Below are 60,528 nucleotides of genomic sequence, written 5' to 3'. Positions count from 1 at the left end.
TCAGCGTGATGATTTAGTGGGAATAGACTCTTGGATTGTGTTTTTTCAACAAAAGAACATGATTTTATGAGCCTCCAAAATTTATACTTTCTTAGCCATTGATTTCTTGTCAGCAAAAAAACCTATATACAGGTCTGATTTCGGCGATCCAAAAGTTGGTTCCCACTAAACAAAACCTATAGATTACATTTACAGTGTAAGACATGAGAAAAAATACTTAAAACTATGATTTTTGAAGGGGCCTGATGAGACCTAACTAAAAATAACACTTAAGGAACGCATTACTCATATATATATATATAGAGAGAGAGAGAGAGAGAGAGAAAGAACATTCACCATTCAACATTACCAAATACATCCAACAGAATTTTGCATGAGAGAGAAACATAGGAGTAAGACAGCCACAATTTAGATGGTGGATGTGCACAATTCAGAGTACAAGCAAATCAGACCCTCGTCTCTACTATGTAATTTAAGAGCCAGATACACATCAGACATGACCCGTTGGTGAAGCCTTCCGAAATCGAATTTGATACCCCTGAAGAAGATGTCATTTCTTTCAGTCCAGATCACCCACCATGCTGAAAACAATTATACTCGTCACAATAATCTTCATTTTTTTTTGTTCCGTAAAATCATGGGACCAAAAAAGAAGTCCTGAATAACGAAACTCATACGAGTTTAAACAGACGGTGCACCCCAAGTTTGACAAAATAAGTCTAGAACGACCGGGCAAAGCCAAAATAGGTGAGTTGTGTCCTCTACTGCCTTCTCGCAAATAATGTACATGCTAGGAAATTGAACCCCCTGTTTCCTGACGTTAATCTGGGTTTGAACATGACCCAAAGTCACCCTAAAGCTTTTGCCCTTGAAGTGGGCCCTTTACCCCACATACAATCACTAGGAAACCAGTCCATCCCGGATGGCAACAAGGAATGGTGACCTTGCTTAATAGAGAACCTATCCCCGCTCGCCATGACCCAGTGAAGTCACGGGTGGCCATGGGGAGGCCTATGATCTCTGTCACTGAAGAAGCGAAATGTCTTCCGCCACTCTAGCCAGAGGGACGAATGACACACTGAATTGGGCGTCGAAAGAAGGGAGTCAGGTAGACTACCATATTTTTACCTAACAAACGTAGCCCAAGGAGATTGAGGTGTGGAAGCTACCCAAGCCCACTTTAAGACTAAAACGATGCTCCTCTTTCTTAGAGTCGGAATCTCCAAGCTGCCTCGAGAGAACAATCTGTTGCCAAGAAACAAGTGGGTACTTTTTGTGAGACACATTTTCAGACCAAAGGAAGTGAAAAAACAAACGATTAATTATTTGTTCTACTGTCATCGGTGTAATAGACATACTCATACGAAACTCTGGTAATCGGGCCAAAACATGGCGAATTAGTGTCACTTGTCCCGCAAAAGATAAATATCGGGCCTTCCAAGACTGCAATCTCTCTTGCACCCACTCTATATTAGACATCTAAGATGAAGTTTCCGTCGGTTGTAGTAAGTGCAATGAAAGACCCAAGAAATTGATTGTAAGGTCGGATATTGGGCAGTTGAAGATCCTTGCAGCAACCGATTGGAGAAGAGGGTCAACATTGAGTAAGACCAGAGCACACTTACTCTCGTTCAGGCAAAGGCCTGAAATTGCAGCGAATACTTTAATAATGAAGCACAACCGAAACATTTGATTAACATTCCCATGGCAAATAATAAAGTATCATCTGCATATTGAATTGTGTGACCAATAAAACAAAAAATGGCCAATGAATCCAAGAAGTCTGTTTGTTCTGCCCTTTTTATGAGAATATGTAAACCATATGTCGCGATATTAAAAAGGATAGGGGTTAGGGGACAACCTTGTCGCACACCTCCAGCCAACTTGATTTTTTTCCCTCACAACCCGTTGATGCAAACCGACGATACGGATTTCGTGACCAACTCCTTAACCCATGCTATAAGCCGGCTGTCAAACCCCATGTTTGTTAGAAATTCAATCATAAAATCCCAAGCCAGACTATCATAAGCCTTATGAAAATCTAATTTTAGCATGAAGCACGGTACTCCAGTCGACTGTAAAGAGTGAAGAAACTCAGTTGCACAAATAAAAGACACTTGCAAACTTCAACCTAGAATAAAAGCCCCCTGGTTCGGAGAGACAAGTTTATCAATGACAGCGCGCAACCGATTAGCCAACACCTTAGATATAATGTGATACAGAGCACTCATCACTGAAATCGGCCTAAAGTTAGATATGTCGGATGCCCCTTGCCTCTTAGGAACTAAAGAGATGATTGCCACATGATATGGTTTAGGCAGCCTCACATTATGATAGAATTCTTCGAACAACTGGAGCAAGTCATTTTTAACAATTGACCAAAAAACTTTGAAGAAGTCAATATGGAAACCGTCAAGGCTTGGGACCTTCCATCCCTAGAGACCGCTAATAGCATTCGAAATCTTAACTTCGGTGAATCGAGCTTGCAAAGGAACCGATTGATTTGTCGCCAACCACTTATAGCCTATATCGCCGATGACCCCCCCACCTCGACCCCTAAGTCCACCAAATACATCCTAGAGAAATAAGAAATAATAGCTGGCAGACAATTTTGTTGTTCAAACTGGCATCCATCGATCTCGACCGAGAATAGACGGTTCTTACTGTATTTATTTGATGTGTTCATGTGAAAAAATCGTGTATTATCATCGCCATTAGCCAACCATGCAACTATGGCCCTCAACTTTCATATAAGATCATCTCGTGCTCTCCATTCTGCAATGAGGGCAGAGAGGACGTCGATACGCTTCCGCAACTGAAGCACTTGACCCTCCGACTCACCAACAAGATCGACCTGACGTTGGGCCATATTAGAGAGCTGAGCTTCCCACTGGCCGATGAACCTAAACTTGTTTAGTTTATTAAAGTTGAGTCATTCCTTAATATGTTGTCGTAGACGAAGAAGCTTTGTATGGATGCGGAAAGCCGCCCAAGATTTTGTAACAGGTTGAGCCCATGATTGTCTGACCAACTGTTGAAAGTCTAGCACACAAAGCCACCACTCCTCAAAGAAGAACCTACGACATGCTTTGAAGTATGTGCCCCAAGAAACAATCAGTTGTCCATGATCGGAGAGGGTCTACAATAGCAGACATGCAGTGACATCCGAAATTGCTTGAAAAAGTTCTAAAGAGAGAAAAATGTGATCAAGTATCCGCAAGCAAGGGCGAAACCTCATATTTGATCACGAGAATTGCTCCCCCACATGAGGTATCGAGTAAAGTTGGTTCTGCCGAACAAACTCCTGAAACCCCCTAATGGAGGGGTTGAGAAGAACCGGTAGACTAACATCCTGCGTGGACAAGAGGCAGTTGAAATCCCCTCCTAAACACTGAAGAGCTCCAAATGTAACTAAAACTCGATCCAAATCGGCCCAGAACATTGGTTGCAAGACAGACACGTCAGGGCCATACACAAAGGTGAAGACGACATCTTGCAGCGACGACAACAAGTTTGCAAAAAAGGAGATGGAATAATGACCAATATCCACTATCGCCACCTTAAGAGAAGCTTTTCAAAGAACCAGGATGCCCTCAGCAAACTCAACGGTCAGTTTAAAAGCATATGTCGCACCTCTCCATAAGTAAGATACCATTGATAAGGGAATATCCTTCATTTTGGTTTCACAAATTGCAACGACATTCAAACTTTCATACCTAATCAAATTAGCTAAAAACAAGCGCTTACAGGGGTAATTCATGCCCCTAATATTCCAAATACACATCTTCATGATAAATAATCAGGCAACACCCTAGTACGCCTTTGTCGGGCTGAGCATCGAACTTAGATGTAGCCATCTTCTTGAAGCTGGGCTCGCAAATGGGCCAATGATTTTGCTCTACGAAAACTATTTGCGACCCTGGTCGCTGATCGTGCTCAAGGAACAATCTGTCGCTGGATCAAAGAAAACTACCCGGGTGAAATTTGCACTCCTAGTGCCTGTGTAACCTCGACAAAAGACATACCCCATATGTCAAACATGTCATCGACCACTTGTGACCCACCCCTCAGACCTAACAATACTGAGCAAGGTTGTGGATGCACGGGTTGAACTAGTGTGTGCGGCCATGCGTCTAACCCAAGTTTGATGAAAACTATCGCTAAATGTTAAAAAATCATTTTTTTTGGTCGTGCATTCGAACCGAGTTTAAAGAAAACTTGTTTGATGATACGGGTTTTTGTATATATATATATATATATATATATATATATATATATATATATATATATATATATATATATATATATATATATATATATATATATATAAAGTAATGATAGGGTGCTCCCAAAGCACCTACTCTCACCTAATAAAAGCTTTAAAATTTCAAAAATTATGAGCATTTTTTGTTGATAAGACTAGAGTTATCAAAAGCACCCCCAGACATGAGGAAGTGTGCTTTTTCGATACGCGGTTCAAAAGAGCAAAACACGACACTTTCTAAACATTGAGGAAAGCACAGGTTTAAAATGGGAAGTGTGCTTTCCCATCAATGGGAAACGAGCTTTCCCTAAATGAGAAGTGAGCTTCCTTGTAATGCATGTTTTGCCCTTTATAAATTTTAATTTTATTAAAAAAAATTAAGTTATAATGGTCATTTGCCATTATAAAAGGAAAAGTTGAAACCCTTTTTGACTTTCCCCAATCTCTCTCTTGTTCTCGGCTACACCTTCGGCGATCCTAGGGCTTAGCTCCGGCAAACCTCGATGACATGCAAAAATTTCAGATAACCTCACGCTTCAACAATGATGGTTGTTTTTAGATACAAACTTCCTCTCTCTCTCACACACACTCACTCTCTCTCCCTCTCTCTTCCTTTTCCTACTCGCTATCGGTCACTCACTCTCCCTCTTTCTCTATCTCTTGCTCCATCTCACTCTCTCCCTCGGGCTTTGTCGGTCTCTCACTATTTCTCCATCTCTCACTTATCAATCTTTCTCTCTCTCGCTCTCTTAGGTTAACAAAATTTTGTTCTCAAAAGAAACTCATTCTCACGCAATGTCATTAATATTGCTTTATGTTTTAGTTTTCATATGCTTTATTACATCTTAGGTTTACTTAAAATGACTGTTTTTTCAGTTTTATGTATTTATGGTAACTTGTTTTTGTTGATAAATGTATTTGCACTTTTGCACTTGCACCAATTATTGTTAATAGTTCAGTGACTTAAATCTCGCAAGTTAACACATTTTTTTCCCTCAATCTGATTGTATATCATGTGTTTTTTTTAATCTCAATGGCATTGTTTGTAACTATAATATGTATAGCCTTTAATTTGTTGTTTTCTCATTTTCTAAATTGCTTTGTTACAACTTAGGTTGTTGTTCACATGGTGGTTTTTGTTACTTAGTTTCATTATTGAGGTTTTGAAATGAGTTTGTGATTTGGGCATTCGTTTCTCTTTTTGTGTGTTTCATTCAGAAGTAGCAGAACAAAGGATCACCTAGTATGCCGTTTGTTGGTTTCATCTTGAATTTGGCGGGTTGTAGTTTTGTGTTTATTAAGTTATTTTTGTGTCTTATATGAACAAAATGATGATTTCATCATTTGGGTGTTGTTTTTTTAATGTTTATTTTGGTGGATCCATGATTTCCTCTTTGATATCATATTTAAAAATTCTGAATTTATTTGTTATCTTGGTTAAGTATATTTTATAAAAAAATTGCTTAGCACTTTGGATTATTGCACATAAACCCATGCTTTTACATTTTACATTTCAATTGAATGTTGTTGAGCTTTAATATAGGTTTTGGTGTCGTGACTCTTGATTATTTATGGCATGTTAAAATCTTGGTTTATAACTTTATAGAAAGCAGGCATGCATGTTAAAATCTTGGCTTGTTTATATACATTTATTTTGGCATGATTAAATGAACAAACTTTTCAATAATAGTAGTGCCACAAATAGTTGAATGATATCATTTTGAATGTTATCTCTTGGATGCATACAAAATCTTGTCATTTAGCATATTATTGTGCTCACATAGAGTCTTTAGACTCATGATGTACTTTTTTGATGCAAATATATTTGTTTGTTCTTTGCTTCACTAATGACTGTCACAAACTACGATCTCGATAATTATGGTGATGAAGATGATTCTTTTCATAATTTTGAGCATGAATCTTTTAATTGTGTTGGGAATGAGAATGACAGAAATGATAAGGAGTTTGATTGTCCATATGAGTTTGAGAAAAGAGAAGAAAATTGTTTCAGTGAGAAAAATGAAGATTATGACTTAGATATATACTATGATGAAAAATCACAAAAGAACCACCTAGCATGCATAGAACAACAATGCTATGAAGCCATGTATTGAAACAAAAGAACACTGACCAAAGGAAGTAAGGTAAAACTTATGTTTTTATGTGTAGACACTGCAAAACTATTAATTATATGTCATATATTCGAGTTTTCACACATCTAATGGGAGCTCCAAAGAAAGTGTTGGGATTGCCTTTTGTTCTGAAATGCAAAAAATAAAGAGTTGGCAAGAAAAATTAGGAAACATGTTCGACAAGTGAAAGTTTCATCAAGCATATTTGAGTTGAAAATATCAAGAATTGATAAATCAAAGCATAATACTAGGACTACATCTTCTTCTGCCTCTAGTGAAAGCTGAAGCACAATAGATATTAATGATATCTTTAAAAATATAGAAAGAGACGATGTTGATCATAAAAATATTTGATTTTTATGTGCAAATGGCATACCTTTCAATGTGCTTCGATCACCGCATTGAGAAGAGGTGATATTAGCAGTTAGTAAAGTACCAGGATATAGACCCCCATCATATGAAAAAACTCAAGCAACATTGCTCAACAGTGAAAAGAGGCATGTTTATAGAGAATTAGGTGAATTTTGAGAAGAGTTTGAGGAGTTTGAAGTTTTCATTGTATTAAATGGTTAGACAAATATAAAAAATAAATACTTGATAAATATAGTTGCATCAAATTGTTTTGAATCAATGTTCTCATATGTGAGTAACTTTTTTAATGTATAACAGTCAAATACAAATATTGCTGAGTTTTTGAAGACTGAATTTAAAATGGTGAGGCCTTCTAATATAGTGCAAGTGATTATAGACAATTCAACAAATTGCAAGTTAGCTGGTGAAGAATTGAGACAAATGTACAAGTATATTTTTTTGGCCGCCTTTTATTGCGCACGCCTTCAATTTGATCTTCAAAGATTTGGCACATGAATTTCATTAGTTGTGAGAGACATATTTGCAAAGTAAAAAAATTATAAAACAAATGACCAATCATTCAAAAGCATTAACAATCTTTAGAAGCAATGAAAAATTATAACTAATAAAAATTGCAAAAACATGATTTGCTTTGCATTATACTACTCTGAAGTGCTTACTTGATGTAAAGGAGAGCTTGAGGCTTATAGTTATGTCAGATAGATGGAGTGAGTGCAAGTAATCATGTGCTAATGAGACTATGAAAATGAAAATGAAATAAAAAGAACTTTTGTTGATAACAAATATTAGATTTTGTTCATTTAACATTACTGAACACAAAACTCATCTATAAGATGATCAAATTTTGTGATAAGAAAGACCCTATAGTTGATGAAGTGTATGAAGGTATGGACATCATATTGGAGAATATAAAAAATAATCTAAAAGGATAACTAGCTTTATATGAAAAGATTCATAGGATTGTCTCAAATAGATGAGATAGAATGAATATGCCCTTCACAGTTTAAGCTACATGCTTACTCCAAATTATTATGAGTCAAAGTATCTCAAGATCTCAGCACTAGGAGGAGTCAAACGAGTTTTTCTTGATAAAAAAATTATTTTATTTATTTAATAAAGTTTAAAGTTTAAACTTTAATGATTTAATTATTTTATTTTTATTTTCTTGTTATAGCTAAAAAAAATCATTTATATAGGAAAAGACAATGATATCTTAGATAGTATAATGTTGGTGTTTGAAGTCATATCTACTGAAAATAAAGAACTCGCTTCATTTTATAGGTCACAACTTATAGTTTTTGCATCAAGAAGTGAAACATTTAACCAAAATACAACAAAAATATATGCATTGGATCTTATAATGTCAATCATTAATTGGTGGCATTTTTATGGTGATGATATGTCCGAGTTGAAAGCATTAACCATTAAGGTTCTATTTCAACCTATTAACACATCTTCTGAAAAAATAGTGGGGAGCACCTATAGCTACATTCATAATGTTATAAGAAATAGGCTCAATGAAAATCATGTTGATACCTCAATGTATATTCATTCAAATATTCGATTGATTGGCATGTATAGTTAAAGTGTTTTGTACTACTGTTTTGATATCTTGTAAAATATTTATGTATCATTAATTATTTGCTAGCATTTATATTTTCTATTATCATTATAAAAAAGTACAAAAATCGCTACAAAGAAAGACTTAGTAAAAAATGGGATATCAATTCAGAACTTTTTATTGTAAAGGAAAATATGTTTAGATTAGAAGACATGCACTGGAAAAATTTGGATGATAGTGCACAACAATCAAGCATTATTTTCAAATCCAAAACCAAAGATACACAGCCAAGAGCTTTATTGCCTCTGATAATCATATATACAAATAAGGTTGAAGATGATACAAATCTATCTAGTAGAGCAAGAACTAGTGCCAATATACAGAAGACCTATGCAAGGTATGAGTTATGTATCTTGTATTTTTTTATTTTTACATTCTTATATATATATATATATTTATTTTAAATTAAGATTTTAAACATTTTAAGTTTTTAACATATTCATTATAGAAAATAAAGAAAGGAATAAAGCGCGTGAAGGGTATGGTGATGTAGAAAGTTATTCTCGATCTATTGCTGATCTGAAGGGAAAGAGAAAGATGATAAATTATTGATTATTGACAGTGAAATGAATTCTTGATTATTCTTTTGATCATGTAGTTGGAATTGTCTAACTTAGAAACTCTTATGTTGCTTTGGCGGTGACTTTTTTGTTATGAACTTGTAATATTTTTTTGTTTGATTTTGGTGATATGTACATTTGTTTTGAAGTTTGCATTATGAAGTGAAGTAGTGGAATATGTTTGTAATGCCTCAGATTTTCAAAACAAAACTCTCCAAATTTCATGAATTTTTTATTCTTTGAAGCACAATTTAGAAAAGAGTTTAGCAATGAAAATAGATGATAGTTAGTCATCAGTTTTAGAAAATGTCGGGCAAGTCATAGGTATTTGGCTAATCACTTATTAACCACCAAAATAATTTATTTAAGCAAACCAAAATGAGTTATTTATTACAAACAATACTGATTAGTAAAACAGTACTAGTCACTGGGTTTATAAACAAAATATGCAATAAAGTTTAGAGAAATCATTGAGCTTAATGCCACCTTGCTCCGTATGTCACATTGCAGGCTCAGTACCTGTATCTCTCATAAAATAAGGTTATAACCATTCATGGTCTGGTAGAAAAATATTTTAATTCTAACAAGTATAATATGTTGAATATATAAAAGTCATTCCAAGGTCGCAATCGAATTCATCATAGCTCAAGTTTCCACAATTTAGTGTTTCAATATTCCATTGATTGAAGCAGAAACTCCTTCAGTCTAGCTTAGCCATGCAGATATAATTTGGGTTATTCACCCGATCGGTCCAACAATATACTGGGATCACTACTTTGCATAAGGTAATTCATGAGTAGTATTAACGTACATTTATTTATTCATTCATTCGTTAGTATACCTATAATTAATATTTTTTTTTTATAATTATGAGTTCACCCCCAAGTATGCAAAAAAACTTAACTTTGGCGTCAAATGAAGTTGTTAGGGTATTTAGTATGCTATATATTAATGTTAGCCTTGGAAACCATTTTGTATTAATGTTAGCCTTGTTGCTGAATCTTGAGGGGTTAAAAGACCATTCATCCAACTATGAAAAAGACAAATCTGTTTGTTTTTTTGTCTTTATGTTTTTGGGTATATATTTGAGAAGGGGGATGGTAGACCCCTTGTTCTCCACTTCAAAATTGGTATATTAGATATGTTTTTTGGCAAATCTGACCATATATATACATATGATCTCCATATTTGAAAACATATGATTAGACTCCTGAATCCATTTTTTTAATGTGTAAGTAACAATTTATAAAAATTTCAGAAATTTCAAAACTATTGATTTTTAGATCCTTGTAAAATCCCATCTACATAAAAATGTTTATTACACTAGTCAATGCATTTGTTTTCAGCCATAGAGATCACATCTATATGGTCAGATTTGCCAAAAGACATATCTAACATCGAGATTCTGACAGGGAGGAGTGGACCATCCCCTTTATATATATATATATATATATATATATAAAGAGAGAGAGAGAGAGTTAGGTGTCTATTGTGATTCCAAGGGTATTTTTTAAAATCTAACGTAGTAGATGTATTCAGCACAGTCTATTTGCTAGAAAACAATGGATTATGTTTTTTCAATGAAAAAACATGCATTTTTAAGCTTGAATATTTATAAAAAAATTAGAGTATTGATTTTCAAACCTTATAAAAACCTACTCATGTATTAAAATTGGACAACCCAAGAGTCTATTCTTATAAAATCAAGTATATAGGACACATCTGTATGGTCAGATTTGAGAAAAACATGAAAAAACCATCAAAAGCCTAGTATTCTGGCGGTAGGCATGGATTGGAGTAGACGGCTACCCTCTACTATGTGTCTGTCTGTGCAAGCCTTTATATTGTGATCTTTCCTTCTGCAGGGGATGTCGATACTAGCTCTAACTGCACTGCTTCCACAACTGAGACCTCCAGAGTGCACCAACTATAACAACGGCGACGGCGAGTGCGTCGGGCCAACTCGGATGCAGCTCGGCATCCTTTTCATGGCACTGGCTCTGCTAGCAGTTGGTGCTGGTGGCATCAGGCCCTGCAACATAGCATTCGGAGCGGACCAGTTTGATTCTGCAACCGAGAAGGGCAGGAAGGGAATCAACAGTTTCTTCAATTGGTACTACTACGCCATGACAATCGCTATGCTGGTAGCATTCACAGTTGTGGTGTACATACAAGACAGTGTGAGTTGGTCACTGGGTTTAGGAATCCCTGCACTTCTCATGCTGTGTTCCATCATAGTCTTCTTCCTTGGGACCAAGATCTACATCATTGTGGAGCCACAGGGAAGTGTGTTCACAAGCATCTGTCAGGCTCTTGTGGCCTCTTTCAGGAAACGTCATGTTCGGATGGAGAATGTTGTCTACTTTGATCCACCCTCCTCGGCATCCAAGCTACCACTCACTGATAAATTCAGGTACCAATTTTTGTTCCTTGCATTGTCACAAGGGTATGACCGGACTCGCGACACGAGTTTGACATGTGAGTTTTTTATTTTTCTTTTTTCTTTTTTTTGTAAAATAAGGCATGAGGACATGGGTTTTTAAAAAAAAAAATTAATCAATGAAAAGCTATTTATTTGATATTTTATTATTGAAAATTGTATTTTTATTAAAATATTACAAAAAATCTTAAAAATTCTAAAATAATATCTATATGTGTCAGTGTCCATGTCATAGGCACACACAGCCAAAATGTTCCTTGTAACGGATGTGATTAGGTGATCCGGCAAACACATGTGCTTGGGGTCCCCCTTTTGAATAGAGGGCCAGCCACCAGAGCAGATCCAGTGATCGCGCCGAGTACAAAAAATACTCAGGAAATGAAAAATACAGAAAATCGCTGTGTAGTGATTTTCTGTGTTTTGGGTTTTACACAGAAAATCACTGCATACGATACTGATTTTCTGTGGCCCGAGTACTTTGTCCCGATCACCTAACCACGCATCGAGCAGGCCGAACACTTTATAACTGTTTGGTCTCGATCATTTGATCTGCTTTCCCGTCTGACATTATCACTAGCGAGGGACCAATATGTACTTCTGTTTGATGTATTGACTCCTTTTAGAGCTACCAGTTATACCAAAATCTCCATGCAGTTCACACATAATAATGAATCCTTTTTCTTTTTGAATGAAAAATTGTAAAATCTCATTCTTGGCAAAAAATATCAGTGAGGAAAATTTTGCAAAATTTAATTTGTCTGTGGAAAAATTTGGGAAAAATATAAACAATATTAAAAGCCCTTTAATAAAAACATGGTATTTCAGAATAGGCAATATATTATCCTTTTGGTATAATATCACCTTTGAAATATTGCAATAAAATCAGAATATTTTTAGAATATGATTTATATTCATGTCTGAGTTCACCTACCATTTCTTTTTTCCTTTCTTTTTTGGAAAAACATGGATTTCACCTTCTATCGTTTTTATAAAATGCAGTGTTTGCGCCTCAAGGAACCAGCCTGAGGCACAAAAAAAAGAACTTATTTGAGATTTTCTATTGATTATTGGTTTATAGGACATTATATTTTTCAATTACATTTATGTAATCAGTTTCTTAGTTGCTTTTATATGTTAATCTCATATTTTTTAGTACTTATTTGAGGTTTTCTATTTTTGATTGGTTGTTACTTTATCAATAAAGCATTTTATTTATTTATTTATAAAATGCTTAGCAAGGGGACCTTAAGGGTTTTACCAATTAGAAGCCAGCTAATGTGCGGTTGATGGAGGGTTTTATCCTTTAATTAATCTCTCTCTCTCTCTCTCTCTCTCTATATATATATATATATATATATATATATATATATATATATCTTTTTGACATCATAAGGACATTGTCTTAAACAAATAAACCAAAAAAACAAAAAAATTATTTAAATCCCTCCTGTTGCTAATATTCTCTAAGAGTCCTTACTTTAGAAAAAGGCATTTAAGAACCAACTCTTCACAGAAACTGTCCACGATTTTTTAGCAGGCCAAGGGAAAACGCCCCCATCAATGACCGCACAACGGCTGGCCTTCAGTTGGTAAAACCCTTCAGGTCCCCTAACCACCGGAGAGTACACCCAGGCTCCCAACATCGACCTTGGGGCAAAGGATGCTCCTCGTGAGTTTCGAACATGAAACGTTCTGCCAACTTGATAACATTCACAAGTCACGCCTACCAAAACGAACAGAGCCCTTAAGAGCACGACATACCTCTTTGGTAAAATGCTAAGCAGTTCCTATTGTGTAACAAAATAAGGAAGACAGAACTTCTAATTAAACCATGAAGTATACTTTTTTAAGAACATGAGACCCTTTTTGAAATATCTGATAAAAGAAGAGCTTATAATTCATTACGATCAAACGTTTAGAGCCCTGGGGGTAAGGGGTAAGCCCAGGGAGTTTTATGCTGTAAGTATTGACAGGCAAATCCAACACAGCTAGGTCTCTGATCCTGGTTTCTCAGTATAAATATAAAAAGAATGTTTAGAGCTCCTTCTCTTAATGTTCGAAGTTTCTAGTAGCATGAGAAGCATAAGAGAAAGATCCATTGAGAGAGTGGAACATTATATGCCCACCACATATCTCACTTGTTTGAGATGTGAGTGGGCTACACTCTTACAATTCCCAAGTGAGATGTGCTGTGGAGATTGAATATGACCGAAGATGGATTATATGGATATGACCTGATCTGATCCTCTAAAATTGACCAACCACGTAACCATAAAAACCGACTTTTCAAAAACAAAAAAACAAAAACAAATTGGCATACAAACATGTTTAAAACATTATTCACTTTGGTATAAGTAGTTTAACAGCCGACACCATTTAGATGGGATAAGATAAGATAATAATGCTAATAATTATCTTAGTTTTGTTAAAATTCAAGATCTGCCACCATTATAAGCCTTTTTGTTATTGTTATATATATATATATATATTATATAGATATAGTAATGATAGGGTGCTCCCGGAGCACATACTCCCATCTAATAGAAGCTCCAAATTTTCAAAATTTGAGTGGTTTTTCATTGATCAGACCATATAGATATGATCTACAAAGTTTTGAATCATGTGATTATGGCATAGATGTAGGCTTTTTAAGATCTACAAAAATCAATGTCTAACAATGTACCAAAATTTCATGACTTAAAAAAACCTATTTTGATGTTCAAAAAACATGATTCCTATCAAATACTTTGTGTGAAGTACATCTATAAGGTCTGATCGAGAAGATGCAGCCTACAACTATGATTTCTAGTATGTGCTCCTGGAGCACCGGAGCATTATATATATATATATATATATAATTGTTTCTTTTTGCAGCAACACATTTCTCCACAATGGAAATTTTTGATCTGCTCTCAAATGTCTCCACAGGTTCTTAATCAAAGCTGCCATTATAGTTTCGGAGGCCGAAGTAACACCAGAAGGTTCACCAACTGATCCATGGAAGCTTTGCTCAATACAGAAGGTGGAAGAGCTGAAATGCTTGATAGGAGTTTTCCCCATATTGGTTTCAGCTGTAGTTTGTTACATGGCAACAGCTCAACTGAACACATTATCAGTTCTCCAAGCCCTCAAAATGGACAGACACCTTGGCTCAGGAAACTTCCAAATCCCTGCAGGATCACTCTGGATGATCACCTTGCTTGCTCTTACATTGTGGTTACCCATTTATGATCAATTAATTGTCCCAGCAGCAAGAAACATTACAAAGCAAGAGCAAGGCATAACTCTACTTCAGAGGATTGGGGTAGGATATGTATTAGCCATTCTATCAATGTTTGTAGCTGGCATGGTGGAAAGCAAGAGAAGACATGCAGCCCTACTGCATCCAAATATCAATGGAATTTCACCTATACATATCTCTGTTCTGTGGTTGGTGCCCCATTTTCTAATATTTGGTGTGGCGGAGGCCTTTTATACTATAGGGCAAGTTGAGTTTTGCTACAAGGAGTTCCCTGAACACATGAGGAGTATTGCTGGTGCCATACTTTTCTGTGCCGTTAGTGTGTCAAGCTACCTTACTAGTCTTCTGGTCACTGTGGTTCATAGGACCACAGGGAAGAAAGGAGGAACCAACTGGCTGGAAAATGATATTAACAAAGGTAGAATAGATTACTTTTACTACCTAATTGCAGTCATGGGAATCTTCAATTTCCTATACTTTTTAGTTGTTTCTAGTAGATACCAGTACAAGGCCACCACTCAAACTCAGAACATTGAAGATGAAGAGAGGGGTGCCAAAAATGTTGTGCAAAACATTGTTGTTAAAGAGGGGGGTGATATAACAGTTGAGAAAATTTCCGAGGGAAAATGAAATTTTCTGCCTCCCGTGAACATTAGAAAGGATGCCATGTTCAAGGGTACCTATAGGAGTGCAGTGTATTGGAGTACATATCTTGGTAAGCTTGTATTGATGAGAGTTAATGTCTCAACTGTTGAAAATTAAATCAATGTGTAACGTCCTCTTTACGAGGATGGATCGTGTGAAAATAGTGGTGAGGAGTTGAAAAGTCGGAAATTTGAAAAGGCTGTGTTAGTGTGTGAATAATGTGAGTTAGCAATAAAAGGTTAGTATTATTATTAGTATTAGTGGGTTAGTGGCATACGTGGGTGTGTATCTTAATGGTTGTATGCCTATATAAAGAGGCATTAGATGTGAGTGTAGGTGTTATTTGTTTCCTTATTCTCTTTTTGTTAATGCATTGAGGTTGTTCCCTTGTGACTTACATTGTAAAGTTGTGTCTAGAGTCTCTTTTGCTTTTGTTGAGTCTGATGTAAGCTGCCCAGTTCAGGTGAATCAATACTCTGAAGGGGCAGCCCTTATACTTGAACTGTAATAGCCTGCAGGTAAAATTGTGAATGAATCAAATGCATTGAGATTTCTTTTGTTCACCCTCATTGTGATTGCTTCTTGTGATTGCAATTCTTCTCCCTCTATTCTCTCTTGTTCTCTTACACTCTGATTACAAGCTTCTGCGACTGGTAAGCGAGCGATAAGTAAACTTGCGATAGTAAGGAAGGATCATCGCGCCGCACTGGCCTATTGAAAGAAATAAGCCCATGACAAGTGATATCAGAACCCGTTCTCGTGTTGGGGAAGGGACTCCAGAGTCGGTGTCGACAGACACGCCGATAGGCTGCGATTTATGAGCAAGACATCATGGCGCCTTATCAAAACTTGCGTAAAACCAAAGGCAAGGCCGTAGCCGAAGCTGAGGAGATGGGTTCACCTTGGGGCCAAGAGCAAATGGATGCAACCGTCAACAGGCTGGTGGAAGATGTGACTTCGCACAAAGAAGTGATTTCATGCACATTTTAATCATTCGGTGGACTGAATGATATAATGGCAATCCTCCAAGAGCAAGTGATCTTGCTGATGGAACAAGTCACTTCATTGACGACTACAATGACCGACTTGTAGACTGAAGTAGAGGAGCTTCAGTTGAAGAACCACACATTGCAGCGGATAGTGACCCTAAATGGCGAAAATGGTGAGAGGCCATCAAGGATAGATGTGCCAAGATCAGCAAAGTTCAATGGTTCTCGCGACAGAAAGACCATTTAGAACTTCTTGTTTCAAGTAGAAGACTACTTGGATACTCAAAATGTGATCGTTGAAGATCTTAGGATCAAGGCTGCAACAACTCTACTTGATAGAGATGCTATCGCTTGGTGGAGGCAGAAGTGCAGTGATATGGAGAGTGGTCAATGCATGATAGACACCTTTGACGACTTCAAAATGGAGTTGCGCAACTATTTTATGCCGAGGAATGCATAAAGATAGACTTACAGATTGATGACAGATCTTATTCGTTGCAAGACTATGTCAGGACGTTCCAGAAGCTTCTGCTTGAGGTGTCTAACATGCAGATGCGAACAAGCTCAACTAGTTCATTGTGGGACTTCAGCCATGGGCACAATCTGAAGCGGAAAGAAGCAACCTTAGTACTTTGGAAGATGCATACGTGACAACCGAGCGCTTAGTTGACACTCAACGCAAGCCCTTTACCCCATCAACCAAGGTCAGAAAGAAGCCTGACTATAGAGGCAAAAAGGATGAGCGACACGACAACAAAGGTGAGGCATCGACATGCCATCAATACGACAAGAAAAAGAACTATACAAAGTATAACAACAACAAGAGTGCGGTTGTTACATGATGGTTCTGTGGCGATAGGCATATTGTCAGGCATTACCCAAAGCGCCTCGTGAATGACGACGGACATGTCAATGTTGCACACGCAGAATGTAGTGATACTGAAACCATGCAACCAAGGATGGTGGCTATGCGATCAATTAACACAGCTAGAAGTTACGCAGTTTAGAACATGCAGGGTATCAAAGAACTGATGTATCTCAAAGTCATTATGAATGAAAAATCTACTTCAGCAATGTTAGACTCCGGGGACACACACAACTTTGTCTTGCGGGAAAAGGCAGAGCGGTTGAGCTTAAAGCCCAAGCCAAAGTAGAGGACCATCAAAATGGTGAACTCTGAGGCTAAGCCCATCCTTAGTGAAGCAAGAGATGTGGCTATCCAAGTGGGGAGTTGGGCCGAAAAAGCCAACTTCTCTGTGGTGCCTTTGGACGATTTTAAGATGATTTTAGGTATGAAGTTTCTGCGAAGCCAGAATGTTATGATGCTGCCAAAGTTTAACACATTGATGATCATGGGGCCAGACCCGTCCCACACAGTGCAGTGCTTTATGTAGAAAGACAAGTCTTCAGTGTTATCAGCAATGCAGCTGAAGAAGGGTGTCAAGCGTGGAGAACAAACATTCTTAGTTGTCGTGCACGCAGAAGAAGGAAAGATGCAAACAACAGTGTTGCCAACCCTAACCCCACAGTTGGAGGAGTTTCAGAGGGTGATGCCTCCGAAATTGCCGAAGCATCTTCTACCAAGATGTGAGGTCAACCATAAGATTGAGTTGACCCCACGAGCGAAGCCTCCCGCAATGGTTCCATATCGCATGGGGTCAGCTGAGCTGAAAGAGCTGCGCAGGTAGCTAGACGAGATATTGGATGCATGCATCGTTCGTCTATCGAAAGCCCCATTTGGTGCCTCGGTCCTATTTCAGATGAAACATGACAGCTCCAAATGGTTATGTGTGGATTACCGTGCTTTGAACAAGGTCACGGTGAGAAACAAGTACCCGTTGCCACTGCTAGCAGACTTGTTCGATCAGCTAGGCAGTGCTCGTATCTTTTCCAAGCTTGATCTGCAATCGAGTTACTTACAGATGAGGATTGCTAAAGGTGATAAGCCGAAGACAACTTGCATCACCCGCTATGGTGCTTACAAATTCTTAGTAATGCCATTCGGATTGACGAATGCTCCAGCCATGTTCACGATTTTAATGAATCAGATCTTTTACCCTTACTTAGACAAGTTTCTGGTAGTCTACCTAGATGATATCGTAATCTATAACAACAATATGGAGGAACACGTTGGGCACTTGCGAACAGTGTTTCAGGTGCTGAAGGAGAATGACCTCTATGTCAAACAAGAAAAGTGTCTCTTCGAACAAGAGAAGATCAACTTCCTTAGCCATGTTGTGTGGCGTAATGTGTTGCGTATGGATGGGCAAAAGATAAGGGCAATCCAAGAATGGGTTCCGTTAGGTAAAGTACCAGAGTTGCGATCATTCCTTGGTTTGACAAACTACTATCAACGTTTCATCGAAGGTTATTCCCTTATTGTTGTGACCCTCACAGATTTGTTAAAAAAGAATCGGTATGGCTCTGGACAGGAGCTACTAAGATACCTTCGATGGCTTGAAGAAAGCCTTAATGAGGAAGCCAGTGTTGTGACTGCCTGATCACTCAAAACCCTTTGAGGTCCACACAGTCGCATCAGACTTTGCCATCAGCGGAATTATTATCCATGAGGGTCATCTGATTGCATATGAGAGTTATAAGCTAAAGTAGGTAGAGAGGCATTACACGATGCATGAACGTGAGATGACATCCATCGTGTATTGCCTCAGGACTTGGCGACACTACCTTCTAGGTGCCCAATTCATCGTCAAGACAGACAATGTTGCCACAAGCTATTTTTAGACATAGAAGAAGTCGATGCCTAAGCAAGCTCGTTGACACATGTTTTTGGTTGAATTTGACTTTGCCTTGGAGTACAAGGTTGGAAAGACCAATGTTGTGGCAGATGCCTTGAGCCGCAGGGTTGAACTGGCAGATGCGCGCGCGGTGTGTTCTGAAGTGTATTTGAAGGGCACATTGATGAGCCGCATCTACGAAGGTACGCAACAGGATTGGACAGTACAACACCTTGTTTCTCTGGCGCAGATAAGGAAAACTCAGCTATTTTGTCTACAAGACGACCTTCTCGTGACAAAAGGAGGATGCAACTTCGTGCCGCGGTGGGGAAGCCTCTGTCGAAAACTGCTTAAGGAGTGCCATGATACACTATGGGTTGGCCATCTTGGTCAGGAGAAGACCTTAGCACTCCTTGAGCGCGACTACTATTGGCCGTAGATGAGAGACTACGTAGAGGGGTATGTGCAAACATGCCTCATCTGCCAGCATGATAAGAGGACAAATTAGAAGGCTGTCGGTCTCCTTGAGCCTCTACCAATTTCAGAACATCCTTGGGATATCATCTCTATAGACTTCATTGTTAGTATGCCAAAGGTAGAGGGCCTCAGTTATATCCTGGTTGTGGTGATCGTTTCTCAAAGTATGCCACCTTCATCCCTGCTTCTAAGGAGTGCTCTGCAGAGTTTTTTGTAAATCATGTGGTGAAGCACTGGAGCATACCAAAGAGCATTATGAGTGATCGTAATACTTGCTTCATGAGCAAGTTCTAACGTGAAGTATTTCAGCTACTTGTATCTGATTTACTGTTTTCAACAAGCTTTCATCCGCAGACAGATGGGTAAACAGAGCGCATCAACAGGATACTTGAGCATTACCTTAGGCACTTTGTTAGTGCCAATCAGAAAAATTGGGTGAAGCTTTTTGGCGTGGCACAATTCTGTTACAATCTGTAGAAAAGCGAGTCTTCAGGCCACAATCTATTTGAGATAGCCATGGGGCAGCAGTCACTGACCCCGCACACTCTTACCACACAAAAAAGGGAAGGCCATCTTTCGCCTATCAGTTTGTTCGCGACTGACACAAGCAAAATGAGTTGGCGAAGGCATTCTTACACAAAGCGACAAAGAGAATGAAGAAGTGGGCGAACAAACACCATCGGCCCACAGGATTCCAAGTTGGAGACCAAGTGTTGGTGAAGTTATATCCTAGTCGCACAGGCATCTTCCGCGGGCGGCACCGCGGACTACTCAGAAAGTATGAAGGACCCTTCACCATCACAAAGAAGGTGGGCAAGCTGGCATACAAGTTGGAGTTGTTCCCAAACTTCAAGGTGCACCCGATGTTCTACGTGTGAAACCTCAAGCAGTTTCATCCAGATGATGAAGATCCAAAACATAGCGTATCACAATGCACTCCCATCATACAGAGGGCCTCAGCAGCACAACGGGTCGAGAAGCACCTTAGTGAAATCCTTCTCCATACGGTCAACTACTTGGGTGAAGCGAAGAAATACCTAGTGCAGTGGGAGAAAACAATGAAACCTACGTGGGAGTCAGCTTTTTGGATGAACAGTTGCTACCCGACTGAAGTCAAGGCTTACTATGAAACAGATGGCACCGATGACGGTGCTTGATTTGAAGGGGCGGGCATTTTCCCTTGTGACTTACTTTATAAAGTTACCTTTAGAGTCTGTTTTGCTTTTGTTGAGTCTGATATAAGCTGCCCGGTTCAGGCGAATCAATACCCCGAAGAGGCAGCCCGTATACTTGAACTGTAATAGCCTGCTAGCAAAATTATGAATGAATCAAATGCATCGAGCTTTCTTTTGTTCACCCTCGTTGTGATTGCAATTCTTCTCCCTCTATTCTCTCTTGCTCTCTTGCTCTCTTGCACTCTAATTACAAGCTTCCGTGACTGGCAAGCGAGTGATAAGTTGGCTTGCAACGGTAAGGAAGGACTGTCGCACTGCACTGCCCTATTAAAGAAAATAGGCTCGTGACAGAGGTATTTTAGTGTTTATCTTGTATGTATGAGTGTGGTAGAGCTTATGTTTTTCTTCTTCTTCCAACATTTTTGGCATCAAAGCTTAGTTACGGTGAAGCTTAGTGTAGCACTGTGGTAGTTAAGATAGTAGCTATAGCAGAAGATCTACAATTAGTGCAGAGAGGTAATCATTTTTATGATTCATAATGTCGAATGGTATGAATACATTCAACCTCTGGTTCTTATTTTTAGTTGTGAAAATTATGATGGCTTATGAAGTAAGAACGAACATATCAATTAATAAGAATATTGAGCATGCATTTCAATCTAAGGTGGAGATTTTTAATAAAGAGAAAATCGACAAAAATTTCTTTGATCATAAGTATACATGCAGAGGAAGAGCTAGCTATCATGGTCGTGGTTATGGTTGAGGACGAGGGAGATCTTATACCACCCAACATAAATCAAAAAGTGGCGAGAAAGGTGAAAAAAAGCAAAGGCACAAGGGAAAATAATGCACGTTTTGTAAAAAGATGGGTCATGAGTCATACTATTGTTATAAAGCAAAGCAAAAAGCAAAATCTGTTGAAGAAAAGCAAGAAGGTAACTTATTTCTCACTCGCTTAAATTTAAATGAAAGTATTGATGATGTGTGGTTTTTAAATAGTGGATGTAGTAACCACATGACAGGTAAAAGAGATTTGTTTTGCTACATAGATGAATCAGTGAAATTACAAGTTGGGCTTTAAAATCACAAGCATGTAAAAATTGAAGCCAAAGGTACCATCACAGTTAAGACTAAATCAGACAGTGAAAAGAAAATTAGTGACAACTATTATATTCCTAGCTTAGCTCACAACTTTCTTAATGTGGGTAAGTTGATTAAAAAATGTTATTCAATAATATTTCATGATAATATGTGTGAAATTAAAAGTAGAAAATCTAATATTCTACGTATTAAGATTCACATGGCTGACAACAAGAGGTTCCCTCTTGATATCTCACATCTTGATGAGTGTCTTTTTGCTGTTAATATAAAGAATGACTCTTGACTGTAGCATCTACATTATGGTTATTTGCACTTCAATGGTTTGAAGTTGTTAAGCCAAAAATAGATGGTATGTGGTTTATTGTCTATTGTTTATGTTGATAATGTGTTTGAATGTTGTGTTTATGGCAAATAACATAAACAATTATTTTCTATTGAAAGGGCTTGGAGAATCAAAAAGCCTCTTGAACTGGTTCATGATGATATGTGTGGACTGGTATAAACTCCATCTTTGAACAAGAGTAAATATTTTTTATTATTTATTGATGATTTTTCGTATGAGTTGGTTGTTCTTTCTTATTCAAAAGTTAAAAGCATTTAAAAGATTTCAGGAATTTAAAGCCCTTGTTAAAAAAGAAACTGTGTATGTTATAAAAACTCTCTACACTGATAGAAGAGGAGAATTTTTATATGATAAGTTTGATTATTTTTGCAAGCAAAATGGTATTTTCATGCAACTGACTGTAAGAAAAGCACTAAAACAAAATGGTGTTGTCGAGCAAAAAAATTGAACAATTATAGAAATGGCTTGAAGTATGCTAAGTGAGAATGAGCGCTCAAATGATTTTTGAGCTAAAGCAGTGGCAATGTTAGTTCATCTTCTAAACATATCGCCAACTAAAGCAGTGCACAATAAGACCTCGTATGAAGCTTGGTGGAAATGAAAATATGATGTAAGCTTCCTGAGAATCTTTGGTTCTGTTGCTTATGCTTTGATCGTTATGATGATCATGCCAAAATGGATAAGAAAAATGAAAAATGCATATTTGTTGAGTACAATGATAAAACAAAGGGCTGTCAATTGTTTAATTCTACTACTAAAAAGTTGGTTATTCGAAGAGATGTTTTTTATGAAAATAATGTTGAGATTGTAAAGGAGAATTAGGTCAATATTTAACATTTTTTGAGGATGAACTTAAGTCGACTCCATCAAATGAGAATATGCCATCCCATGGGTTTTCATGTCCTTCCTCTTCAAAAACATCGTTTAGTGATTTGAATAACCTTGACAACAACACTCCCCGAATAATGTATGATCCTTACTTGAATTTTATGAATCATGCAATGTTGCTCTTATGACTGCAGTGCATATAATTTATAAAGAGACATGCGAAAAAGAAGAATGTGAATAATCTATCAAAGATATTGAAACTATTAAGAAGAATAACACATGGAAGCTTGTAGACTTGCCACCTGAAAAAGTTGCAATAGGTGTGAAGTGAGTCTACAGGGTGAAGTGCAACTTTGATGAAAGTGTGAAAAAATACAAAGCAAAGTTAGTTGCAAAAGGGCATGCACAAAAACCTGGTATAGGTTTCTTTGAAACTTTCTCTCTTGTTGCTCAAATTGAATACATTAGACTTGTTTTGACATTAACAATTCAAATAACATGGCAAGTTTTTTAATTTGATGTCAAGTCAACCTTTTTAAATAGTTTTTTAGAAGAAGACGTATGTGTTGAGCAAGCACAAGGATTTGTTGTTGATGGAAAAGAAGAGAAAGATTAAAAGTTGAAGAAAGTTCTTTATGGTGTTAAGCAAGCACCAAGAGTATAATATGAGAGGCTTGACTCATATTTTCAACAAAATGATTTTCATCAAAGTGAAAATGAGCCTATGTTATATGTTGAAATGTAAGGTAATGATGTTTTAATTGATTGTGTTTGTGTGAATGATATTGTATACATTTGTTCTTCAAATCTTGGCATTGAAAAATTTATGAACAATATGATGCAAAACTTTGACATGATTGATTTGGGGCTCTTGCTTTACTTCCGTGGATTTCAAATTTATCAAACAACTGATGGTGTTTTTATCTCTCAAGAGAAATATGCACTTGATCTTCTTAAAATGCACAATATGTCAAATTGTAAGGAGAGTTTTACTCCAATGAATACAAATGATAAGTTGTCATGAAATGATGGAACAACTCATGTTGATCCAAGATTGTTCAGAGGCATTGTTGGTGGGTCAATGTATTTAACTCTATCCTGTCCAAATATTATATTTTCTGTTAGTTTGATCTCAGGATTCATTCATGATCCTTTAAAGCATCATCTTGAAGCAACCAAGCGTATTCTTTGCTATATTTGTGTAACCAACAATTATAGAATATGGTATTGTAGACAACATAAAAAGCATAAGTGGGTTTAGGTTTTATATCATGGAGCTCTAAGAAACAATTTTCTACAACATTATCATCATTCGAAGCCAAATATATTATAACTTTTGCAACACCTTGTCAAGCTGTATGGATGAGAAGGATTTTAGAAGATGGGCAACAATCTCAAGTTTCTGCAACAAAAATTTATTGCATCAACCTGGATACAATAACAATGACAAAAAATCATGTTTTTCATTTGAACTCTTCTATCATTTCATTTGAAATGTTGTTGTTGAAGATATAATTGTGTTGAAACACTATTCTATAAATGATCAGCTAATGGTCTCACCAAAGTACTTTCACATCCAAAGTTCATCAAATTCAGATATTCACTTGGTGTCTCCAGTTTTGCATCAAAGGGAAGTGACGAGAGCTAATGTGTCAACTGATGAGAATTAATGCAATGTGTAACGTCCTCTTTGAGGATGGGTCGTGTGAAAATAGTGGTGAGGGGTTGAAAAGTCTGAAATTTGAAAAGGCTATGTTAGTGCGTGAATTGTAACTGTAGCAATTTGAAAAGCCCATGTGAATATGTAAATGTAGCAATAAAAGGTTAGTGAGATTATTAGGATTAGTGGGTTAGTGGTATGCGCAGGTGTTTTAATGGTTGTATGCCCATATAAAGAGGCATTAGACGTGAATGTAGGTGTGTCATTTGTGTTATTTGTTTCCATGTTGTCTTTTTATTAATGCATTATGATATTTTAGTGTTTCTCTTGTGTGTAAGTGTGGTAGAGCTTATGTTCCTCTTCTTCTTCCAACATGTATATGTATGTGGTGCACGTACATGCCCAAGTGCAGGAAACGAAAAATTTATGTCAACTGAATAAAAACTTTAAATTTCTTGAAGTAGGTTTATACACACTCTCTCTCACCTGAACACACAACTATGAGACCTTTAGGTTATGAAAGCAATCTACCTACAGCCAAGGGAAACCCCCTCCCATCAGTGACTGCACATTGGTAGACCTCCATTTGATAAACCCTTGAGGTCCCCATTGTCAACCGAGGAGTATACCCAGCTTCGACCTTATATCAAAGGACATTCACTGTGGGTATTCAAACCTTGGTCCTCCCAATTCAGATGTCAAACCACAGTCCAACATTTTTTGATTGCATGATAAGAAAAGAACAAAGCTTCCTCAACCTTAGGGTGCATTTGATTACCTTGAAGCCCACACCTTGATCCAACCTCTATGCAAATTGTGTATATCCTTGTCTTAGGCCAAACCCTCAAAACCCACTACCCACCCCTCATATATATATATATATATATATATATATATATATATATATATATATATATATATATATATATATATATATATATATATATATATATATATATATATATATATATATATATATACCACCATATACTTATATGGTGGTACACAATTGATTTACATATATCTAAGCTCTAAAAGCAAAATCTAACCATTGGATCACAGTTAGCATATTCTATTTAGTATTTTCATGTGTTAAGTTGACTTCAATATGATGTTTTATATCATTTTTAAGCCACCTTTATTTTTAAGAATTATTAAGCATTTATTTTCATAGTCTAAAAAATGAGTGCACGTCACCTTGTATTGGAACATTGCAAGTTCAAATCCCAATGGTATGGTTGTATATTTGGTGGGGGCTTGCCTACCTAAAAGAACATGATAAAACCTTCTAATATACTATATAAACTATGTTAAACACATCTATATGTTTACTGCTTGATCACTAAATCTATATAAAAGAGTGTATACCACCTTATGTTATCATGATACATAACCACCATATATTTTCTAATAACTAACTAACTATATATATATATATATATATATATATATATATATAATGTGAGAATTGAACATATTACGCCCCATTTCTCATTCTGCCCCATTATGCCCCATAGTTTTGAAGTATTTTACGTTGATCTGATCAGATGTGTTTAACATGCTCAATTTAGTGGGAATCTACTCTTGAATCATGTTTTTCAATGAAAAACATGTTTTTATGAGCCAAAAAAAATTAGTACCTTCATAGCCTTTGATTTTGGATCATCGAAAAAAACTTGTATACATGTAAGATTCTAGTAATCCAAAAGTCATTTTCCACTAAACAAAACCTATAGATCACATCTATGGTGTTAGATGTGAGAACAAATACCAAAACAATGCAATTTTGAGGGGTAGAATGAGAAAGTGCACATAACCAACACATTACTCTCTCTCTTTATATATATATATATAGATAGATAGATAAGGAAACCTCTCTCTTAATATCCAAATTAAACCTCTAGGTAAAATTCTATGAAATTTAAAATACTCGAGGCTAATTTGGATTCCAAAATAATTAGGAAACTTTCAAACCCATTAACTAATAATCCTATTTCTTGACTTAGAAAACTAATTTGATCTTTTTGACTTTAATTAAGGTAGAAAGGAGTTGGGAAAGTTGAAGGGCCCACATAGGGGAGGGGCGTCCCACCCTATGGGATCCAATTTTACTTATTTAATTAATTTAAATTTATAATTCAATACCCTAATTAATTCAATATTGAATCTAAATCCAAATTAGATCTAAATTTCATTTAAGTTAAATTTGCATCCAATCTAAATCTAATTAAATTCCTAAATTCAAATTCACATTCAATTTAAATCCAAATTAAAATGAAACTCAAATTAGAATTATATCTCAAATGAAATTCACTCAAGACTAAAATTAAATTTCAAATGAAATCCAAATCCAATTGAAATTTAAATTAACTTAATATTCAAGCTCAAATTAACATTTAAATTAAATTCTAATTCAACCCAAATTCGAGACCTGAAAATTCATCTTTATTTATTTCATAATTATATAAAATTTGCAAGTGTTACACACAGAGAAAGAGAGAGAGATGGGTGTAAGGTCGAATGCCAGAAATACTTCAATCTATCAAACATACGATCATGCATAAACACTGACTAGATTTCACTGTGATCACAAATGCCATAGGGTAACTGCCTACTTCAATATGTGCTTATCACTAGCATGTTGGTCTTTTGAAGGTTTTTTTCATGTTTTTCTCAAATCTGATCATATAAATATGTTCTACATGCATGATTTTAGAAGAATGAAATCTTGGATCATATGATTTTGACATGTGGATATGTTTTTATAAGGTTTAATGATTGATGGCCTACAATTACATAAATATTCAAGTTCAAAACTTCACTTTTTTAATTAAAAAATATGATCCAAATATCTTTTTCTAGCAAATCAACCATATTGAATACATTTGCAAGGTCAAGTCTGTGAAAAACACCTTGAAACCCCTTGTTCACTCACAGTAGGCTCCTAACTTTTATAGGAACCTATTCTCATATATATATATATGAAAGGTGTTAACTACCTACCACCTACTAAGGATGGCAGTGGACCAGGGCGGAGGCGAGGGACAAGGTCTCCACCCCGTCCCGTCTCAAAATTCTTCCCTTCATCCTCGCATAGGTTTTTATTTTAACCACCATCCTCGCCTCCATCCCCGTTTCATGTCTTCTATCTCTGATCCAAATGGGGTGAGGCGGGGCAGGGCAGAGCTCCGTTTCTCCCCGGTCCACTGCCATCTCTAAAGGTATTTTAGTTATTTTATTAACGGGGATCGACAATGAGGTGGAGGAAAGCATAAGTCCATCCCCACCCCCATCCTTGTACGGGTCTTGATTTTAACCTCTATCCCCGCCTCCATCCCCATTTCATGTCCTCTATCCCCGGTCCAAACAGGGCAAGGCGGGAGCCCATTTTTTCCCGATCCATTGCCATCCCTACCGCCTACAAACGGGTGTTATCAGGTTGTTTTTTGCACATGACCCTACTGATATGTTTGACATAATTGATTTGCTAGAAAACAACACTTGGATCTTTTTTTTTTTGTACAAAAACATTGTTTTTATGCCTTAAATATTCATCTAAATCTTTGACCATCGATTTTAGATCTTATAAAAGCGTACCTGCAGGTTAGAATTGGACAATTCAAGAGTTGGTTCTTATAAAATCAAGCACGTGTAGCACATCTTTACGATCAAAGTTAAAGAAAATATGAAAAACCCCTTAAAAAACTTGGTAGCCGCTAGAAAAGTTGTCAGCATCTACCACCTACTCTCTCTTTATCTATATATATACAAAATGTGTTCTCATATAGGGATGGCAATGGACCCGGGAAAAGTAAAGATCTAACCGAACCCGCCCCATTTGGGGTGGGGATGGAGGACATGAAACGGGGAATGGACTGGGGATGGAGGTGAAAATAAAAAGTCATGCAAGAATGGACTGACACTTTCCCCCATCCCTTCTACCCCTGCCTCATCCTCAATCTCTGTTAGTAAAATGATTAAAATACCCTTATTTATTTAATAAAATTATATATATATATATATATATATATATATATATATATATATAAATACTAAACGGGGATGAAAATTTGGATGAAACGGGGGCGGGGATGGGGATGGGGATGGAGACTAGGACTGTAAATTTGAGATGGAGGTGAGAATGGAGGCCCAAAGTCCTCCCATCACAGGGATGAAGGTCACTATTTTGAGACAGGGCAGGGATGAAAACATTGTCCCTTGCACCCTCCCCGGTCTAATGCCATCCCTTTTCTTGTATGGACGCCAGATTGTTTGATTGGGCAGTACAAGCTAGTACTCCTTCAAACCATGCATTTTTAAAAATATTTGAAATTTGACAAAGAAATGATCATCCTGCCCCTCGAGACCATCATGCTCAGTGTCAGCCATACACCCATTATTTTTTTTCTTTCTTCCCCTCTTGGCCACCCTCGTCTGGGGATCCACCACTACCACCGACGGACTGGTTGCCCCCTCCTTAGCAACTGCTCCACCCTTTGACCCTCGGCTCTGTGCAACCACCATTGTTTCCACCAGAGCACCACTGCTACTGCTAGTCTCCCCGTCTGAGCATGTTGCTGCTCCTCTGGTCTTTGTCCATGTGCAACCACCACCAGATATTATAGGTCACTCCTACATGAGTGCCAACGACACTTTCAGCGCTCTACAACACCACCACCACCACCACCAGATTTCCATTGCTATCGGCGGTCGTCCTTGCCTTAGCATCACTCCACCCTCAGCTACAGACCCTTCTATCCCTAGTAGCATTGTTTTCTTTTTCTTTTTTCAGTCTAAAATGTACTTCAATGCATAGTTCTCTATTTGTGACATTTCCTTCAATGTGGCATGATATTTTCTTGTTTTGGTTTGTTTTTAAATTTGACTCTAATTGTTGGCCTCATTTTTGCATATTAAGTTAAAGAAAATTGTCATGAAAGGTGATTCATCTAATGCTTGGAATGGGATGCCACGAGTAGATAAGCTAAAGACATGTAACTAAGATTGAAATATCTTATTCAAGATCTAATGACAGTTGTGATTAGAGAAGGGTTGCTCAGCCACGAGCCCTTATATTGCAATTTGTATTTCTAAGAAGTTACTTGTTTGGAATTTCAACAATGATATCAATATCTGAACTCTGTAACATGAAACTCATGCATCACATGGAACACGATCAAGTTCATGAAACTCTACATAATGGTAGAGATGCTAGTTCGTTGTTCATGTTTTAGCATGCCCTATTGTGTTGTCAATAAGAGAACTCTTACATTTTTTATATTTGTGAAAGTTTAAATATTGTTTCCTTAAGAATTGCATTTACCAAGTTGCAAACTGGATAACAATAGTGCACCATTGACCCAAGGGGTTTAGCGTAGTGGGATGGGGCCTATGCCGTTTGATGGGCAGCCTAGATTCAAATCTTACGGGTGTCACCTCCTAGATAAGCTGAAGCTTGGCAACTCCTTGGGGTCAAGGGGTAAGCCTTCAGAGTTTTACGTTGACAAGACAATGACCCCTAAGTACGGTAGGCTGAGCCATCATGACTAGGTCTCTACGCTTGAAGCAGTTTCTCTGACTAAAAATAAAAAACAATGGTGCATCATTCTTTCCCAAAAGAGGCTTGTCTTCATCCTAGCCTCGTGAAGATGAGGTATGCCATGTACCATGGTTTCCCTATGTGTTAATAATAATGATATGTGAAGGTCATATCATATCTGTAAAAGGGCATATTTTCAAAAGTCGAGAATTAAAGATTTTGGTTATGAAGGGATTTCGATAAATTGACAGGCATTTTGAAGAGCACAACATTTTAGGAGGACAGTACAATTATTTTTCGCACTTTTTATGTTTAGATCCTTTCATGCCTCCTCCTTGTAAAAGCTTTCTCATGGGAAGGAAGAGTTGACAGGATTTTTTAGAAAATTGTGTTAATTTTATGCAAAATCTTACCTTTATGAGACCTAAGAGACCATTTAAAAAGAACTCATTCGGTAACTTTTTATCAAAAGATAGACATGTTATTAAACAATTATTTTAACCTTTTGAAAATATTTAAAATTTGCATTGAAATGACAACCGAATTAGCCTATTCAGGCTGGTTCTGACAACATTGGTTCGAGATTGGGTGAAATCACATGACACAAATTTTATGCATTAAGCACCTAACCGCCCTTCATCAAGCCTTGGGCTCCACAACTGACACGCCTGTTATGAAGACGGAGGGTGATCATGTGCTTAATGCACAAATATTTGTACAATCATATTGCACCTCATATTTTCACTTCCTTATATCTTAGATGGTCCCAAAATTTTTTTGAGAAGTCATTGATGCCTTTGACAAGGCATCTACACCATATAAAATAAGTGTTTGAAAATAAACTCCAAACCTTGTATTTGGGAGGTCTCTCGTGACTAATTACCATTAGAGGTGCCTTTGATCCAATGTTGTTAGTATCAGTGCATATTGGCTTGTATCTGTTGATATGTATCATATCAACAAAAAAATGATACAATACTAACTTGAATTGACTATTTTTTAATAAATAAAAAATAATTAAAATTATTTATATAATTATTTTAATGTGTCACATTCGGATTGATACAAAAGTTTTTTTTTTAATTATTTTTTTAGCCAATTCAAGATGATTAACTAGCGAATCATTATCGGCCTATATTCACATGAATCATTGGCCAAACGATAGAGGGCCAATACCGATACCGACAACATTGCTATGATCTTATGTGCCCAGATGAGTTAATTAAGATTAAAGATTAAGTCTCAATTAATTTGAGTAGGGTTGTCAACGGGCCAGGTTTGGTTTGGACCCAGGTGAAACCAAACTTGGATCAAATTTTTGGATATGGTATCAGGTTCAGACCTAGGTCTAATTGGATCCACTATAAGAAAAATCATGCCCAAACATGATAAGAACTACATGAACCAAATTCAAACCTTACCCGGTAAAATCATATTTTTTGTATCATTTTTACATTGAAAAATTAAGGGTCTTAATCAGAACTTGGGTTGGGTTTGGGTCTGATATAAAATTTCATAAACTATACTTTGGTCCATGTATTAATCAGACCTTCGGGTGTAAAGTCCACAATTTTTTTGGATTTTTCATAAACAATAAGGGATTATCTCAGTATTTTTATGATTAATTAAGTGATAATTAACTATCAATATAATTTTTTGATTTTTATCAAGTTAATTAAACATTTTTGAGCTTTGTAAACATATTTGGATTTGAATCTCGATGAGGGATCTGCGATGATCGACCCCCATGAAACCAAGTTCAAAATGAGCATTGGAGAACCTAGGATCCAATGAATCTTTTAGTTAAAACAAGTTTGCATCCATAGAGATCCAAATTTGTAAACCTATATAATAAGGGCTCTGATGCATTCAATGGACCCAGTCTGAGTTTAAAATAGTTTCAAGTTGAATCTCGAAATAGATCTGAATTATTCCAACCTTAAGACTTAAGTTTGGATTCAACCTCAAAATGAGCATGATCCAGAAGGGAATTCAAATTATTAGACACATGGGGTCTAGGATTGGATCCAAATAGATGGACCAATTCCAAACAAATAAACAAGTATATATATATATATATATATATATATATATATATATATATATATATATACCTGGATAGAGATCCTTTTAAGAAATCGAATCAGATCCATTAGATGAATCCAATTCACAAAAGTGAATATATATATATATATATATATATATATATATATATATATATATATATATATATATATATATATATATATATATATTTGGATAGAGATCTTTTTGCGTATGCTTGCTTTATTAAATTATGTGTGATTTACATAAGTACACACACTTTAATGTGTGATTTAAATTATTTTTTAATTACGTGTGCAAGATGTTATGCTTTCATGCATCAAATATTTTTAATTATTGAACTTTACAAAACATTAACCCTATAGGATTCAAACATTAAAAGATTGTTCAAATATAATAAGTTTGATATGTTTCAGAAATACACATCTGAATCTATTTTTGAATGGGAAAATGTGAAACTTTGATTATATGGACTTCGGTCGCAAGAATATCAAGTTTCTCAATATGCATATGAAAATAATCTAGATCTATCTCGACATGAGGATCAAGATATCATTTTTTACAACGATAATTTTTTAGATTACCCTTGTTGGTTTTAGAAAATAAAAACATTATCTTTTTTTTTTAAAACAGGGTTGATTATGATAATTGTATACTATAAGATTTTCAAGACATGCCTATACACTAATGAATGAGTCAAGGTTTATCATAAACCTCGTAGTACAATAATGCACCATCATATAGAAAAATCACATGCAAATTCGAGGATCGCCTTCAGAGGCAAGATGCTTGATCAATTTCAAGATCAAAGCATGATGAATGAGTTACAATAATAACAAACTTAGGAACTTACACAAAATGGGTAGATGATTTTTACCCGAGCGCGATATATACTAACGTGGTAAAACTCCTTAATAATAGATGACCCAATGACCCATTTATACATAATGCTTATCTGGAGAAGATATGAGGTACAAGCTTCAATGAATAAGTTGTTTTCGATGTCCCCAATCATTAGAGTTATGAGACATTACTATCAATTGTTATCTTATGTAGTAGATCTTATAACTTTTGTAGAAATATGATGCATCATCATTTTTTTTGGCCTCTAGAGAATTTTTTCTCGATAGCTATATCATCTATTTTGGATCGGATTCAGCTAATCATTCGGGGTACCAATTTATACAAAATAATAAACCCCCCAATGGTATCCATCTGTATCCACGATTTTGTCCTATAAATACCCACATATAGGTTAATATTGAAACAAAGTCTTGAAATGAAAATGATATCCTGCATCTACAAATTTGCCGATCGTTTAGTTGCTTAATACTTGTATTAGTTCTATACAAGTACTATCATTTTCACTATAAAAAAGATTAACTACAAAATTTTAACTTTTTTTTATATTTTAAAAGTTAGAAATTTTAAAGCATTACATGGGTCCAGACCCTTGTATTAATCCGGTCTTCTTATTTATCAACATACCCAGATCGTATAAGGTTTGGTTTCAGACAGGGTCTGCATATGAGTAAACCAGGCCCGTTGACACCAATAGATTTGAGACATAATGGGTCAAGTACACCAAGCCAATCACGCACTTAATCACTAATTATTTTCGTGCATACGCGTAGTGGGTGCTAACTATACGTACATAGCCGTTATGACGACGGTTTCTGGTACTCCGCCTGTTGCATGAAGCGGCGACACAATAATAAATCTGATTCACTAGTGAAATGACGCGTTGTTCTTATATTTTCTTTTTGGATTGAAGCTTCCATTCAACCAATTTTGAGTCAAAACTGCTATGCTTGGCCTTGGGAATATACGATGATAAAAGCCTTAATTGTGTTCATCGTGGATAACAGCTAGTAGAAGGTATCTTTTATTTTTTTTAGTTCAAGGAAAAAATATATATATATATATATACGTATATATTTATTAATTTTTTAGCTCATCGCGTGATGTATAAGAGAGAGAAACTATTCATCTAGCTGCCGACAAACATTGATGAAATCTTTAAATGTTAACAAGTTGGCAATAAAACAAATAACAGTTGTCCTCAGTATTTCTATCAGCCCGGCCCATAATAAATCTCTCTCTCTCTAGCGTGTGGGAAACGAAGAAAAGAATCTCTTGGCATCCGAGTGGAGAAAATTTTGTGGGTGGCAGAGAAAAGGAGGAAGCAAATTAAAGAAGCAATGGGTAGTGGACAAAATCATAAAATCGAAAAAAATTCAAGCTTAATGGCAATCTGAGATCGCGATTGCCCGTCGAGATCGAAAGACAGATCCATTTGGGTGGTGAGAAGGAAGAAAGGAGGAGGAAGCAGCCAGGGATGGTGGTCGGACTCTGCATGGACGCCCGAAGGGCGAGGCAGATGCAGAGGGCGTTCAGGAGCGGGACGGTGACCCTCCTCTGCCTCCTCATGACAGTGGTGGTCCTCCGGGGTACTATCGGTGCCGGCAAGTTCGGCACGCCGGAGCAGGACTTGGACGGGATCCGCCGCCACCTCGCTTCCCGGAAGCCGGTGGAGCCCCACCGTGTCCTCAAAGAGGCCTCCGAGACGAAGATGCTCGATTCGTCGTCGGCGGCGGCAGAGGAGGAAGACGACCCACCACCGGATCCCAGCAAGCCGTACTCCCTCGGCCCCAAGATCTCCGATTGGGACTCGCAGAGGTCGGAATGGATCACCCGCCACCCGCATTTCCCCAATTTCGTCTCCCCCGGCAAGCCCCGGGTCCTCCTCGTCACCGGCTCGTCACCGAAGGCCTGCGAAAACCCGGTGGGCGACCATTACCTTCTGAAATCGATCAAGAATAAGATCGATTACTGCCGCCTCCACGGCATCGAGATCTTCTACAACATGGCCCTCCTCGACGCCGAGATGGCCGGCTTCTGGGCGAAGCTACCGCTGATTCGGAAGCTCCTCCTATCGCACCCGGAGGTCGAATTCCTCTGGTGGATGGACAGCGACGCCATGTTTACTGACATGGTCTTCGAGCTCCCCTGGGATCGCTACAAGGACTCCAATTTGGTGATGCACGGGTGGAACGAGATGATCTACGATCAGAAGAACTGGATCGGATTGAACACCGGTAGCTTCCTCTTGCGGAATTGCCAGTGGTCGCTCGACCTCCTCGACGCTTGGGCTCCGATGGGGCCGAAGGGGAAGATCAGGACGGAGGCAGGAAAATTGCTCACGAGAACACTCAGGGACCGGCCTGAATTTGAGGCCGACGATCAATCCGCCATGGTTTATCTCCTCGTCACGCAGAGGGAGAAGTGGGGGGATAAGGTGTATCTGGAGAGCGCTTACTACCTTCATGGGTATTGGGGAATTCTGGTGGATCGGTACGAGGAGATGATCGAGAATTATCACCCGGGGCTCGGCGACCACCGGTGGCCGCTGGTGACGCACTTCGTCGGGTGCAAGCCCTGCGGGAAGTTCGGGGACTATCCGGTGGAACGGTGCTTGAAGCAGATGGATCGGGCGTTCAATTTCGGCGACAATCAGATCCTCCAGATGTATGGTTTCACGCATAAGAGCCTCGCGAGCCGGCGGGTGAAGAGGATTCGGAACGAGACCAGCAATCCGCTAGAGGTAAAGGACGATCTCGGACTTCTCCATCCTTCATTCAAAGCCGTCAAGGCAGCTTCATGAGGGCCACAGGAGAATTTGATCCATAATTGCAGTTTGCACACGATACAGAGATCTCATACATGTTTTTTCTCTGACCTCTTGAATAATCTGAATCAGTGATGTTTTCTTCCTTGTATTGCGGTTCAATTAATGGGATACTGTTGTGTTCTTTTGCTCGGAGATTGTATTCTTTTTTCTAGCTTAGACTTGGTAATGCTCAATGAAAGTTATACTTCTGTGTAGACTGTAGAAGCTTTGTCCAACTGGTCTTTGAATTGTCTCTGTGCTGGGTATACCATGTGTTTGATTGATGCATTTTTTTGTAGAGCATTTCACGTCTTATTCATTGGGTATCTGTTTAATCATTAATCTTTTATTTTCTTTCTCTAATTGGATTGACATTTTTGTTACTGTTCTTGGCAGAGAAGCAACGGTTTTCTTATAATTTGAGTTGCATTCTATTGATTTTTGCAGTTTAGTGATATGTTGTATAGTGAGGGTGTGATCAAATGTATTTTTTACTTGGGGACTAAGCAATGGAGTAGGATGTGTAGTGAATTGATGTTAAGAAATAAATTGAAACTAGAAAGATTGTTCCTTTCTTATGTGAAAAGGATTCTTGAACTGCTGAGAACTCCAACTTTTCTATAACACCAAGATTAAAGTTGGCTTTTTCTAGATGAGTTCTGCACACTCTGTAAGGGCTTCTACTTTATCTTTAGTCTTTTGTGCAGTGAAATAAATGAGAATACGTGCCTCCATATGTTGGCGTCATACACTTAGCTACATGATGACTCGGTTAATTGTTGGATTTTCTAGCTCTGAATGATCTTCAAGTGATTCTGAAACAAGTAAAGTTGGTTTTTTGTAAATTGACCGAGTAAAAGTAAAGCTGTTAATGAAATCAGTTTCATTCCTTGCATAAGCACCCAGTGTCATTACAATCTACATCAAAGCAGTTCTTATCTGTATATAGATAAAAGTGAGAAGGCTTTCATCTCTATCTGATTACCAATGTTTGGCCTCTTTGAGATATGTCAATGTTACCTTCTATGTATATATTGTTCCATGTTGTATACGATCAATTTACATTCTTGTACTCGTGCGGTTCTATGCTGCAAGCTTTTCTGTCTGGCTTAGCTAAAATGAATATACAAAGGAATTGTCCTTAAGGTGGCCTTAGGATAGAACCAGCTTACAAAAGTGGGATAGGCTGGGACTTGGATTGTGCTTCATAGTGTGATTCCCTAGCTTATCAACTTTTAGGGATAACTGGAGGCATCCCAAAACCCAGATGTTAATTCTTTTCTAAGTTTTCATGGTGCTACACCCTGTTCCTGGGATCTTAATGTTAGTTTCCTGCCAGCTAAAGGTTTGGACCCTAGTTTAAGAATGAATGGTGTCTACGTTGGTGTTCTAGATTGACAACAAGCAGAATCCAACTTTTGATGAAGTTTGCCCCCTCTTCGGTGTGAACTGACATATCTTTGTATGCTTAATAAAAATTGGTTATTTCTCATGGAAACAATGAAACATAGGATGTTTGATGAGAAAACTGTCATGGTTCATGGCTTAATTTGAGGATGAACCATCTGAGGACACGGCAGAAGATGGATTAGATATATGGTGCCACTACCTTTTTTTTTTGTAAATAATCATGGTGCAACTACTTGGACAAAAAAAGATTCAATTTTATCAAGGAACTGGCATTCTGCTTTCAAAATTTTTCTGTCATATCTAAGTAGTCTTTCAAGAGATTATCTTAGATCAATAAAGTTTGGAGTTATATGCCATTGGCGATGTAGTTGTGTACTCTGAGTTCCATCTTCTAAGGGTGAGTTATAGCCCATGAGTGTATCTCTCCGAAACTGACCTCATAGATGAGTATGTTATTGCATTGCCAGCCACTGACATGTGCATGCACATGGGCACACACGCACACACAGCACACATACATAAAGGAGCTTCAAGAGTATATCGTATTGCTCCAAAAAATTCCTTGCAAACCTCCACAAGCAGAGATAAGCCACCTACAACATTCCAAGTTCCATTCTTATATGTTGTTGAAAACTTATAATCTATTGCATTCAAAAGGAATACCTTCTTCTATCCAAGCTATAGCAAGGATTAGGACCATTCTTCTAATATGTGGTTTTATCCATATTCCTAGGAAAAAAATCACATGCAGATGCACAGAAAAAATTCTGTAAGAATTTACTAATTATCAAAATCTCTAAAATTTTAAGGAACCTTCAGAAATTTGAGAAGACTGATTGTCAAAAGGATTTCCAATGTTTCCCTTCTTAGCCGGTCTGCAAAACTTGCAAATGCCTTTCAAAATTAAGACTCCACACACACAAGCATGTATTCAAGGTAGATCTTATATTTTTCATGTGATAATTATAACCCATGACCAATAATATGTTCCATGCATAACTAGGTTCCTGGGCAAGGACGCAATCAAAACAACTAAATATGTGCTCCCAATGCTGATGGCTTACTATGTAATTCTTGGAGACTGTAGTGTTCAAAAGGTTGAAGAAGCAAAGTGCCTACTTAGAGTAATCCCATTATGGGGCTTCTTGTATTGTAACGCCCCAAAATTTATAACCCGAAATATGAAGACTTTTTTTTAAAAGGAATACTGAAAACACATCGGAAAACAATTATTTATTTTTTGTTAGAAATTTCGGATGGGTTAAAGATATGACAACTCAATATGGTTTTAGATCTTATTTCCGTATTAGACTTGGGTCCAGTTTCAACTCATGATTCGGGTTCCACTTAGGAATCCGATATCCCCAATAACATTCATGAATTTAATTAAATTAATTGAAAAGCATAATAAAATTAAATACAAGTTTGAACAATTCATAAATTGTTTTCAAAACAATCCAAGATCAAAGAATTGATCATTGGAACCCTCCGCAACATTCCGTCATCGCTCCAGCTTTTTACTCATTACCTGAATATTAGTAAAGTAGGGGTTAGACTTATCAAGTCCCAATAAAAAATACGCTAATAATATATGCATATATGAAACTAAACATACATGAAACATTCATTTCTCAATACAACAATCATGCTACAAATTAGATATATCATAATTATGCAAAATTTCATGCAACATATTATCAAACAAGAACATATCCATGTTTAAAATCATCAAAGACATACTTTCAACACAACTGCAAGCATACACGTCTTCCAAAACATGAACAATGCAATATCATATTATAATGCATTCTCGCAACAACTATAACAATTCAATCCATATAACAATATTTTCAACAATGAACAAATCTCTAATTAAGCATTTGCAATATTAGGACATGTTTTCAATATAAGTTCAACACATAATATTTGTTCAAGTATAAGGCTTTTGTTTCTCTTTTTACAACTTTTCTATAGGGTACTCGCAGAAAAACTATCGCAATAGAGAAAACCAAATAAGAGTTTATTATGTCATGTATTTTAATTAACCGAATAATTCATTGAAACACATCCCACTGGGGGTGGTCCATGACCGAGAGAAATCCCACCAGTGGCAAAACAACCAAAATCTGTAACTTACGATTCCGCAGAATCAGGTATATATACCACCTACCCTTTCCAAAGGTAAGCCCGGGTGCAAAGTGTGCATCTCAAATAATTTTCTTTTTTTTACAAATGGGTGCGAACTCTGCATCTCAATTTTTTTTTTACAAATGGGTGCAAATTATGTATCCCAAATAATTTTTCTTTTTGCAAATGAGTGTGAACTCTGCATCCCAAATAATTTTTCTTTTTACAAATGAGTGTGAACTCTACATCTCAAATAATTATTTTGTTTACATATAAGCATAAACTCTGCATCCAATTTTTTTTTTTTTTTTACAAATGGGTTTGAACTCTGCACCCCAAATAATTTTGTTTTTACAAATGAGTGTGCACTCTATAACCTGTTGATTTTCTTATTACAAATGGGTACAAACTCTGCATTCTGTTGATTGTCTTTTTATAGATGAGTGCAAACTCTGCAACCCATTGATTCTCTTTCCATAGATGGATGCAAATTCTGCAACTCATTAGTTCTCTGCAACATATTGATTCTCTTTTAAAGATGGGTGTGAACTCTTGAACCCATTGATTCTTTTTTTACAGATGAGTGTGAATTCTATAACTCATTGATGCATGCATTTTCATGTCTTACAACACATCAAAACGTATTCATATGCAACATATCAAATTTGGGCTCTCATAGCACTAAATTGGTTTCTTGAACTATAAATTCATTTATCAACATGTGCATGTATGAATTTTCTTGTTTTATAGCACTACATAACCTCATGTTGCATACAATACATCATGTTGCACATTTAACATATCATGTTGTATATTTAAGTTATAATACCTACATTTTTTTTAATTTATTTAGATTATCTATCATTTAATTGAGAATTTATGAATTATTTGGATATGGATCTCAGCAGCGACCCAGATTGATCAACCCATGTGTTTGAGATTGGATATAGTTGATGGACCCAATACAAAGTTGAATTATTGAGTTTGGACTTAGGGGAGGATCCAAACTCAAACAAATCCATATTGAGTTATGAGACTTTGAATTCGCTCTATATGAATATTTAAATTATTGGGATTGAATGAGTCAACCTAAATGGGTTTGGGTATGGTTTAGACCCATATTGAGGTTTAAACTGGACCTAAAAGGGATTTAGATTCATTTGAGACCCAAATTGATCTCTCTAAAGTAAAAAATATTTTGGATCTATTTGGGGACCAAAATTAATCTCACTAAGCAAAATGAGAGTGGCAGATCCATTTGGAGACTCAAATGGATCTCACTAAAAAATTAATATTTGAGATCCATTTGAGACCCAAATGGATGCCACCAATTAAAATAAGTTTTAGATTCATTTGAAGACCCAAATGAATCCCATTAAGAAAAAAAATATTTTGGATTCTTTGAGACTCAAATGGATCCCATTATAGTAAACTAAATTGTTTGGATCTATTTGAGACCCAAATGGATCCCATAATGCAAAATAAGATCATGAATTCATTTGAGACCCAGATGAATCCCACTATGTAAAATGAGAATTTTGGATCCATTTGGTGACCCAAACAACTTTATATATGATTCGGCAAGCATGAGAATGTACATAAATTCTCATGCTAAAAATTTGTGTATGCAAGCACATATTTGCGAATCACATTAAAGAGAATTTCATTCATGGAGATTTGTAGGTGCTCTTCGTGAAGGTCGTATATTATTTGTGAAAGTATCACCATATTTGCAATCTTCGTATAATAGTGCAAGGTTGAGGACATTCGCAACACTAATTAATATGTGAATGTCACCACATATTTGCAGGCTGCCTTGAGGATCAATTACTTAAATGAGATTTACACGATATCTCATGAATGCCATACTATATACATGAATCTCATATAGTATTTGTGAAGTTCCCCAGGTTTCAGTTAGAGGAGGTTCGCAAATTTGGTTTTGTGATCTTCATGAGGTTCGTAAAAAGATCGTGCAAGTGTACTTTTTAGTGAGACGTGAGGTCGAGACAGCGTAACAGGTTCACTCATGCAAAGAGTAAAAAGGTATGAGAAAAGTCAGACATTTGCGATTTTGGACACCAAGCAAATTTTACAAACTCTGGGGGGGGGGCATTTTAAGAAACATGTCATTTTTTTAGGATAGTACAATCGTTCTCTGATTTTTTATCCCATGGAATTCAAATATACACAAGGAGAAACTAAATTTTGATCATGTGAATCTCTTGCATGTTGGGTCTAGGACAAAACTTAGATGGAAATAGATCTCATCACGAAGGATGGCTCCAGATTAGTTGATTTTGGCAGAGGTCAAAAGTTTTGTAGAATCATCTGCCTAGGAGTTGTGGAGATAACTTTTAAAAGCTTCTCAAAGCTTATGGACTTCATTACAAATTAAAAGATGCTTACAAGTTAAAATGGGAATAACTTTGATCATTTCCAATCTTGTCATCCATTATGTTCGACTTGCTGTAAAACGGATGTAAAGGACTACTCTAGTAAAAATTGAGGTGTCTACGTATAGTAATCTCAAATTTACTACATATAAGCTTTAAAATGTGAGGACTAATAGATCCATATCCATTTGGATCTTGTGGGTCCAACTCCGCCCAGTCCAGTAGACGTGTGGTTGGAGAAGAAGCATCTAAAGGCCCTAGAAACTTGGGAGATAAGGTTTGCAGTTATGGCAAGTTTCTAATCATCTTAGTTATGCACCTAATCTAGCTAATGAAGAGGAGAGCTTGTCTAGTCAGTCTTACAAACTTTCTAATAAAGGTGTTTCCAAAATCCATTGTAATCTTGAGATGTCAAAGAATGGGTGTAACCATTGACAAATTGAATAAAAGGGTAGAAGGCTTACCTCTATTGTTGAGATACAGAGTAAGAGAAAAAGTTGCTAGAGTGATTGAGGTTTGGATCAAACAGCAGACATGCTTACTAAAGCCCTACCTGGACCGAAATTTCAATATTTCAGAGACAAACTGAATCTCATGGAGAAGGTCATCTCTTATGGGGCCTATTCTATGTACCATCTCAAGGTTAAGTTGAGAAAAAAAATTAATTTTTAGACTTTAAAAACAAAGCCATTTAAAAGTTTCCAAAAATATCAATTTTAAAGGTTAAAGTTAAAGTTTTCAAAATTGCATAGTAAGCCCTCTCAAGGGAGAGCCATCCCATCCTAGATTTGGGTAGCTAAAAATAAATAAATAAATAAATAAGAAAATAAATGAGGAAGGAAAGAAAAAAAATTAAACAATTGACTAAGTCAAACTTAGTTGACAAAATTTCAAAAGAAGAGAGAAACCTCACAAAAAGATGACGTCGAGCCTATATTTCATATAATGTACATCTAGTACGAATTAATACCCAAGTTAGGAAGGGAAAAAAATATAGTGACATATTTACATCAAAGTAAAGGTTCACTCCAAGCGGCAGTGGGAGTAGGGAGAAGGTGTTGACCCTTCGTCCCAAGTTGACTCTCACTAGGTGTGCTGGTGCCTCTGACTGGTGGGCTTTGTAAGGGCTTGATGTTGGTGACCCCAGCCAGGAAGCCCGTGCGAGCATGTTGTTAGATCTAGGGGTGCACATGAGCCGGGCTTTGGCTAAAAAAACTAGGCTCGAACCAAGCCTAAAACCTATGTACAAACTCAGCTTGTGTTCAAGCTCGATCCCAGCTTGGCTCGGATCAGGCCAGATTGATTTATTTAAAAGAATAATTAAAACAAGTGTGTGTATAAGAGGGCAGGAATTAAACCCCAGACCACATACACAAGTGATCAAACCCCTGACCGCTTGAGTTAGACCTCTAGTTGTGATTATTGTTCAACAAAAAAATGTAAATATCCTAAAACTAGCCACTATGTAACTTTATTACCCGAGCTTAATGGAACTTGAATGCCTGATCAAGTTTGGCTCATTTATGTACTCGGATGAGTCCGAGCTGGGTTTAAATGAGTTGAGCTGTTGTGCAGCCCTAGTTAGATCATGTAATGTCCAACTAGCAAGAAGTGGCTTATACAATAAGATGTCTATCATAATAGCAATAACTTAAGTAGAGCACCTCGTTTATGAGCCAATGCATATGGGGAGTTCATTGTACACTCAAAGAAATTGATCTTCTTTTACTGAAAGATTGATGCCTCACACAACATAGTAACTTTAACATACTAGATCTATAATGAGCTTTAAAACTAAACCCAAATAGTCGATATAAAGATAGCCACAGATAATTTCTTTGGTCCCCAAAGTAACCAAAAATCATAGAAATTAATGAGTTCATTAATTATTATCTTAATGTGCTATCAATCTTTTACCAGGAAATCTAGTTAGGAGTAACCCAATTAAAGGGGGCTTCTTCAATATATGGTATTTTTTGGACATGTTCAAACCTAACTCTTATTTATGCTTGTGTAGCTAGTTTATCTTATTTTTCATATACAGCATTTATCAACCATTACTTTATCATTGATAATTGCAGTATGAGAGTCAGTCATGACCCGATCCACATGCTTCGACTAGGGCATATAAGGGATATGATGACTTGATGTCACCCTCACATTTCTCCTGCTTACCACTAGGTGTGCCAAAGGGCTGGGTTTGGTTCGAACCAAGGTGGAACCAGACTTGGACTAGATTTCCGGGTATGGTATCGAGTCCGAAAACATGTCTAATCGGGTTTACTATAAGAAAAACCATACCCAGACCCGATAAGAACTCCATGAACCAGGCCCAAACCCGATAAAAACTACATGAACCAGACTGGACCATACCCAGTAAAATCATAATTTTTGTCATTTTTACATTGAAAAATTGCAGGTCTTAATCTAAACTCAGGTCTGAGTCTAGCATAAAATTTCACAAACTATACTAATTGGGTCCATGTATTAATCGGGCCTTCTTATTTATCACCATACCCGGACCCTATAGGGTTTGGTTTAGGTTGGGTCCGGGTAAACCCGACCTGTTGACACCCCACTTATCACTGGCATTCTATTCAGGGTTCCAAGCTCAAAGGTGGCAACTAAAAGCAAAGGGTGCTACGTTGTAGGACTTAATCCTACATCTTATGGGACAAGCTGACCCTCTTGCGACCTCAACCTCCTGCTGAGCTGCATGATCCGGCACCAACCCTACGGAGCTCACCCTCCTCCTCCCATTTTTCCTGCTCCAGCGACGACCGACACCCCACCTTGGCTCATTTCATCTGATTGCTTTCATATAGGGGTGGCAATCAGGTCGGGTTGGTGGGTCAGCATTCCTCAACACGAACCTGACCCGTTTATTAAACAGGTCGGTTGTGGCAAACACGAACCCATCCCATTTATTAAACGGGTAACCCAACACGGTTAACCCGTTTAATAAACGGGTCAGGTCGGGTAAACGGGTTGGCGGGTTAGTTGGGGGGCTGGCGTGTCGGGTTCGGGTAAACAGGTTGGTGGGCGGGTTGGGGTCGGGTAAACGGGTTGGCGGGTTGGGTTCGGGTAAACAGTTTAAACTGCCCGCCTAACCCGTTTATTAAACGGGTCAGCCGAGTTGGTGGGTTGGCATACCCTTAACACGAACCCGGCCCATTTAATAAATGGGTTAGGCGGGTCGACCCATTTATGACACGAACCAGTTTAAGCCAAACCCGAACCCGGCTAAGAAGCGGGTTGGCGGGTCGTGTCAGATTTTGCCACCCCTACTTTCATATGATGAGTTCATGTATGAAATTGACTAGACTAGGATACAAAATTCTTTCTTTTTTTCTAGATTACAATTTTATCTTTAATCTCTATGTTTGAATGCATCTTAGGAGGACAATCGTTATACTTTTTATGTATTTTTGATGCGCACAAAGAAATAAATGTAACTGTATTTTAGGTTTTCTTAAAAATCAGCTGAGCCATTTTACCTTGATGTACTTTCTAAATGTCATTGTGAAACATGAAGATAACAATATCTTGCTTTGTGCACATGGAGCTGTTTGTTTTCATGCGAGAAATTGCTCATGCTCTTATAACAAATTTCCCTTTGTATTGTGATTGCATTAACATTATCTTTTCTTTTTGATGCTTTATTGTTATTGTTACCTGATTTGATATAAGAATTTGATAAAAATTGAGGTACTATAGCATTTTTTATGAACTATATTTTTGCAATGCTAGTAAATAATTTGCCACTGCTGATCCCAATCCCGGATAAAGGAGGGTTGCGGTAGGCCTGTGACAGCGAGCATAAAAACTTATTCATACCCTATGAATATGAACCAATATGAGAATTTCGTTGGGGCGTTCCCTACTGAGCGATGTGCTGTACTCTATAGGCCCGGAGGCAGTGATAAATGGGCAAGGATTGCTAGGTCGTCGCCCGAAAGCGACGCGTCACACCGGCGCCCGGGTGTGGTGTCAAATAGGCAAGGGTTCCCTCACTTTGTTGGACGGGTGGGGGTAAAGAAGTTAGTCCAAGACCATAAAATTAGGTTAGCCACTTGGAACATAGGGTCTTTAACTGGTAAGTTGGTAGAGTTAGTAGATGTTATGTGTAGGAGAAAAATTGATATTTTATGTCTACGAGAAAGCAAAAGTGATAGAACCTTGGAGATATAAGATTTGGTATATAGGAATAAATAGGAATAGGAATGAAGTAGGGATTGTTATGAGTCGTGGGTTTATAGATAATGTAGTTGAGGTCCGTAGGAAGGGTGATAGGATTTTACTTATTAAATTAGTATTAGGTACAGATATTATTAATATTATTAGTATTTATGCACCTCAAGTAAGTTTAGATGATTCCATTAAGCGTCAATTTTGGAAAGATTTAGATGAAGTAGTACAAGGGATATCTTATGGAGAAAAGCTTTTCATTGGTGGTGACCTTAATGGGAATGTAGGCATTAGTAGGGATGGATTTGAGAGTATCCATGGAGGCTATGGTATATGAGAAAGAAACGAAAGGGGAGAAAGAATTTTAGATTTCGGTTTGTCCTATGATATGATCTTAGCAAACACTTGGTTTAGAAAGAGGGAGTCTCACCTAGTAACATTTAAAAGTGGGGTTAATACGAGTCAAATAGATTTTTTCCTACTTAGAAAGAGAGATAGGAGTTGTTGTATCGATTATAAGGTTATACCGGGAGAAAGTGTAGCTACACAACATAGAGTCTTAATTTTAGATCTTAGAATTAGACAATGCCGCAAAAGAGATAGACATAGGATAGATCCTATAATTAAGTGGTGGGCACTGAAAGGAGCTAAACAAGGAATGTTTGTAGAGCGGGTAGTTAAGGAAGTTGATTGGTGTCTCGAGGAGGATTCAGAATCAATGTGGAATAAGATAGCGGGTGGCATGAGAAAGGTGGCTAAGGAGGTATTGGGTGAGTCTAAAGGCGGTGCATCACTAGGTAAGGATATGTCGTGGTGGAACGAGGATGTCAAATTAGATATTAAGGTTAAAAAAGAGTGTTATAGAAATCTAAGTAAGAGTCGTGATAATGAGAATTTGGAGAAGTATATGATAGCAAAGAAGGAAGCTAAAAAAGTAGTTTGGAACGCGAGGGATAAGGTATATAAGGAGGTTTATGACAAGTTGGATACCAAAGAGGGCGAGAAGGATATTTATAGGCTTGCAAAGATGAGAGATAGGAAATCGAGGGATCTGGGTATGGTCAGATGTATCAAAGATGAAACACAAAGGGTTTTAGTCAAAGATGAGGAGATTAAGGAGAGATGGAAAGATTATTTTGATAAGCTATTTAATGAAAGTCATGCTCAGGATCTGAGAGACTTCTCCGTTCCTTTTCATAAGATGAATCATGACTTCATGCACAAGATTCAAAAAAAAGAAATTGCAGAGGCTTTGAAAAAAATGAAATCAAGAAGGGCAGTTGACCCAGATGGTATTCCTATCAAGGCTTGAAAATGTTTGGGAGAGAAATGTTTAGAATGGTTGATAAATCTTTTTAACAAGATTTGGCGGACAAATAAGATGCCTAATGAGTGAAGGAAGAGTACTTTAGTGCCTCTATATAAGAATAAGGGTGATATACAAGATTGCACAAACTATCACGGTATAAAACTTATGAGTCATACTATGAAACTTTGGGAGAGGGTGATTGAGTCTAAGTTGAGGAAGGTTGTCATGATATCGGAGAATCAATTTGGTTTTATGCTTGGAAGATCAACTATGGAAGCTATACATCTTCTTAGACAACTTATTAAGAGAAATAGAGAAAGGAACAAAGATTTGCATATGGTTTTTATTGATTTAGAGAAGGCAGACGATAGAGTACCTAGGGAAGTTCTCTGGTGGACAATGATGAAGAAAAGTGTTTCTCTCAAGTACATTAGTATAATTAAAGATATGTATGAAGGAGTAATAACCAATGTCCGCACTTGTGGAGGGGTGACAACCAATTTTCCTATAACGATTGGGTTACATCAAGGATCTGCTTTAAGCCCTTTTCTATTTGCTATAGTGATGGATAAGCTTACGAGACCAATTCAAGAAAATGTGTCGTGGTGTATATTGTTTGCTGATGATATTGTTTTGACTGATGAGTCTAGAGCTGGGGTTAATGCTAAGTTAGAATTATGGAGACAGACATTGGAAGCAAGAGATTTTAAGTTGAGTAAGAGTAAGACAGAATACATGGAATGTCGATTTAGTAAGCAACGTAGTGATGGGAGTGTGGTGAAGCTTGGTGAGAAAGAAATATCAGTGGATGATTGTTTCAAATATTCGAGATCTATCATTCAAAAGTACAGAAAAATTGATGGAGATGTAAATCATAGAATAAAGGTTGGGTGGACGAAATGGAAGAGTGCAACTGCAGTGTTGTGCGATCGTAGAATGCCATTGTGATTGAAGGGAAAGTTTTATTGGATGACTATTAGGCCCGCTTTACTATATGGTACGGAATGTTGGGCTGCCAAGAGACATCATATTCAAAAAATGAGTGTAGCTGAGATGCGTATGCTGAGATGGATGTGTGGAAATACAATAAAAGATAAGATTCAGAACAAGGAGATACGTAAGAAGGTAGGCGTTGCACCCATTGAAAATAAGATGAGAGAGAATCATTTACGGTGGTTTGGACATATTCGGCGAAGGCCTAATAATGCTCCAGTTAGAAGGATGGGGAAATGGGAAAATATATTAGTTAAAAGAGGTCGGGGTAGGCCTAGGAAGACATGGATGGAGGTGATAGGAAAGGATATGAATGCTTTGAACCTTACCGAGGACATGGCATTGGATAGAAATGATTGGAGGAGAAGGATTCATGTGGAAGACCCATAATGATTTTCTTTTTTTGTTCATATCGCCGACGCCAATTGTTGTTGTTTGTTGTAGTAAATAATTTGCCACCAGTAGGTACATTATGTGAAGTCCAGACATGTTGCTAAAGACAAATTAACTCTTTATAATCAATTAATGTTGTCTTTGTGTTAGTCACTTTCTTCTTGACACCATTTGACTGATCTAAATAATAAAATATAAATGAATGTGCTAATTGCTTTTTTTATTATTGGCAGGCTTACTTTTAAGACTTAAAATGATACCAAGATAATATTTAGATGTAGATTTCAAGGTCAGAATCTTAATATTATCAGCTTTGGTCTTTTTTTAACCAATTTATAATGGAATTTTGTTGTAGCTGATTTATGTGGAACATTTAATCTAAAGTTTGTACATACTAGTAAACAGATGGAAAACCCACATGCCCCACTAGGCCGCTGCAAATTATATTATTAAAACAATGCTTTGCCCCTGAACCTGAAAGTGCAGTAGTAGCAGGTAATGCATTTATTAGCTAACTACACGGAGAACATGTGCATTTTTTAAAGGAACAATTGTACGGTAAATTAGTTTAATCATAAGACGCCCATGCATTTTATATTTTGAAGACTCACTTTGTACTTTAATCTCAAGGCTATGATTTGTTTCATTTTTTTTTTCAGACATGTTTAGATAGTCTTTTTGCATGAAGCTCATGAAAAATTGGTCGTCGATGTCAGAGAAGGGAAGAGGGAATCATGTTCAGGGCTGTAAAGAAGAGTAAATGAACTTTATGTAAGGGTTTAACTAGAGTCGTCAGATCGAAACACGAGCGGACAACTTGATTTAGCAGGTTTAGCAGACAAACCCGTTTAGCAGGCTTCCATTTCTCTTTCTTTATATATTGGTAATGATAAACGGTTCAAGAACCACCCTATAAAACACGTACTCTTTACTTATAATGACATCTCCAAAACACTAATCTCTCTCTCTCTCATGTCTCATCGTTCCCTCTCTTCTTCCTTTCAGAACGCCTCTTCGTGTTCTGAAAAACGTCACCAAATGCACACCACTTGAACCCTTAGCAAAAAGAGCGATCCATATTTATCATCTTCTTCTTTTTCTTCTCTCTCTCTCTCTCTCTCTCTCTCTCTCTCTCTCTCTCTCTCTGTTTGGTCAAAGAACGGCAATGGCGACGGCGGCGGCAGCGACCGCCGAATCGACGACTCAAGACGGCCCCGTGCTGTGCATGATTAGCAAGCGCCTCCGCGCCCTTCGCAAGAAGTACAACCGAATCCTGCAGACGGAGGAGAGCAAGGCGCAGGGCAAGCCCATCAACAAGGAGCAAGAGGACGTCCTCCGCTCGAAGCCCGCCGTCGCCGCCCTCATCGAAGAGTACGAGAAGCTCCACCAGCCCCTCGCTGCCGCCCTCAACGAGGAACTCTCCCTCTTCAAAGCCCGCGAGGAAGCTGCCTCCGCCGCTCCTCTGGCAGAGAACGCGAACGGGGAGCCGGGGGGCGGGGAGCGGCAGCCTTCGGCCTTGGAGGACCGCCTGGACGAGGCCGTGGAGGATCTGCTGAAGGTGCTCTATTTTGGGTATCTGTTCGACGTTAGGCCGCAGACGGATTTCACCCCAATTATGCTCACCAAGGCCCATGAGCGGAGCTCCTGCCTGATCTACGACTATGTCACGGAGGACGCCATCGATCTCCTCGTCGAGAGGGACCTGGATTTGCTCTCCCTCATGGGGAGCCTTGTCGTTTCCCGGCCGCCCGACTCGACGGTGTCGCATAAGGGGGCGTTGCAGGAGTGCCTCCGTCATGCCAAGCTCTGGCTCCTCAACTCCGACCAGCCCATCCGCCCCAATGCCGGGGTTTCGTGTATCCTTGCCTCAACCCTCTTTTCAAGAATTTTTTTCGTTTGTATTCTTTTCTTCATGTTTTGTTTTATCGATTGAAGATTTTGATTCTTGAATGAAATGTGGAACTTAGCCCAGCCCTCTGGACACATCCGAACACCCATTTAAGTGGTGTTTGAGTACATCCACTTATCCAGATAAATGGGATAACGTCGGATGTTCTAGTATGCAGAATAATGCACTTCCCAAGCTTATCCCATTTTTCTGGATAAGTGGGTGCATCCAAATATCCTTTCTAGTAATTGGATGCAGTTACCGATGTCCTTTCTACTTGGTTTTTGGTTGATTATTTACATACACTGAATAAGTGAAACAAGGAAAATGGTTTTCATCGAGTAATTCCTCATTGCGGCTGTTTTGGTTTCGGTGTTCTCTCCATGACTTTTGTGAGGGTCTTTTCTAAACGATTTTATTTTGCTTTTGAGCTTTGAGGTTGCAAGAAATTGGTTTGTGTTAGAAGAATCTCGGGTTTTTGTTTCAATTGGTGCAAGTGTGTGTATGAGGTTGGCGTTAAGAGTTTGTTTGGCTTTGTGGATCTTTTGTCGGTTGGTTCTTTAAGTTGCTGAACAGATGCACGGCTGAGAGAACGGTTGAACAAGATCCTCTCGTCGGATTACTTCACAATGACCCCACAGATGACAAAGTTGAGCCAGCAAACAGCTGCCGACGCCGCTGCGGCTGTGGCTGCTGCTGCTGCTGCTGGGAACTACAATGCACATGTTGCAATTCACAAGCCAAACGGGCAAGCACAGGTGTTCCATCCAGAAGGTGCTGCAGCTCATTGTCAGCAGATGGTATATTTCTCAATCAAAATAGAATTCTATTGTCTGAGTATATGAATTTATCAGCATTTTCTTTGGTGATTGTTGTATGTTTTTTATTTCTTATTGGGTGATTTTTTGAGCTTTCAACTATCCATCAGTCTACTTCCTACATGCAATAAGTAGACTGTGTATGTGAGCTTTCTGCATCACATATCATGTTTTTACTTATGGTGCATGGCTACATGAAATTATTTGTTCCCCTTTGGGTTCATGCTTGTGTGCTACACATGCACCTGTATGCATGAAAGACCTATAGAATAAACATATCACGAGATTGAAATTTATGAATATTCATTTGAAGAATCACATGCACCTTACTGTATGTCTGAAAGACCTATAGAATAAACGTATAACAAGATTGAAAACTTTTGAATTAATTGTTTGAAGAATTAACACCTTAATAATTGCATTGGTTGATTCACTGAGTTTACAAAACTTGCACTCTATGGATGTTCATTGTGTATTATTCGTTCCTATTGGATCTTCTTTATTGAATGGAAAGAGAATGACATCAGTCTCTTGTAGGACACTACAAAACTTCTTGAATTATCAATCTCTGACTTGGCCTCTTTCTAGCCCCTATTAACTATGTGCCCTTAGTCAACCTTGAGAATTTGAAACATAGTGATTGGTTGCTGACCTATGTAACCATTAAAAATAGGTAGTCACCATAATTGTTTATCTTGAATCTGACATGGACGCTAAAGGCTTGAACTTTGTAGCTCTTGCTCCACTAAAATTCAACCTACGTGAGCAAGCCTTTGCCTCCTTAGCCTCAAAAGTCAATTAATTATATATAGAAGGGTGCATAATGGTGTCCATGCTCTTCTTATAGTAAGAAGCAAATTTGAATTCTTTTGCCTTGACTTATTATTGTAGATTGAAAAGAGCTTTAGTTTAATAAAAAAACATATCTATTTATGTTTAAGTAAATTATAGAAAATGAGCCTATCAAAAATTTTATAGAAAAGGATTTCTCATTTACGATTTATTCATCAGTTCAATTAAAATAGTTCAATGATGGTTCCTTTATTGTAGGAATGAAAATTGTATAAATGTGTTTTTAATGAAAGAATGATTCTCCTTGCAACGTCTCATGTCTCTGGAAGCATGCTTTCAATAAAGTGAGAAGTGTTTTTTGAATTACCTAGCTTCAAGCCTATGTAACATGGACTCTTCTAACTGCACAATGCACTCGTGTCACACCCGCATGGGTGCGGGTGTGACACTTGGACATGGCTTCCTTTGTGCCAGGTGAAGTCAACCACACTGAGGTCCATTTCTATTCAAAAGTATATTCAGTTAACTCTAACCAAGTCTAGTTTTATCTATATTATATACAAATCACTGTCACCGATATCGGCAATATTTTGAAAACGTCGGGAGAAATACCAATATTTTAAGGTAGTCGATATTAAAGGTAATATCTCGTGATATTTTCAAAATATTGCCAGAAGACAAAATATCGCGATATTTTTGGGAAAAACTATTTTTTTATTTTAAGTTTGCATTTCCAATTTTTTTGTTTCTTTTATATTTTAAAACTTTTAAAGCATGTTTCTTTATATTTTTTGGAAGAAAAATAATGCAAAACTTATTATTTTCTTATTTTTTTTTGTTATTTATAGTTTTCCAATTTTTTAAACCTTGAGATATTCCTGAGATTTATCAACTATTGGAAATCTCTTCGAGAAATATCCTCGCTAGTGTTATTAAAAATGCCCCTCGCCTCAAGGCGAGGGCCTTTGTGCCTTGAGGCGTAGGTATAAAGCGCAATACCCCTGAGGCGTGCGCCTCATAAGCCTTGAGGCGCGCTTCGGACTGAGGCTCACATGCCTCGATTTATTTGGCTTCCAAGCCCTTATCTCACACCATTTTCAAGGGGAAGGCTTAAAGGCTTCCATATTAGTGATATCTCCATGTATCTCCATAGCAATAAGGGCGAAACACATTGCATTTCACAATCGCTGCAGGCCAACATACTTCCAAGATCGTTAACCTCTCTAACGGTTTGAACGCTGGAACGTTGGAGCCGATTCTCAATGATATGGAGCATGACCCAGGGTCTGGCCCAGCATTGCCAAGTGGGTATTCAAAAGTCCAAAATTGGTTCATTGGATAAGGCTCTCATTGACGAACTATGGAGGAACTGCAATTACGCGGTGCGTCCAGCAATAGGTAGGGCAGAGGGAATTATAATGGCCTGGCACGAGGATTTGGTTGGTCTGTGGTGAATTTGGGAGATTTCTCAATTTTCATTCTTTTCCTGAATGGTGATCCCTTATCGTTCATCTTAACGGCAGTCTATGAACAGTGCATAAGTGCTCGTAAAGAACTTTTTTGGAGGGAGATTGAAGAGGTTGCTCGAGTATTCACCCCCACAAACTTTGAACTATTGGTGTGGAGGGTGACTTCAACTCACTCTTGATAGTTGATGATTCCAATGGTGTGCAGCAATACACAAGGAATATGCGGCGGTTTGCTAAATTTTTTAGATTTCAAGTCTATCTGATATGCCTTTCCAGCATTAAAAAAAAATTTATAGGCTTAATAATCTGATACGTGTGTTTGACAAAAAGAATAATTATGTAGAAATCCCTACTTTGCATGTTTTCGGTTTTGATGAATTTTTGTATTAAGGATGTTGACAGAAATTTATTTATGTTAAGTTCTATAACAGGATATAGATGTATTAAGCCTAATGACAGTTTTGAATTTTTGTATTAAGCACATTGACAGAAAGTGATCTATGTGTTAAGTTTCAGGGCAGTTTTGATTCTTTTTAGAAAAGAATAAATCGTTTGTTTTTTGTCCACAAGGATGCTTATTAATATTCTATGCTGCAGTTCATGCGCAGAATAATTCGTTTGTTTTTCTCATATTTTTTCAGTATTTATTTGAGATTTTTTATTTCTTGTTGGTTGTTGCTTCATCAATAAAGATTTATTTATTTATTTATAATTTTAGATATTTTTTATAGTTTTTTTTAAGTTAAAAAAAAAACTTTGAGGCTTACGCTTTACGCCTCTCCTCAGGTTTTGGTGGAGCGCCTCGCTACGCCTCAACACTTTTCACAACACTGATCCTCGCTAAGAAATTACCTTTAATGATACAGGTGACTATGATATAAATAGATAAATGCACACATACAAGAAGTATTAACTTAAAATTGGTAAAAATTATATATATACCCTCCCCGCACCTATGTGACATAGCTTCATGCTTTTGAAGCAATTCACATGAGCGAGCCTCTGAGCCTGGTCTTTTGCGTTAATGATTCAGCTTAGGCAGTGTAAATTTGTGTCTATTATACACTTTTATATATTTTTCAATTTTTTGACAGTTGTCCATGTGGCAATACATGTTAATGGGAGGTCACAACTATGGCCTATTGTGCTAGATTGGCAAAAACTGTGTAGCAAATGTGTGCATGTTGTATCTATGTCCATGTCCATGTGAAATAAATGATATGTACAATAAATATGGTGGTATAGATGTATTCTTTCCAACATATTATCGTTTGATAATAATTAATTTATTGTACTTTAAACTCCTTCATTTTCCATATTTTCTATGTCAAGAAAACTGTGTTTTTAGTGCAAGAAGTATTATATTTGTTATTGCCTGCAGATGTGGTAATAATTAATCTATTGTACTTTAAATTCGTCTTTCATTGTCCATATTTTCTATGTGAAGAAAATTGTTTTTAGCGCAAGAAGTATTATATTTGTTGTTGCTTGCAGATGTGTTTTGAAATGGAGATCAATCCTTTTAAGTTTACCCTTTTTAGTTGTTAATTAGGCTACAACTACCTGTATGCCTTTCTTGACATCACTTGAACTACTGAGGGCTTTTTTTGAGAATAAATTAAGGCAGTTATATAACAATATATCATTTGAAAGTGCCATATTGTATCTTTTCTAATGATGCCTCCCAAGTGGAATGGCATTTGTTTCACCGTGTACTGTGGAACTAGAAAAAGGTGAGCTGGCAAAGGATTCTCAATATCTTTGGTTATTGGAGTTGGTTTCCCTGAAATCTGAATTGGAGAACACACTGTCTTTTAGTTCCATTTCCTAAAGATGAGCTTGGGTTTTGATGGTTCATGAGCATGATTAGTGTCAAAAAGCTCACTTACCTCCTCTTGCAACTTTTGCTGCATTATTGCTGTTATCAGGCAGTCAATCTTTTTTTAGTGGTCCTGTAATATTCTTCCACGTAGAGTAGCTCGTGTAGGACCTCTTCTCCCGGTTTATCTGCTTTTGCAACTTTGCTGTATTATTGCTGTAAGCATGGAAGGCAATCAATCTCCTTTTAGTGGCATTTTCTGTATAACCCTGTAAGATTCCCTCCATGGAGAGCAACTCGTGTAGTGTAACGTGTTTCAACTTTCTAATCTGTTTTCTCTGGGTATTCACGGTTTATCTGCTCTTGCAACTGTGCTGCATTATTGATGTTATCAAAGGATCAATCTCTTTTTAGTGGTGTTTTGGGCACGACTTGGTAATATTTTCTGTGTAGATTAACCTGTTTTCAACTCCATAATTTTACAGAATGAGGAGGTTGCAGAATTTGAAGGTGACAATTTGGTGAGTGGTTCATCCATACATGGTGATCAATCAAGCTCCGAAGAAGAGCAACTTCTCAAGGTTTTGACATTGTAGTAGCTTGTCTTTCTGATCATGCCAGTGTCATCGGATTTGTGATCTGATGACGGTCATATATGCTTTACAGGTTGAATCAGAGGAATCTATGGATCCACCTGAAGATGCTCCAAAGCCATCGTCACCGCCCTCACAGGACAATCCAAATAGGGTAGATGCTGAATACAAGGAGCATGAAAACATACCTCAAAGGCAGTACGCAAATCCAAGAGGAAGTGGTCGTGATGGCCGAAGAGGGTACATGGAGCACTAGCAGCGCAGGAGGCTACCCGAATGGTCGTAGCCAATACTATGATGCTGAAAACTACTATTACCCAGGAAATAGCAATCCTAGAGGAAGAGGTAGTGGTGGTGGAATGATGTATTAGGCCAATGGCAACTGTGTAGCAGCCGGAGGCAATGGTGTTCATATGCATGGGTAGGGATGCACAACGAGCCGAGCATGATCAGGCAATCAAGCTCAAGCTCAGTTTGCATGGTTATATAATGCAGAGAGTAAGGGTAGTATATGTACAATTTATGGTTGCAAATTTAACATATCAAATGGCCTTGCTCAGACGGGTAAGGTGTTAGCCTTTTACGGAAGAGGTGGGTAGTTTGAAACTCATTGTTTTCAGTGCAGTTTAACTTTTTTTGAATAAAAAATGCTCGGTTTGAGCCGAGCTGAGTTTGAACAAAATCTGTTCAAGTCTTAAGCCCCGCTTGAACTCTATTTTTTATTCGAGCTGAGCCAAGCCAGCCCAAGCTCAGCTCGTGTGTATCCCTGTGCATGGGGTTGTGGTAGCTTCCGAACAATCTTAACTGTTGCCTTCGCATGATTTTGACAAAGTTTTTGCAATGACCTAGCCGTGATACGGTGCCTCCTTATCTTAGGTGTTGGAGAGTTTGTGCTTGGTCTTTTGGAGCATGTTGATGAACTATCTATTGTAACTTGTTTTGTAATCTATCATCTCATTATGTTTTGTGGTGTAGCAAATTCATTCTATTAACACATTTAGTTGAATGCATGTTAAGTATTAGTTGCATATTTTCAGATGATGAGAGGAAGGTTATTGATCCCGAAGCAAACTTTTAAGCTCTGTTTAGGAGTAGGAGATGGTATTTAATGAAGGTATAATTAATACCACCTACAATCTTCATTAAATACCCTGTTTTGGGAGATGAGAATGGTGTTGAGAGTAGAGATGGGGGTGAAGATGGGTCATTTTCAGTATCTTTACATCTAGTTGACAACTCCAGCCTCATCTTCCATTTTCACTTCATCACCCCTCTCATCTCATCTCCAACACTGGCTCCAAAAAGAGCCTAACAGTGAGAAACTTTTTTAGTTACCAGCAAAATGGGTGTGAGAATCGACTATAAAAAAAAGTTAAAAAAGATGTGTTTTATTAGAATCATACTTCACCATACAGTCGTTAACAGTGTCCTGTCATCATCTCCTCATTTTGATAGGGTGGCCATTGCCTCCGGCCACCGGGCCTGTATGTATGTCTCCCACGCATTTTGTCGTGTGTGTCTGCGTGTGTGCATGCATCCAGATTGCAGCTTTAACTCGATTACTTATCAAATCTCATGTCATTCTTTGTACTTTCTCCTGCTTTTTCTTTTCTTAATGAGTTTATGCATTTTGTTTCTGAAAATAATTTAACACTAATTTGCAAATTTAGCTCAGCGAGCTTTTCTATATCAGGAACTGACAAAAGTGGCAGAATGACAAATAATGTGGCCATTCAAAGAATGTAGCATAAAATTATATATATATATATATATATATATATATATATATATATATATATATATATATATATATATATATATATATATATATATATATATATATATATATATATATATATATATATATATCCTTCAACCACATCCATGAAGGATATGTTTTGGACAAACATCCCTCCTGCAAAGAATGAACATAAGGAACATATATTACGAGCCCCTAAATTCAATGAACTTAGATGTTTGCACATTGTTTTTACTTTTCTATGGCCAGGACATCCATTATATTAATCAACGTGAACTAGCATGAGCTAAAATGGACACTGGCAACGAATTATTATCAATCTGTTTAGACTATCATGTTCACAACCATAAGATACAAGCAAAGGGCACTCACAGTGAGTTTCCATCATTAACCAACACTCACTTGGATACTTATCCCCAACGTAGAAAGCATTTGAGCATGACTCTTACAAGATCAGAATTGCTTCATGGTTTGACACTCTCTGTGCTCTCTTGGAGTGATGTGATCATGTATGAACCATCGGTTTTGTAAGATCTGTACCGCGCAAAAATTTTGGCGACCATGAGAAATGCAGTGATAACCACAAGGTCCTTGCCTGCACACTGCTTGTTCTGGATGGAAGTAGTCCCTGTCTGTGGTCCATTAGACCAGAACAAGTGCTCCAAGAGGCTCTATCCTCCCTTCTCCTTGGTGAACCTAAGCAATGTAGGTGTCTTCTTAGAACTTGTCGACGAAAGCAGAAATAAATATGCTTTGATACAAGCAAAGATCTTGAAGTACTATTTCTATGTTACCATGAAAGCAACAAGAAAACCAGGAAACCAAGAACATTATTAAGCCAATAAAGGGCCAAAACTTTTTAACCAGGAAAGTTTTACAACTTGGAAGATTTATCACATTGAACAAATGAATTGATCTTGTAACCTCCCCATTACAATGACAATGAACAATTTTTCATCCAAGCACATTTAATCACAGAACACTCACCAACTGTTTAAACAAGTCTAATGGAAAAACAGATCGATCTTTAAGCTGATCATTTGCAACCCCATCCCAGTGTCCAAGTTGGCTCTTGGAGAGTCATTACCAAACAGAAAAATTCAAAACAGAGCAGAAGCATTCTCTACGTGTGCACTCCAAGTGAGCATAAAATTGGCGGCTGAACTGTACAAAAAATGCCTGCCTCACTGATTGCAAGTGCTTAAAACATTGATGAAATCACTTCAGAAAAGGAGGCCTTCAAACTGGGTCGAATTTCTCACATGACAATGGGCTAAAATCCATGTAGGAAGCAAGCTGACGGAACAAAGTAGCATGAGCAAGATCTAACACCCTTCATGCAAACCTCTTTCATGGCATTATTTTTCAGGCAACTCCCCCCAGTAACATGCAACCAAAAATGGACCAAAACCCCATTGCAGTTAACTAAATCTTATAGGAGAAACACCATCATAAAAACCTGTCACATATCATTATTTCTTAAGGCAACTTCCCCAATATAAGAAATACAAAATGAACACAAGAACAAGTGGCTGCTTATGCTGGATCCTAGACAAAACCAATCACCTGTTCTGTAGGCCTTGTTCATGGTTCAGTTTTCGTCTGTGAGTCTTGCATGTCCTGAGCAAATATACTGCATCTCTTCTTCCCACATCTTTAAATAGCAAAATCAGTTTAAATATGTTTTCAACATGGTCTGAAGTCAGGAAATGACAAATTTATACAACTACTACCTCATGGCGGAATTCAACTCTTGTATGTGGAACATTTGTCTTGTGGACATCGTTGCCTTCAGGGCCCATTTTGTAGTACCTACTCCCAAGCCAATGAGACTGCAATTTGGATCCATGAGAATAATGATCAGTATTTGTGGCAAATGACGTTTGCACCCATCTTTATTTTGGTGTACGCTTATGGTTAGAGACAAAAAAGCCAAACAATAACATTGGCTTGCTACATCAATATTTTATGAAACAGCTCCTTTTTCTATCTTGGAAGTCCTTAATCTTTTCCTCATAGTTGTAATTGTTGGAAACTCATGGACCATAGAACTTGATATCAAAGTGTTTTATAACTCTTTTTCCATATAAAGAAACTTGTTCTTTCAAGGAAAAAACAAGATATTCTTTAAGATTTTCTTCTCAAATGCATTTTCATAAGATTCAAGAAAGCATGGTTTGTAAGATGTGAGAAGGATATACTGCATTTGCCAAGAACGACTCCCCTAACAATGGGAGGAACATTCACCAATGGTATGGGTGAGAGGTAAGTGATGAGAAGGCTATTGTGCATTTGTTGGAATAGTACCATATCGATTGGAGGAAGCGGAAGGCCCACTTACCTATGCTAAAAATGAGCCTCCCCACCACACTCATCACATTGCACCCTACTATAATGAAAGAGACTATAAAGTTATTTTTTGAAAATGTTTTTTATTTATTTGTGAAATATCTTTATTTGTTGGAATTTCATGAAAAAGACATCATTGTCTAAAAACACCCTAGTACGCCTGACCATATGGATAAACAATTCAGTGTGATGGTTGCACAAAATAAAATATTTTCAGCATAGATATTCATTTCAGGTGGTCAGAGGTGAATTGAAAAGAAAAGGGGGTAGAAAAACTTATTAGATGCCATTCATTGACTTTGGTACCTAATAAGTTCTACCTACTATTGGATTTGAACCAATCAATCCCGCAGTATGAAAGCAAAGAAT

General features: G+C 37.4%; 2 protein-coding genes and 1 pseudogene across 3 annotated transcripts; all 3 read left to right on the top strand.

The window, feature by feature from the left end:
* The first annotated feature begins 10,817 nt into the window (after positions 1 to 10,817).
* Positions 10,818 to 15,260, top strand: LOC149830484 (protein NRT1/ PTR FAMILY 2.13 pseudogene; annotated as a pseudogene).
* A 19,029-nt stretch (positions 15,261 to 34,289) lies between these two features.
* LOC149830483 (xyloglucan 6-xylosyltransferase 2-like) lies at positions 34,290 to 36,188 on the top strand. Its single transcript, XM_090016545.1, has one exon. It carries the CDS (start codon positions 34,525 to 34,527, stop codon positions 35,848 to 35,850), a length of 1,326 nt encoding a protein of 441 aa, XP_089872671.1. The 5' UTR covers positions 34,290 to 34,524; the 3' UTR covers positions 35,851 to 36,188.
* A 13,426-nt stretch (positions 36,189 to 49,614) lies between these two features.
* Positions 49,615 to 57,014, top strand: LOC149830482 (uncharacterized). Of its 2 annotated transcripts, none has more exons than XM_090015829.1 (4): positions 49,615 to 50,528; positions 51,137 to 51,360; positions 55,944 to 56,039; positions 56,125 to 57,014. In XM_090015829.1, the coding sequence occupies exons 1-4, from the start codon at positions 49,838 to 49,840 to the stop codon at positions 56,305 to 56,307; spliced, it is 1,194 nt and encodes a 397-aa protein (XP_089871955.1). In that variant the 5' UTR covers positions 49,615 to 49,837; the 3' UTR covers positions 56,308 to 57,014. The 2 variants fall into 2 exon arrangements, with proteins under 2 accessions (XP_089871955.1, XP_089871956.1); XM_090015830.1 differs by having other exon boundaries at positions 49,625 to 50,528; positions 55,944 to 55,979.
* Positions 57,015 to 60,528: the final 3,514 nt, after the last annotated feature.

This window comes from Nuphar pumila, chromosome 8 (assembly GCF_984573655.1).
Source record: "Nuphar pumila chromosome 8, dmNupPumi1.hap1.1, whole genome shotgun sequence".
Lineage (NCBI taxonomy): Eukaryota > Viridiplantae > Streptophyta > Magnoliopsida > Nymphaeales > Nymphaeaceae > Nuphar > Nuphar pumila.
Note: the sequence above shows the minus strand (reverse complement) of the source record. Positions and strands in the feature narration are given on the sequence as shown.

Bases quoted from the DNA above. Each gene is read 5' to 3' on its own strand.
- LOC149830483 (XM_090016545.1), top strand. From the start codon at position 34,525: ATGGTGGTCGGACTCTGCATGGACGCCCGAAGGGCGAGGCAGATGCAG.
- LOC149830482 (XM_090015829.1), top strand. From the start codon at position 49,838: ATGGCGACGGCGGCGGCAGCGACCGCCGAATCGACGACTCAAGACGGC. The intron at 50,529-51,136 runs GTATCCTTGCCT...GTTGCTGAACAG, and splicing joins CCCCAATGCCGGGGTTTCGT to ATGCACGGCTGAGAGAACGG. The intron at 51,361-55,943 runs GTATATTTCTCA...ATAATTTTACAG, and splicing joins CAGCTCATTGTCAGCAGATG to AATGAGGAGGTTGCAGAATT.